The following is a 72,089-nucleotide window of genomic DNA, read 5'->3' on the forward strand; positions in this document are numbered from 1 at the left end:
CTTGATGCTGGTTAGAATATCTCTCGCAGATTTCAGCCATAATATTATCTAAGTAGTATGTGTTTCATGATTGTACTTTTGTTTTTTAATGGTAAATGAACATATTTATATGTCTCCACCTGCTGAAGGCTCCACCCTTAATGACATGACGTTACTCATTCTGACAATCCCTTTTGATCACATCAAGTGATTTGTTATGTACCTATCACAAACACTTTCACCTGCTCCACTGTTTTTGGACAATTCATTTGCAATCAAAAAATGTATGTCCTACTGTTTTTGGAACAATACTTGGTAGTGGGAGGGGTAATGGCTCTTTACAGTGAATATGCAAAAGGAGATGTTCACAAGATCAGCCCAGGTAAATGCTCGGCCCATATTTACACAGACCTGCTTGTTACAATATTCTAAAATAAATAATGCCAGAGAAATAAGACAAAGAGTGAAGGGTGTTGATAACATGTATTAATAAAGTATTGGCTCACTGATAACAAGTGTACTCTTAGTTACGGTTCCCAGTGTGTGTCACCATGTAGAGAACTGATGCACGCAGGTAGTGTGGCCGAGTGGTCTAAGGCGCAGGATTTAGGCTCCAGTCTCTCTGGAGGCGTGGGTTCAAATCCCACCGCTGCCATTTGCGAATGTCACATATCAAGTAAAGCAACTTATCTGATTGCCTGACATACCTACATGTTGCACAGGACTCTTATAACATAGCTTGGTGAAGCAACTAAAATGATAAGTGGCAACTTTGTACACTCCGTGCTGACTCCATCGTTTATATCTGTACTCGCATTGCCCTGTTTTCAACAGACCACACAATCACAAGTGTTCAATGTGAATTACTCATTCATTGCCACAAGTGTCTAATGTCAACTAAACATTTATTATGGACTCGAAAACACTCCTAAACCAGAGGTTGATTAAAAGTATCGTCTGCTAATATAAATGCGTTGGATCGCATTACCATGTTTTTACAAGATTAACAGTCCATTTGCAATCAAAAAATGTATGTCCTACTGTTTTGGGAACAATTGTTGGCAGTGGCAGGGGTAATGGCTCTTTACAGTGAATATGCAAAAGTAGTTGTTCACAGGTTAAGCCCAGGTAAATGCAAGGCCGTTACACATGCACACACAGACCTAATCCCAATTACTTGATGCTGGTTAGAATATCTCTCGCAGTGTCTAAAGTGAAATGTCTCCACCTGCTAAAGGCTCCACCCTTAATGACATGACGTTACTCATTCTGACAATCCCTTTTGATCACATCAAGTGATTTGTTATGTACCTATCACAAACACTTTCACCTGCTCCACTGTTTTTGGACAATTCATTTGCAATCAAAAAATGTATGTCCTACTGTTTTTGGAACAATACTTGGTAGTGGGAGGGGTAATGGCTTTTTACAGTGAATATGCAAAAGGAGATGTTCACAAGATCAGCCCAGGTAAATGCTCGGCCCATATTTACACAGACCTAAACCTACTCACTTGCTGCTGGTTACAGCATTCTAAAATAAATAATGCCAGAGAAATAAGACAAAGAGTGAAGGGTGTTGATTTTCCAACCCTTGCACCTAAAAAGACGAGCAGAGTGGCGCAGCGGAAGCGTGCTGGGCCCATAACCCAGAGGTCGATGGATCGAAACCATCCTCTGCTAATTGCAATGCTTTAGATCAGCATGAAGTCTGTATCCTTTCTATCGCTATATCTCTCTTGCCACAAGTGTCTAAAGTGAAATGTCTCCACCTGCTGAAGGCTCCACCCTTAATGACATGACGTTACTCATTCTGACAATCGCTTTTGATCACATCAAGTGATTTTTTATGTACCTATCACAAACACTTTCACCTGCTCCACTGTTTTTGGACAATTCATTTGCAATCAAAAAATGTATGTCCTACTGTTTTTGGAACAATACTTGGTAGTGGGAGGGGTAATGGCTCTTTACAGTGAATATGCAAAAGGAGATGTTCACAAGATCAGCCCAGGTAAATGCTCGGCCCATATTTACACAGACCTAAACCTACTCACTTGCTGCTGGTTACAATATATATGGATCGAAACCATCCTCTGCTAATTGCAATGCTTTAGATCAGCATGAAGTCTGTATCCTTTCTATCGCTATATCTCTGTTGCCACAAGTGTCTAAAGTGAAATGTCTCCACCTGCTGAAGGCTCCACCCTTAATGACATGACGTTACTCATTCTGACAATCCCTTTTGATCGCATCAAGTGATTTTTTATGTACCTATCACAAACACTTTCACCTGCTCCACTGTTTTTGGACAATTCATTTGCAATCAAAAAATGTATGTCCTACTGTTTTGGGAACAATTGTTGGCAGTGGCAGGGGTAATGGCTCTTTACAGTGAATATGCAAAAGTAGTTGTTCACAGGTTAAGCCCAGGTAAATGCAAGGCCGTTACACATGCACACACAGACCTAATCCCAATTACTTGATGCTGGTTAGAATATCTCTCGCAGATTTCAGCCATAATATTATCTAAGTAGTATGTGTTTCATGATTGTACTTTTGTTTTTTAATGGTAAATGAACATATTTATATGTCTCCACCTGCTGAAGGCTCCACCCTTAATGACATGACGTTACTCATTCTGACAATCCCTTTTGATCACATCAAGTTTTAGAACTGTGCTGGAATTTGGGTAATGGCTCTTTACAGTGAATATGCAAAAGGAGATGTTCACAAGATCAGCCCAGGTAAAAGCTCAGCCCATATTTACACAGACCTGAATCTACTCACTTGCTGCTGGTTACAATATATATGGATCGAAACCATCCTCTGCTAATTGCAATGCTTTGGATCAGCATGAAGTCTGTATCCTTTCTATCGCTATATCTCTGTTGCCACAAGTGTCTAAAGTGAAATGTCTCCACCTGCTAAAGGCTCCACCCTTAATGACATGACGTTACTCATTCTGACAATCCCTTTTGATCACATCAAGTGATTTGTTATGTACCTATCACAAACACTTTCACCTGCTCCATGTTTTTGGACAATTCATTTGCAATCAAAAAATGTATGTCCTACTGTTTTTGGAACAATACTTGGTAGTGGGAGGGGTAATGGCTCTTTACAGTGAATATGCAAAAGGAGATGTTCACAAGATCAGCCCAGGTAAATGCTCGGCCCATATTTACACAGACCTAAACCTACTCACTTGCTGCTGGTTACAATATATATGGATCGAAACCATCCTCTGCTAATTGCAATGCTTTAGATCAGCATGAAGTCTGTATCCTTTCTATCGCTATATCTCTGTTGCCACAAGTGTCTAAAGTGAAATGTCTCCACCTGCTAAAGGCTCCACCCTTAATGACATGACGTTACTCATTCTGACAATACCTTTTGATCACATCAAGTGATTTGTTATGTACCTATCACAAACACTTTCACCTGCTCCACTGTTTTTGGACAATTCATTTGCAATCAAAAAATGTATGTCCTACTGTTTTTGGAACAATACTTGGTAGTGGGAGGGGTAATGGCTCTTTACAGTGAATATGCAAAAGGAGATGTTCACAAGATCAGCCCAGGTAAATGCTCGGCCCATATTTACACAGACCTAAACCTACTCACTTGCTGCTGGTTACAATATTCTAAAATAAGTAATGCCAGAGAAATAAGACAAAGAGTGAAGGGTGTTGATTTTCCAACCCTTGCACCTAAAAAGACGAGCAGAGTGGCGCAGCGGAAGCGTGCTGGGCCCATAACCCAGAGGTCGATGGATTGAAACCATCCTCTGCTAATTGCAATGCTTTAGATCAGCATGAAGTCTGTATCCTTTCTATCGCTATATCTCTGTTGCCACAAGTGTCTAAAGTGAAATGTCTCCACCTGCTGAAGGCTCCACCCTTAATGACATGACGTTACTCATTCTGACAATCCCTTTTGATCGCATCAAGTGATTTTTTATGTACCTATCACAAACACTTTCACCTGCTCCACTGTTTTTGGACAATTCATTTGCAATCAAAAAATGTATGTCCTACTGTTTTGGGAACAATTGTTGGCAGTGGCAGGGGTAATGGCTCTTTACAGTGAATATGCAAAAGTAGTTGTTCACAGGTTAAGCCCAGGTAAATGCAAGGCCGTTACACATGCACACACAGACCTAATCCCAATTACTTGATGCTGGTTAGAATATCTCTCGCAGATTTCAGCCATAATATTATCTAAGTAGTATGTGTTTCATGATTGTACTTTTGTTTTTTAATGGTAAATGAACATATTTATATGTCTCCACCTGCTGAAGGCTCCACCCTTAATGACATGACGTTAATCATTTTGACAATCCCTTTTGATCACATCAAGTGATTTGTTATGTACCTATCACAAACACTTTCACCTGCTCCACTGTTTTTGGACAATTCATTTGCAATCAAAAAATGTATGTCCTACTGTTTTGGGAACAATTGTTGGCAATGGCAGGGGTAATGGCTCTTTACAGTGAATATGCAAAAGTAGTTGTTCACAGGTTAAGCCCAGGTAAATGCAAGGCCGTTACACATGCACACACAGACCTAATCCCAATTACTTGATGCTGGTTAGAATATCTCTCGCAGTGTCTAAAGTGAAATGTCTCCACCTGCTAAAGGCTCCACCCTTAATGACATGACGTTACTCATTCTGACAATCCCTTTTGATCACATCAAGTGATTTGTTATGTACCTATCACAAACACTTTCACCTGCTCCACTGTTTTTGGACAATTCATTTGCAATCAAAAAATGTATGTCCTACTGTTTTTGGAACAATACTTGGTAGTGGGAGGGGTAATGGCTCTTTACAGTGAATATGCAAAAGGAGATGTTCACAAGATCAGCCCAGGTAAATGCTCGGCCCATATTTACACAGACCTAAACCTACTCACTTGCTGCTGGTTACAATATATATGGATCGAAACCATCCTCTGCTAATTGCAATGCTTTAGATCAGCATGAAGTCTGTATCCTTTCTATCGCTATATCTCTGTTGCCACAAGTGTCTAAAGTGAAATGTCTCCACCTGCTAAAGGCTCCACCCTTAATGACATGACGTTACTCATTCTGACAATCCCTTTTGATCACATCAAGTGATTTGTTATGTACCTATCACAAACACTTTCACCTGCTCCACTGTTTTTGGACAATTCATTTGCAATCAAAGAATGTATGTCCTACTGTTTTTGGAACAATACTTGGTAGTGGGAGGGGTAATGGCTCTTTACAGTGAATATGCAAAAGGAGATGTTCACAAGATCAGCCCAGGTAAATGCTCGGCCCATATTTACACAGACCTAAACCTACTCACTTGCTGCTGGTTACAACATTCTAAAATAAATAATGCCAGAGAAATAAGACAAAGAGTGAAGGGTGTTGATTTTCCAACCCTTGCACCTAAAAAGACGAGCAGAGTGGCGCAGCGGAAGCGTGCTGGGCCCATAACCCAGAGGTCGATGGATCGAAACCATCCTCTGCTAATTGCAATGCTTTAGATCAGCATGAAGTCTGTATCCTTTCTATCGCTATATGTCTGTTGCCACAAGTGTCTAAAGTGAAATGTCTCCACCTGCTGAAGGCTCCACCCTTAATGACATGACGTTACTCATTCTGACAATTGCTTTTGATCACATCAAGTGATTTTTTTATGTACCTATCACAAACACTTTCACCTGCTCCACTGTTTTTGGACAATTCATTTGCAATCAAAAAATGTATGTCCTACTGTTTTTGGGAACAATACTTGGTAGTGGGCAGGGGTAATGGCTCTTTACAGTGAATATGCAAAAGGAGATGTTCACAAGATCAGCCCAGGTAAATGCTCGGCCCATATTTACACAGACCTAAACCTACTCACTTGCTGCTGGTTACAATATATATGGATCGAAACCATCCTCTGCTAATTGCAATGCTTTAGATCAGCATGAAGTCTGTATCCTTTCTATCGCTATATCTCTGTTGCCACAAGTGTCTAAAGTGAAATGTCTCCACCTGCTAAAGGCTCCACCCTTAATGACATGACGTTACTCATTCTGACAATCCCTTTTGATCACATCAAGTGATTTGTTATGTACCTATCACAAACACTTTCACCTGCTCCATTGTTTTTGGACAATTCATTTGCAATCAAAAAATGTATGTCCTACTGTTTTTGGAACAATACTTGGTAGTGGGAGGGGTAATGGCTCTTTACAGTGAATATGCAAAAGGAGATGTTCACAAGATCAGCCCAGGTAAATGCTCGGCCCATATTTACACAGACCTAAACCTACTCACTTGCTGCTGGTTACAATATTCTAAAATAAATAATGCCAGAGAAATAAGACAAAGAGTGAAGGGTGTTGATTTTCCAACCCTTGCACCTAAAAAGACGAGCAGAGTGGCGCAGCGGAAGCGTGCTGGGCCCATAACCCAGAGGTCGATGGATCGAAACCATCCTCTGCTAATTGCAATGCTTTAGATCAGCATGAAGTCTGTATCCTTTCTATCGCTATATCTCTGTTGCCACAAGTGTCTAAAGTGAAATGTCTCCACCTGCTGAAGGCTCCACCCTTAATGACATGACGTTACTCATTCTGACAATCCCTTTTGATCACATCAAGTGATTTTTTATGTACCTATCACAAACACTTTCACCTGCTCCACTGTTTTTGGACAATTCATTTGCAATCAAAAAATGTATGTCCTACTGTTTTTGGAACAATACTTGGTAGTGGGAGGGGTAATGGCTCTTTACAGTGAATATGCAAAAGGAGATGTTCACAAGATCAGCCCAGGTAAATGCTCGGCCCATATTTACACAGACCTAAACCTACTCACTTGCTGCTGGTTACAATATATATGGATCGAAACCATCCTCTGCTAATTGCAATGCTTTAGATCAGCATGAAGTCTGTATCCTTTCTATCGCTATATCTCTGTTGCCACAAGTGTCTAAAGTGAAATGTCTCCACCTGCTAAAGGCTCCACCCTTAATGACATGACGTTACTCATTCTGACAATCCCTTTTGATCACATCAAGTGATTTGTTATGTACCTATCACAAACACTTTCACCTGCTCCACTGTTTTTGGACAATTCATTTGCAATCAAAAAATGTATGTCCTACTGTTTTTGGAACAATACTTGGTAGTGGGAGGGGTAATGGCTCTTTACAGTGAATATGCAAAAGGAGATGTTCACAAGATCAGCCCAGGTAAATGCTCGGCCCATATTTACACAGACCTAAACCTACTCACTTGCTGCTGGTTACAATATTCTAAAATAATAATGCCAGAGAAATAAGACAAAGAGTGAAGGGTGTTGATTTTCCAACCCTTGCACCTAAAAAGACGAGCAGAGTGGCGCAGCGGAAGCGTGCTGGGCCCATAACCCAGAGGTCGATGGATGAAACCATCCTCTGCTAATTGCAATGCTTTAGATCAGCATGAAGTCTGTATCCTTTCTATCGCTATATCTCTGTTGCCACAAGTGTCTAAAGTGAAATGTCTCCACCTGCTGAAGGCTCCACCCTTAATGACATGACGTTACTCATTCTGACAATCCCTTTTGATCACATCAAGTGATTTTTTATGTACCTATCACAAACACTTTCACCTGCTCCACTGTTTTTGGACAATTCATTTGCAATCAAAAAATGTATGTCCTACTGTTTTGGGAACAATTGTTGGCAGTGGGCAGGGGTAATGGCTCTTTACAGTGAATATGCAAAAGTAGATGTTCACAGGTCAGCCCAGGTAAATGCACGGCCCTGTTACACAGACCTAAACCTACTCACTTGCTGGTTACAAATATGATCAAACCATCTCGCTAATTGCATGCTTGATCGCATGAGTCTGTACCTTTCTATCGTATCTCTGTTGCACAGTGTCTAAAGTGAAATGTCTCCACCTGCTAAAGGCTCCACCCTTAATGACATGACGTTACTCATTCTGACAATCCCTTTTGATCACATCAAGTGATTTGTTATGTACCTATCACAAACACTTTCACCTGCTCCATGTTTTTGGACAATTCATTTGCAATCAAAAAATGTATGTCCTACTGTTTTTGGAACAATACTTGGTAGTGGGAGGGGTAATGGCTCTTTACAGTGAATATGCAAAAGGAGATGTTCACAAGATCAGCCCAGGTAAATGCTCGGCCCATATTTACACAGACCTAAACCTACTCACTTGCTGCTGGTTACAATATTCTAAAATAAATAATGCCGGAGAAATAAGACAAAGAGTGAAGGGTGTTGATTTTCCAACCCTTGCACCTAAAAAGACGAGCAGAGTGGCGCAGCGGAAGCGTGCTGGGCCCATAACCCAGAGGTCGATGGATCGAAACCATCCTCTGCTAATTGCAATGCTTTAGATCAGCATGAAGTCTGTATCCTTTCTATCGCTATATCTCTGTTGCCACAAGTGTCTAAAGTGAAATGTCTCCACCTGCTGAAGGCTCCACCCTTAATGACATGACGTTACTCATTCTGACAATCCCTTTTGATCACATCAAGTGATTTTTTATGTACCTATCACAAACACTTTCACCTGCTCCACTGTTTTTGGACAATTCATTTGCAATCAAAAAATGTATGTCCTACTGTTTTTGGGAACAATACTTGGTAGTGGGAGGGGTAATGGCTCTTTACAGTGAATATGCAAAAGGAGATGTTCACAAGATCAGCCCAGGTAAATGCTCGGCCCATTTACACAGACCTAAACCTACTCACTTGCTGCTGGTTACAATATATGGATCGAAACCATCCTCTGCTAATTGCAATGCTTTGATCAGCATGAGTCTGTATCCTTTCTATCGCTATATCTCTGTTGCCACAAGTGTCTAAAGTGAAATGTCTCCACCTGCTAAAGGCTCCACCCTTAATGACATGACGTTACTCATTCTGACAATCCCTTTTGATCACATCAAGTGATTTGTTATGTACCTATCACAAACACTTTCACTTGCTCCACTGTTTTTGGACAATTCATTTGCAATCAAAAAATGTATGTTCTACTGTTTTTGGAACAATACTTGGTAGTGGGAGGGGTAATGGCTCTTTACAGTGAATATGCAAAAGGAGATGTTCACAAGATCAGCCCAGGTAAATGCTCGGCCCATATTTACACAGACCTAAACCTACTCACTTGCTGCTGGTTACAATATTCTAAAATAAATAATGCCAGAGAAATAAGACAAAGAGTGAAGGGTGTTGATTTTCCAACCCTTGCACCTAAAAAGACGAGCAGAGTGGCGCAGCGGAAGCGTGCTGGGCCCATAACCCAGAGGTCGATGGATCGAAACCATCCTCTGCTAATTGCAATGCTTTAGATCAGCATGAAGTCTGTATCCTTTCTATCGCTATATCTCTGTTGCCACAAGTGTCTAAAGTGAAATGGCTCCACCCTTAATGACATGACGTTACTCATTCTGACAATCGCTTTTGATCACATCAAGTGATTTTTTTATGTACCTATCACAAACACTTTCACCTGCTCCACTGTTTTTGGACAATTCATTTGCAATCAAAAAATGTATGTCCTACTGTTTTTGGAACAATACTTGGTAGTGGGAGGGGTAATGGCTCTTTACAGTGAATATGCAAAAGGAGATGTTCACAAGATCAGCCCAGGTAAATGCTCGGCCCATATTTACACAGACCTAAACCTACTCACTTGCTGCTGGTTACAATATATATGGATCGAAACCATCCTCTGCTAATTGCAATGCTTTAGATCAGCATGAAGTCTGTATCCTTTCTATCGCTATATCTCTGTTGCCACAAGTGTCTAAAGTGAAATGTCTCCACCTGCTGAAGGCTCCACCCTTAATGACATGATGTTACTCATTCTGACAATCCCTTTTGATCACATCACAAACACTTTCACCTGCTCCACTGTTTTTGGACAATTCATTTGCAATCAAAAAATGTATGTCCTACTGTTTTTGGAACAATACTTGGTAGTGGGAGGGGTAATGGCTCTTTACAGTGAATATGCAAAAGGAGATGTTCACAAGATCAGCCCAGGTAAATGCTCGGCCCATATTTACACAGACCTAAACCTACTCACTTGCTGCTGGTTACAATATTCTAAAATAAATAATGCCAGAGAAATAAGACAAAGAGTGAAGGGTGTTGATTTTCCAACCCTTGCACCTAAAAAGACGAGCAGAGTGGCGCAGCGGAAGCGTGCTGGGCCCATAACCCAGAGGTCGATGGATCGAAACCATCCTCTGCTAATTGCAATGCTTTAGATCAGCATGAAGTCTGTATCCTTTCTATCGCTATATCTCTGTTGCCACAAGTGTCTAAAGTGAAATGTCTCCACCTGCTGAAGGCTCCACCCTTAATGACATGACGTTACTCATTCTGACAATCCCTTTTGATCACATCAAGTGATTTTTTATGTACCTATCACAAACACTTTCACCTGCTCCACTGTTTTTGGACAATTCATTTGCAATCAAAAAATGTATGTCCTACTGTTTTTGGAACAATACTTGGTAGTGGGAGGGGTAATGGCTCTTTACAGTGAATATGCAAAAGGAGATGTTCACAAGATCAGCCCAGGTAAATGCTCGGCCCATATTTACACAGACCTAAACCTACTCACTTGCTGCTGGTTACAATATTCTAAAATAAATAATGCCAGTCTGCTAATTGTGATGCTTTAGATCAGCATGAACTCTGTATTCTCTCTATTGCTATATCTCTGTTGCCACAAGTGTCTCAAGTGAAATGTCTCCACCCTTAATGACATGACGTTACTCATTCTGACAATCGCTTTTGATCACATCAAGTGATTTTTTATGTACCTATCACAAACACTTTCACCTGCTCCACTGTTTTTGGACAATTCATTTGCAATCAAAAAATGTATGTCCTACTGTTTTTGGAACAATACTTGGTAGTGGGAGGGGTAATGGCTCTTTACAGTGAATATGCAAAAGGAGATGTTCACAAGATCAGCCCAGGTAAATGCTCGGCCCATATTTACACAGACCTGCTTGTTACAATATTCTAAAATAAATAATGCCAGAGAAATAAGACAAAGAGTGAAGGGTGTTGATAACATGTATTAATAAAGTATTGGCTCACTGATAACAAGTGTACTCTTAGTTACGGTCCCAGTGTGTGTCACCATGTGGAGATCTGTTGCACGCAGGTAGTGTGGCCGAGTGGTCTAAGGCGCTGGATTAAGGCTCCAGTCTCTCTGGAGGCGTGGGTTCAAATCCCACCACTGCCATTTGTGAATGTCACATAGCCGGAACTTGTGCGGGAGGTGGAGGGCTACCACTTGGATCTGTTGGGGCTTACCTCTATACACAGTCTTGGTTCTGGAACCATACTCCTGGATAGGGGTTGGACTCTTTTCTTCTCCGGAGTTGCCCAGGGTGTGAGGCGCCGGGCGGGTGTGGGGATACTCACAATCCCCCGGCTGAGCGCCGCTACGTTGGAGTTTACCCCGGTGGACGAGAGGGTCGCCTCCCTACGCCTGCGGGTTGTTGGGGGGAAAACTCTGACTGTTGTTTGTGCGTATGCACCAAACAAGAGCTCGGAGTATTCGGCCTTCTTGGAGACCTTGAATGGAGTCCTGTATGGGGCTCCAGTGGGGGACTCCATAGTTCTACTGGGGGACTTCAACGCGCACGTGGAAAATGATGGAGACACATGGAGAGGCGTGATTGGGAGGAACGGCCTCCCTGATCTAAACCAGAGTGGTTGTTTGTTGTTGGACTTCTGTGCTAGTCATGGATTGTCTATAACGAACACCATGTTCGAACATAGGGATGCTCATAAGTGTACTTGGTACCAGAGCACCCTAGGCCAAAGGTCAATGATCGATTTTATAATCGTTTCATCTGATCTGAGGCCGTATGTTTTGGACACTCGGGTGAAGAGAGGGGCAGAGCTGTCAACTGATCACCATCTGGTGGTGAATTAGTTTCAGAGGATGTGGGAAGACTCTGGACAGACCTAGTAAGCCCAAACGGGTAGTGCGGGTAAATTGGGAACGTCTGGAGGAGGCCCCTGTCCGACAGACTTTCAACTCACACCTCCGGCGGAGCTTTTCGTGCATCCCTGTGGAGGCTGGGGGCATTGAACCCGAGTGGACAATGTTCAAAGTTTCCATTGCTGAAGCTGCGGCGGGGAGCTGTGGTCTTAGGTGCCTCAAGGGGCGGTAACCCACGAACACCGTGGTGGACACCGGTGGTCAGGGAAGCCGTCCGACTGAAGGAGTCTTTCCGGGATATGTTATCCCAGAGGACTCCGGAGGCAGTTGCAAGGTACCAAAGGGCCCTAAGGGCTGCAGCCTCTGCCGTGAAAGAGGCAAAGCAGCGGGTGTGGGAGAGGTTCGGAGAAGACATGGAGAAGGACTTTCGGTCGGGACACCAAGGTGCTTCTGGAAAACCGTTCGCCACCTCAGGAGGGGGAAGCGGGGAACCATCCAAGCTGTGTACAGTAAGGATGGGACGCTGTTGACCTCAACTGAGGAGGTAATAGGACGGTGGAAGGAGCACTTTGAGTAACTCCTAAATCCGACTAATACGCCCTCTATGGTAGAGGCAGAGCTGGAGGATGATGGGGGATTGTCGTCAATTTCCCTGGTGGAAGTTGCTGAGGTAGTTAAACAACTCCACAGTGGCAAAGCCCCAGGGATGGATGAGATCCGTCCAGAAATGCTTAAAGCTCTGGGTGTGGAGGGGTTGTCTTGGTTGACACGCCTCTTCAACATTGCGTGGAAGTCGGGGACGGTTCCTAAGGAGTGGCAGACCGGGGTGGTGGTTCCCCTTTTCAAAAAGGGGGACCAGAGGGTGTGTGCCAATTACAGGGGTATCACACTTCTCAGCCTCCCCGGTAAAGTCTACTCCAAGGTGCTGGAAAGGAGGGTTCGGTCGATAGTCGAACCTCAGGTTGAAGAGGAACAATGCGGATTCCGTCCTGGTCGTGGAACAACGGACCAGATCTTTACTCTCGCAAGGATCCTGGAGGGAGCCTGGGAGTATACCCAACCGGTCTACATGTGCTTTGTGGATCTGGAGAAGGCGTATGACCTTGTCCCCCGGGAGATACTGTGGGAGGTGCTGCGGGAGTATGGGGTGAGGGGGTCCCTTCTCAGGGCCATCCAATCTCTGTACGACCAAAGCGAGAGCTGTGTCCGGGTTCTCGGCAGTAAGTCGGACTCGTTTCAGGTGAGAGTTGGCCTCCGCCAGGGCTGCGCTTTGTCACCAATCCTGTTTGTAGTATTTATGGACAGGATATCGAGGCGTAGTCGGGGTGGAGAGGGGTTGCAGTTTGGTGAGCTGGGGATCTCATCGCTGCTTTTTGCGGATGATGTGGTCCTGATGGCATCGTCGGCCTGTGACCTTCAGCACTCACTGGATCGGTTCGCAGCCGAGTGTGAAGCGGCTGGGATGAGGATCTGAGGCCATGGTTCTCAGCAGGAAACCGATGGAGTGCCTTCTCCAGGTAGGGAATGAGTCTTTACCCCAAGTGAAGGAGTTCAAGTACCTTGGTGTATTGTTCGCGAGTGAGGGGACAATGGAGCGGGAGATTGGTCGGAGAATCAGCGCAGCGGGTGCGGTATTACGCTCAATTTATCGCACCGTTGTGATGAAAAGAGAGCTGAGCCAGAAGGCAAAGCTCTCAATCTACCGGTCAGTTTTCGTTCCTACCCTCACCTATGGTCATGAAGGCTGGGTCATGACCGAAAGAACGAGATAAAGGGTACAAGCGGCCAAAATGGGTTTCCTCAGGAGGGTGGCTGGCGTCTCCCTTAGAGATAGGGTGAGAAGCTCAGTCATCCGTGAGGAGCTCGGAGTAGAGCCGCTGCTCCTTCGCGTCGAAAGGAGCCAGTTGAGGTGGTTCGGGCATCTGGTAAGGATCCCTGGGCGCCTCCCTAGGGAGGTGTTCCAGGCACGTCCAGCAGGGAGCAGGCCTCGGGGAAGACCCAGGATTAGGTGGAGGGATTATATCTCCAACCTGGCATGGGAACGCCTCGGGATCCCCCAGTCGGAGCTGGTTAATGTGGCTCGGGAAAGGGAAGTTTGTGGTCCCCTGCTGGAGCTGCTCCTCCGTGACCCGATACCGGATAAGCGGACGAAGATGGATGGATGGATGGATTCGGAGAGTGTCAGGGGAATGGTTTTCTCTTAATGAATTTATAATTCCAGTTTGAAAATGAATCAAATTCTTTAAGATAATATATTTTTGGAGATGGATATGCTTTGTTTTACATTATTACCTCTGTATAGGTGTCAAGCAGTGCTCATATTGCAACAGGTTCTCACACTCATCTCGTAAAATATGGACACTTGGTCAGGTGCCTTTGTCGTTCTTATTGACGCTAAAAGTCTCCTTTAGCGCTTTAAGTAAACGCGCTTGGTCGGGACTATTGCCGTCCCTTTAGCGCTATAAGTAAACGTGCTTAGTCGGGACTATTGCCGTCCCTTTAGCGCTTTAAGTAAACGTGCTTGGTCGGGACTATTGCCGTCCCTTTAGCGCTTTAAGTAAACGCGCTTGGTCGGGACTATTGCCGTCCCTTTTGACGCAGTTATGTTAAGGAAAAGGTCGTGGGTGGGCGTACGGTTCTGTGACACGCGGGAGGAAAGAAAAAAACGACTATAGCAAGCGTGACAAGCGGGACTTGAACGCCGCTCTCCTGGGTGAAAGTCCTGTGTTTGACCCATCCACCCCCTCAACCAACCTCCTTATGGGGAAATTCGCCCTTACATACTACTCCCTAAATCCTATATAACTGCTGCTCTCCCCGGTGCGTTACACAAACACGCTGAAAGACGCCTTTTTCGTCGCATCAGACGCTGACAGCCACTGTCCAAATGTCCTTATTTTACGAGTTCGGAATGAGAACGGGTTATGAATACGTGGGAGCCAGAGGAAGCCGAGCTGAGTGAGGACTGGCTTCCATGAAAGCAACAAAGTCAAAAATCTGAGGGGGTCTGCCATATGTGGCATTGTAATTTAATCTTAAACAATGCTCATTATCCATCCCCGTGCGGTCTCTTACCATTAAAGACGTTAAATTAAAATATAAAATATAGGCTACTACGGGACATAGACCTGAGCCTACCCTACGCTCATGAACGCAGCATGACTGCACTTCACCACCACACCACTAGGCTTTGTGAGCAAACCGAATACGATCGATTTGACAACACTCGCAAGTCCGAAGAAGTCACCTTGCTTTTACCTTAATGTGCTAATTAATTTGAGGTAAGCACCACCAATAATTCTTAAATATAAATAAATCTGTAGCTATCCTCTGCCATTCAGAGCTCCGGAAAAGTTCCCAGATATTTTGAAACACTTGCCAGCAATACAATGCAATCTCTGATGGCGGAATATTCAATGAATAGGCTACCCAACAACATCGCAGTGCAAATTCCAAAATTGTTCGTCTATTTATTTCCATGGTTCAACACATGAAACGACTGAACACCCAGGTGTTGTTATCACTACGTGTACATTATAAAACTAGAACATAGTTTGGCTGTGCAATGGCTTTATTAATTTCTGCCAGTTAGTGCATTTTCCCTGTGTATAAGTTAAAGACTACATGCGTTATTGGGTTTGACACTGAGGATATCTGAGACGGTGGTCTGGTTCAAATGAGTTATGTTTTATTTCATTGTGAAATTGAATTGACACTCAGACTAAATCGTTTAGTCTATTTCTTTGTATTGCAAAATTGAAATGAAATATGGACTATTACAATCAATAATATGTTGAAATTAATTAAAAGGAATCCATTTCTGTAAAAAAAATATCTCTCTGTTGTTGTGTGTGTGTGTGTGTGTGTGTGTGTGTGTGTATGTCAAGTTATAGCCTAGGCCTACCGTGCGCTTATACTGCGCAAAAGCGCCACTCGCGCCTAGGCTATTTAATTGTATAGCCTGTTAGGCTATATGCGGGGTGTGCCAACTTTTTTTTATGAGATAGAGAGACCCCCTTAAAGACAAAAAGATAATTCGAGCACTGGCGTCAAGCTACCCACCTTCCCTACTGCACCAAGGAAGCTGCAGCCCATTGAGGACACCAACATGTTAATAATAATAATAATAATAATAATAATACATTTTATTTATATAGCGCGTTTCATGGTATTCAAAGACACCTCAATAAAAACCAGCACCAGAGTTTATTTAAGGCTTTTGCAGGTATACCATATACCATATAGGATGCTGTTGCAGTAGTCAATTCTGGAAGTGATGAAGGCGTGAATCAAAGTTTCGGCAGCAGAGAAGGTGAGTGATGGGCGGAGACGGGCAATGTTTTTGAGGTGAAAGAAGGCAGTTCTGTGAAGATTAAAGAGCAGTGAAGACCATGTTTGCGTATGATATTTCCGAGTGGCAGGATGTAAAGGATGAAAAGGAGAGGACCAAGCACCGAACCTTGGGGGACGCCTTGTAACAGAGGAGCAATGGAGGAGGTGCAGTTGATGATGTGTATGAACTGTTGTCTGTTGGTGAGATAGGAACGGAGCCAGGAGAGTGTGGTGCCACTGATGGACAGGAGGATGGAGTGGTTGATGGTGTCGAAGGCTGCAGTGAGGTCAAGCATGATAAGAATGGTGAGGTGGCCAGAGTCAGAGGAGAGGAGGAGGACATTGGTGACTTTGAGGGCTGTTTCAGTGCTGCAGTTTTTTGAGTGGAATCCAGATTTAAATGGTTCAAACTGGTTATTGAAGGAGAGGTGGGTTTTGATTTGACGTTCCAGGATTTTTGATAGGAAGGGGAGGTTGGATATGGGTCGAAGTTGGACATGGTGTCCAGGTTTAGACCAGGTTTCTTGAGGATGGGGGTGACTGATGCAAGCTTGAGTGTTGTGGGTCTGATCTGGAACTGAGAGAGGAATTGATGATTGTAGTGATGAGCGGGGCGATGGATGGTAGACAGGTCTTAATGAAAGCTGATGGGATGGGATCAAGGCTGCAGGTAGAGCTGTTCATACCTGTGGTAAAATGTGAAAGCTCCACAGGGGACAGCAGAGAGAAGTGAGAGAGTGACTGAGAGGGTGGAGGGGGTGAGGCAGGTGTGGTGGTTGAAGGAGCAGGGGAGGTGGTCAAGTTGTTGTAAATGGTGTTGATTTTGGATTGAAAAAATGAGAAAAAAAAGAGTTGCATTTGTCCACTGTGAAGGTTGTAGAAACTTTGTCAGGGGGTTAAGAAGTTTGTTTATTGTAGAGAAGAGAGTCTTGGGGTTGTTGGAGCCGGAGTGTATGAGCTGTGAGTGGTAGTAGGACCGGGCAGTGTTTAGGGCGTTTTTGTATTGGTGAATGTAGTCTGTACCTACTGCGCAAAGACACATCCAAACGACGTCTTTTCTACGTTGTTTTTGCACGTCCAATTTTGCTCCCCCGAAGGTGCAGACTGTGACGCCAGATGACGTCTTTTTTCCGACGTCTACCGAACGTCCAGTATTGACGTTGAAAGGACCTCCGTATAAGGGCTAATTGCAGTCCAAATGTGGTCATTGTGGACGTCTTTTCTACGTCAAATTTAAACTCATTTCAGACATTGTTTTTATACTGCTTCTTGGCTTTGTGCATAACTGTAGTCCCATTTCAGAAGGTGGTATACTGTTTCAGTTTATTTTCCAAAAGCTTAATTTGATTGTGTCAGCAGCAGATTATAACTGGCAACACTTACAAAGGTGAAATGCATTTCCAGTTCAAACCTGCTGCAGCTGCTGAGCTAAACGAAGCTACAGGGAAATTAACCGTTACAGGAAATGGGTTATCCACCTTCTGGAAAAATGGGACTACAGTTATACACAGAAGTCTACAAATAAATCACAATTCAATCCCCACTTATTTATTTCCATCTTTATTTTTGTTAATCACTGGCACGTTTTACTTTTGTCTGCCGAACTGTTCTGATGGATTAAAATACAAAATAAAACATACAATTACACAACCCACCTTCATGTTACATAAAGTATGATGTAGTTTCCACAAGAACAAGTGTGAATCAAGCTGCAGGCAGATGGATCTTAAAGTATTTATGGTAGGCCTACATAATACAGAACATAATTTACTTCCCTAACATTCTTGTTATCCACCTGCACTTTCCCCGCAGCACTACATGTTGATTTAGCAGCTAAACAGTCGATTTAAAGTGAGGGATAAAACGTTTTATTGATTAACTGATAGCTGTTGTGTCCTTGAAGAGGAAGCAGAAAACATGCTCTGCTGGCTGACCTACAATTTTTTTCCACTTGAATAACAAAGACAGTACAACCATTAATTTAGCAGCATGATAATATATATGTTATTCCACAGGTCCATAAGAAGAACAGGCTGCCTCTCTATACTTGTTTGTCCTAACTGTTGGTAGTAGAATGGTAGAAGAGGCAGTCAACTTAATATGAAGGTGTAAAACCATTTAGAGCCTCGTACATTCTTGTTTACCGGTAGGCTAATAGGATTTTAAAATCAGCTGTAAAGGAGACAGGGAGGAAATGCAAGGATGCTGACATGGCTGTGATGATTCTTTTTGAACATTTTGTACGAGCCCAGAGGAAAACTGGTTCACAACCTCTAAAGACTGTGGATCTCAAAGTGAGCATTTGCTTGGGTCTGTACCACAACAATAAAAAAATATAAAACAAAAGAATTAAAGTGCTAAACTGTGCTTTGAGGTAAAAATCCAACCAGAACCAACTATATTGAACACAGAAAGGATTGACAAGATTCTCCACAATGGATAATCAGTCTTGAGTGACTGTTGTGTGTTCTCCATCTCCACTTCTTTGTGGTGATAAAACTACACAGCCCACCTTGCTTGGGTCTGTACCACAACACACAATAAAAATAAAACAATAAAAATTAAAGTGCTACACTGAATGTGCTTTGAGGTAAAACTCCAACCAGAACCAACTAAATTGAACACAAAGGATTGACACGATTCTCCACAATAGATAATCAGTCTTGAGTGACTGTTGTGTGTCCTCCACCTCCACTTCTTTGCGGTGCATGCTTCAGATGCTCTGAAGCATGCATCCTTATGAAGCCCTCTGTGGCTGTGTCATCACATTTCATGACTCCATCTGCACAAGTAGAAAAACACAAATTATTAGAAATATGCAAAGGCAATCTACAGTCATACACCAAGCCCCCAAATTTGTTAGCAAAAATATGTTGCCTGTGCATCCACTACCAATACTGGATGAATACAAAACTCAAATGTTGAGATACCTATAGCATTACATTTGAAATGTCAACAGGGAAGGAAATGTTTTGTCCAATCAAGTCATTATTTACAGATTGGTAAAAGCTCATTTTCTTCCCTTGGTCAACATACTGGCTTACCTTGTATTGCTCTATACACTTTTGTCTTCTCCAAAGCTTTCTTGCCCTTTCTCCCCTTCCCCTTCATGTTGAATTTTGCCATCAGGGAGTTACTGAAGAGCCTAAAGAAAAATAAATTACATTTATAAATCAATGTGAATGATATGTAGGAACAACATTACACAAGTCATAAACCCTTTAACCCCCTCAGGGCTCTAAGGGCATTTTCTTGATTTTTACATGTTTTTAAATTCGCCTTTTAAAAAAGGTACTTGCACATAGCATGATGCCATGTGTTTTATATAAAAATTTTCAGAACAGTCTCAGCTCTGTTATACTGAGGTTACAATCTGACAGAGCACTGTGTAAAGCGGTAATTGTGCCTAAATGATAAATTTAAATGCGTTTCAGAAATTCTTCAAATCTATTGTGAAAACATAGCATATTCATATGGATGAATTGTCTTTGTTCTTGAATGGGTTTACTAAAGTGTTAGAATCACAACAGTAGAGTAATGTGAAAAAAATTGTTGGTAAGTATAAAATCAAATTCTGTCATGTGGCATTTTGACTACAGGTGTTACATTTCGAATATATATATATATATATACACACATATATATAAGCTTTATGGGATCTATGCAATAAGCATTACAACAGTTTTTTGTTTCCCCCTAACCAAATATTCCCTGTAAATGAAAAAACACAGACAAAACACTGACAAACTCCATGTTCCACCCCATTTTGGACATACGGGCGCATCCTTCGACCCCAGAGGGTTAACAGGGTACCCCCAAGGATCCTCCAACTTAAATTCAAGGCTTTTTAATACCATTTCAAATTATTTGAATACATTTCGACCAACTTGTACTTTGTCCTGATCATAAAGTACTATAGGGATATTCCACCTTTTGTGGAAATTGGCCCTTTTGTGGAAATTGGCTCATTTGCAGTCTACCTTAGAGTTAGACATGAGAATGCATATACAAGTGCTATAAAAATAATAACAAAATGTTCAGACATTGAAAACCACAGAGCCCCTGAACGTCACACAATTCATACTCTATGTAGGAACATACCTGTCAAGGACTTTGGTGTTCTTCCCTCCGATTCTTGCAATTTGCAGCACCTGTTGGAATAAGTCCATGATAAAGTTGACTGATCCCCAGAGGAACCTAAAAGTGTGTGAGTTCACTGTATTGTGTTATGCTAGGCTATCCATTACTTCCAGACTTGTGAAACCTACCAGGGTATCAAAGGCTTGTGCATCACAGAGGTCTTGCTCCACTCTCTCAAAATCCTCCATGGGCTCCATCCTCTCAATGTGCAAGGCAGAAGAGGCAGGTTGTGCTTGTTTATGGAGATTACGGAGGTCGACCAACATGTTTAAGACCTTTTTCTGGTATACTGAAATAAACACATTGATTACAATTATTACCTCCATTTGGAATAGCAAGGCTAGCTAGCTGGTTCACAATTGTTTTTGTAATCAGCTTCAGTGTTTTGTTAATACAGTAGTAGTTATTGTTGGAGAAAGGGAAACTTCAAACTAATGTTATCTGACATGATAGAAACCACCCTACAATTGACGGTAGAAAAACAAGCCACTGCTCTAACTGAAAAGCTGTTTGTGTGGACAGAGAGAACATTAGAGGAATAGAGAAGGTGGTACTATTAAAATTGTGTGTCTCTCTCTCTCTCGCTCAGTGTCCCGTCATCTCACACTGCCAATAGATCAATACTTACCATCCCAAGGCAATGGGAATGTCCATCTTCCATTCTCGGTCACTGCATCTGCACAACAGAAAGTCTGTTTTAGAAATTACCAAATGACAAAACTTTCAACAGATTTGGGCCGCATTAGAAGAGAAATAATATATCTGTAATATTGTAGCGATTAGGGGTGCATCGATACTACTCACTGAATTTCAAAGTGCTTTGATAAAAATTGCGGTCTTTAGACAACTCACCATGCCTTGGCCTGTCATAGGGGGGGGGGCTGGTGAGATCACTGTGCTGTGATCTTTCATTATGTCTGGACCTGGCAGGGGTTCTGGAGGGATCACTATTGCGTGACCTGTCATGTCTGGACCTGGCAGCGGGGCTGGAGCAGTCACTGTGCCTTGACACTTCATGTCTGGACTTGGCGGTGTGCCTCGAACCATCACTGTGCCAGGACTTGGACCTGGACCTGGACCTGGACCTGGAGACATCGCTGTGTTTGGACCTGATGCTGGATCCACCGCTGGCCCTAGTACCATTTTAATTTATTTTAATTTCTTGGCCATTTTATAATTGGCATAATACACTGAAACAGACTAACCCCTACTGGTTGGCCAACAATAAGGTCTGGAGACCAACCAGTAGAAGCCAGCCGTTACTGACGCTGTGCCTTATCCCGTTTCTTTACCTGGAGCGATATCCATCCCTGGCACAACCTCTTGTTGCATGTCGAGATCCTGAAAAACAAAGAATGTTCTTACATTTCACAAAGCCTGATAAAATACAAATCAAATAAGTGACTGTTTAAAGTGTGATGAGATGAATACGCACTGAGTAACGACAGGTCTCTGCGCCGAAGTGCTGTGCTTGCATCTTGAAAGTCTGAAAAAGACAAAGAATATTCAAAGATGCAAAAATATTTAAATGAAAAAAGTGTGCATTAGCTGTAATGGATACTTACTGGGTGTCGATGTTTCCCTTCCCCGAGATCCATTGGCACGCTCCACCAGGCCAGACAAGTCTGAAATGTGATCAAGCCTTTAACTACTGTCTTGTGTGTAAAGAAATCATTACCAAACTTTCTCAAGCAGTGAGTAACACTTTGTCCTGAATAGACTTGGTCTGTGAGATAACAAGGAAAGGGGAAGAACTGACAATGTCACCCGTCCAAAAAAGAATATTTTATAAAAAGCCACATTACAGAGATTGTACAAGACCTGAGTCAACACCAGCTCTGCTTTCGAGCGACGGCAGAGGCTAATGCAGCGTCATCTGGAGCTAAAAAGATATGACATGGTCGCAGAGTTCCTGCTTGACTGGTACTTTTAGGTACCTTCACTTTCACTTTCCTACCGCAAGTGTCAGGGGAGGAGGGGTGTGTCGGACGTCAGGCAGGGGAAGTGGGTGGGACTTTGGAGGGCGGTCGAGTTGTTCATGGTCAAAGTACTGTGTGACGTGCCAGAAAGGTAAGAATTGCTTTAAGTTTGTGCAGTGGGATGATTGATTATACTCACGTGGAGTGGTCATCTCCCTGCCCCGAGATCTGTCGGCAGGCTTCACTGGGTGAGACGAGGCTCGATGTCCAGAGTCTGAAACACATGAAACAACCAGTAACTATAATGTTGTGAATACTTAAGTCCTTACCATGCTTAATTCACAAGCAGTGAGACATGTCCGCATGGACAGACATGTCTTCATCTTCAGAGGCTGAAACACATGAATCCGCCTGTAACGATCATGTTGTGTATACATACATTACCATGCTTCATAAGTTGTCATCAGTACTCACAAGCAGCGTGCATCATGTTGGGGTCCTGAATGGACTGCAGCTTCCTTGGTGCAGTAGGGCATTTGGGCAGATTGTCACCTGTACAGAGGTAATATAAAGTAAAAATAAGCATATCCATTTCCCAAAAAAAAGTTATACAGAATTTGATTCATTTTGAAACTGGAATTATAAGTTTATTATAGAAAATCATTACCCCCAACGTTCTCCACCTCATCTGAATCTGTTAATTCTGCAAAAAAAGTTTATAAACATTGATGCCTACAATTTGAGGCCCAATTTGTGTCAGATTATACATTTATTTATTACTTGAGAAAGAGAAACATACCGTTTCTTACAAAACCATCCGGAGGTCCTTTTTTAGTGCGTTTTCTCGTCGATCTAATCATCACCTCATCATCATCATCCTCCTCCTCCTCGTCCTCTGCCTGACTGGTCAGGTTGTAGTTGTTGCATTCACAACGCTTAGCTAGAAGTTAAGACAATTCAACTTTAAAAATATATAAAAATATTTTTGACTTGGATATACATTTCATTTTCTATTCAAACCAAAACTTACCTGAAGTCATTTTTATTTTGATTAATGGGAACGTTATCCAGTCATCCTGGGGGTTAATTTTGTCCCTTAGAGCTCTTTCCGTTTTTGTGGCGCTCATATTATGTGGCCATCTAAGGGTTCTCTTGTTCCTGTCGATCCAATTGTCAGGAACTACACCCTCCTCCTCTTGTTCACCCTCCTTCCAAACAGCCCTCGCGTACATGACCTGGAAAGGACAGCATATGCATGTTACTATAAGTATTATAAGCATTTTCATTTAGCTTACGCATTGAGTAGACCAGTGTTCCTCAAACTTTACAATTTCAAAGACCCTCATAACTCTGAATGTTCAACTGGAACCAAATGGACCCTTACGGTTCAATTTTCACACTCTCAAGGTTACAGACCTGTAAGCGTCCAATTTAGAACCCAATTAAGGAAATCAGGAACCCATTTTGAGAACCACTGTAGCAGACAATCTTATACAAAGCGAATTACAGGTGCAAAAGTATAGAAAATGACATGAACCATATTCAACAAATCACCAATTGTCATGTTAGAAGAGACTCCTCGGAGCTGGAGGTGGCAAAAATGAATATGCGACGATTCTCATTAGTAGTGACAAGATCACAAATGACTACATTAGAGGGTAAGCCCGGGTTAAATTAGTGCACAAAGCAAGAGAGGTGATGTTGAGAGGGTTTGGACATGTGCAGAAGAGGGATGAGGATGAGAGGTTTATAGATGTAGTGAGAAGGTGGAGGAGGAGTACACATAGGAGTCACAGAGGAAGATGCAGAAAAACTAGCTAAAAGCTAAATTCAACCTTTAGTATTTGTGTTCCAGACCATGGCGAAGGGGTATGAGGACTGAACCACCAGTTTCTAGTGGGAGGCAGGCCACCTTGCGGAACAGATCCCTTTCACGCAGTAATCCATTTTTCATCCTGATCTGACCATTTCCTATGCACACTATATTCAGAAGTCCAGAGGTACATGGTTGGTGAAATAATGGTGAAGTGTGACGCTGGTGCAGGATTTCACAAGCAAAGGTACCGTCTGCATTTTTCTGTTTAACAAAAGCAAATCTGTCGTCTCTCAAGATAAAACAACTGTCCCTTTCTTTAACAGAAGCAAACACTTCAGGGGGCATTTTGCTAACGTCCACTTCTGATTGTTCAATTTCTGACAAACGCCTGGTGACTTGTTCCAGGGGACTTCTCCCACTCCTCACGTGTTTCTTGAGTTGTTGCAGGTAGTTTTCAAATGGAAAACAGGAAATGTCATTTAGGGAAGAGTTGAAATGGCTGGCATCTCCATGGAGATGAATTAGTCCATGTACATTATATACAGGAAAGGTTTTGCCATACAGGTCAGCACAGCACATGACAAAGTGTTTGATTAGTTCATGAGCATATTGGAGATAGGCATTTCGAATCCTATCATCTGACTCCAGCATTATCGACATGGCTACTGTGAAGGACAAGAAATGTTTGTATCTTTCAGGGGACAACACAGTTTTTAATAAGCAAAAACTGCCGTAGTTCAGTGGCTTTCCACCTATCTAATTCATGTAAACCCCGCGGTTGCCGAGCAAATTCACTCGGCATCTTCCCTCTAAGTGCAATTAGTTTTTGAGAAATTGCATCCTTTTGCCTCACAGATAAACGGCAGATTTTTGGGCCACGAGTCAAGTAAATTAACACACGTCTAACTACTCCCAAGCTGACCATATGCATACCCAGCAGGCACCGGACGTCAGTTCAACGTTGGACAGACGTTTGATTTTAGTCGGATATGAAAATCGGGTTGACGTCAAAACCCAACGTTGGATTGACATCAACCTACAGCGTTAGACAGACGATAGATTTTAGTTGGAAATGAAAATCTGGTTGACGTCAAAACCCAACGTTAGATTGACATCAACCTACAACGTTAGACGATAGATTTTAGTTGGAAATAAAAATCGGGTTGACGTCAAAACCCAACGTTAGATTGACATCAACCTACACGGTTAGACAGACGATAGATTTTAGTTGGAAATGAAAATCGTGTTAACGTCAAAACGCAACGTTGGATTGACATCAATTTCCAATGTCAGATGGACGTTGGATTGTTGTTGGAAATTAAAATCGTGTTAACATCAAAACCCAACGTTAGATTGACATCAACCTCCAACGTTAGATGGACGTTGGATTTTAATTGGAAATGAAAATCGTGTTAACGTCAAAACCCAACATTAGATTGACATCAACCTCCAACGTTAGATGGACGTTAGATTTTAGTTGGGACTAAAAATTGTGTTGACGTCAAACCCAACGTTGGATTGACATCAACCTCAAACAGAGAACAGACATTGGATTGTTGTTGGAAATGAAAATCGTGTTAATGTCAAATTCCAAAAAAAAAAAAAAAAATTAAGAGTTGGTTTGGATTTTGTGGCATGACGTTAAACTTTTACAGAGCTTTGTTTTTATTGTAAATGAAAAGTCTACATATTGAGAAACTGGGATGATGTCATACTAAGGTTAGAAAGATGTCAAGATCAAAAGTTGGACAGACCCACATTTTAAGACACGAGCAGAGACAAAGACATTCATTGAGTTAAGAAAATAACCTCTTTATTGTAAAACTTGTAGTTTTAAAAGACTTTCCTTTTATTGGAATAGAAAGGCACAGAATATCCTTTCAATGCCAACATGGAGAGATATTTAATTGGGATGAGGATGAGTTTGAGGGTTTCAGGTTAATCACAGTTTAGCAAACTTCTCAAATTCCTTTGAATGCCCAGGGAGACATTTTTGGAACAGAGAATAATGATTAAGATTTTAAGTACAGAAAGAAATAAAACACAGATTTATGCATCTTCTATCTGTAACCTAACTGATGAACATGATTCAATATACACAATTGTAGATAGACAACAGCAAATTGTTAAGTGGTTGATAATCAAGCACAGCCCTAACCCCAATCCAAACCTAAAAAATACTTCAAATACTCTCAAAAAATGTTTACAGAACATGTTGCAGCAATTATATCTTCAGGCTTTATGCAATGGAATGGAGACAGTGATACTGAATAATGTGATCCACAATATAGTAATAATCTGACATAGATTTGATTTCAAGTTGTGATACTTCTGGAAAGAAATAGTTCAGTAGCTACTTATGGTGGCAAACAGAATGAAAATGCTCCTTGAAGCTGTAGTCTACTTAGGGGGCACTTGGGTATTTTGAGCTTAATGCTAATATGGAAACATGCTCACAAGTTCAATGCTAACATGCAGGTGTTTAGCAGGTATAATGTTTGAAAAATGAAAGAAAACTAATTTTTTAACAAAACTCAACAAACTGTCCGGAACTCAGACCCCACTTATGAACTAAAAAAAAAATTAAACTTCAGAAACATTATTTTTTCTTCCACCTCCGCCCACCCTGTCTGGGGCATATTTCAAACAGAAGGCGACAGCCGCTGCAATGCTTGCCTCCGTTTCTGCAGTCGTCCTCTGGACACTCTCTGTAAGGAATATTTGAAACTGTAAATCTTTGGGGCATATAGAATGTAGTGGAATACAGTAAGCAGTAAAAAACATTAAGATGCAGGCATTCTCAAGGGCCATGCATTTTTTGCATGTACATGTTTAAAGCCATTTCAACTTTAGATGGTGTTCTTAAACTGCAAGCTGCAGCTGGCTACATACTGGCAGAAAAAAACTGAATGCCAGCATATTTCTTTGTTTTAAAAATATCAAAACATGTAAAAGACACCTTCCAGCATGTTTACAGTAGAAAATAATTTAGTGCAAAGAAAATCTGACATTTCTTGCAGGTAGCGGCCAGGTGGTTAATAGGTTCTACTGTGGTTACTGGTTTTCACTAAACCCCCAAAATAGACACTAGAAAACACTGAGGATATATGCTTTTTACCTGTAACAACAGTGAAAAGCCGGAGCTTCGTGAAGGCAAGCTTGCTCTTCCCGCCCTTCATATTGAACTTTGCCATAACCTCATTTGTCATCAACATGTGGATACAAAAGAAAAATTATTTAAATTTACAAATAATTCACTGGTTGAACTTTGAAAATTCTTTGTCAAAAACAAATGTGTTATATCTATATATAACATGTAGCATATATAAATTGCACAAAATACCTCTTAGCCTGTAGTCTATAACACAAAACAAGATTGGATAATCACCTTATAGTAGTTTATTTATATATAATTCTTACAGCCTTCTTCTACTACGAATTTCATATGACATTATGTTGCCAAAGCCTATCAGCGGTGAAACTGTCCGGATGTCACAGACGGCTTCAGAGCGTTGTTTGGAGAGGACCAGGCAGAACGGAGCCAACAGAGAGCGGACTTTATTTACTGTATACACACAGATTACACAGTTAGAAAAGGAGTTGGCAGCAGTGACTGATTTGCATTATGCAAAACATTTTAAAAAAAGTCTGAATGCATGGGTCTTGGCATGGTCCATCAAAATATCTACCACTATCAATCTAAATCACACAAATTAGAATATGCCAACAGTGGCTGTGGTGAGCCCCCGAAGATCGGAGTACTTTCTTTCTGTGGATAATGTCACTATATAACCCTGTGTGTTAGTTTGAATCAGCTGTTTTGGAGCAGGGAGAAATCTATCAACTCGTTATGAATCCTGAAGCTGCTTCAATCAGCTGTGTTGAAGCAGGGAGAGATTAAATCATGCAGGACAGGGGGTAACTTTCTCCAGGAGAGGGATGGGGAAACACCGTCGTAGTAACGCTACATAAACTTCAATTCAACTAAGATAGATTCATACAGCAATCAAAGTCTTTGCACACTGTTTAAGTGTGAAAAAGCTACACCGAACGGTCTAAACAATATAGAACTGTATTTTATCTTCTTTTGGACATATAACTAACCTGAGCATCATAGTCAACATATTAAGACAAATGCAAACCTATGCCCTTGCTAAATGCTTTACAAAAAAAGTTTAATAAAGCTGAACACACAGTAGCTTCATACAGTCTATGAGTATGTTACCCAAAGAAAAAAAAAAGCTAATCCTACCATACTACTTCAGGAGCTAACTCTAGCCATCATTGGCGTAGCCTAACATTGCCTATGTAGAAAGACAAATAACCTAACTTACACACGTGTAACATTCTGTAATTTTGTGATTTAGATGTACAACATCTAAATGACTGCGGTAGCTATATTGACGGCGAACACATACCAAGAGCAATGGATAATGCTAACCAGTCCCCTACCGTTCTTGCAATGTGTAGAGTAGCAAAACAACCGAGAATGCATCACGTTACGTTCTGTGGGGGACGTAAAAACAGTTTATTTATGGTTATTTCCTGTCCTGACCAGCCTGACAGTGGAGGTCTGCAGTTGGACCCTCTTGGGTTTTTCATGACCGTACAAACTCTGTATATAATACATTTGTACTCTAAATTGATGTTTAACTCACCACACATGGCTGTTAATGTCAGGAAATCTGGTGCAAAACATTCATTTTGTTCATTTCATCTTTGACATAATTAAACTTTTAAAAATTTTAATTATGTAGGAAACTCATACCCAATTGTGACTTCTAAACCGGGGTATGAACTGAACCCTGTGACTTGCAGATCCCTAAAGAAGGCTGCCAGTTGGCCCAGTGGTAACAGTCGAGTCCCCTATACAATATTAATTCTACTCTATTCTATCGATGCTAACAGTAACTGACATCTAATTGACACTGAGATATAAAAACTTACTTCTCCATGACCCTTTTAACATTGTCTTTCAAGTGGACTCCTCCCACCCTGGACAAGGCATTAATCTGAAATTAGAGGAACAATATTTCAGTTTCACCAACAAAAGAAAAAGAAGTAAACAGTGACACATTACACATGAGAGAAAAATATGCATAATTATGTTGGTATGACTACAGTTGACCTTACCAGCTTCTGTTTTTCCTCCAGGGAGTCGAGGGATCTATCAAGGAGGTTTAAAGCCTCAACAGTTGACGCTTGTTGAATTTTAGTTGCTTTTTCCACTAGCATTTCCATCACTTTTCTCTGAAATTCTAATGCAGTGAAACAAATAATTACCATAATTAGAAATATGGTATGTCAAGGCACAACCTACTACTGATAACTGTCATAATCTATTGTCCTTATGTTTTGTTTGAGAGGTTATTGTTTTTTAATCCAAATAGGGGTTTTGTCTAAGAACTTGACTTGCATAAAGCTAACAGCACAATTCCTTGATGTTAATGGGATAATACAGCTGCTGTTTGATTCCATAGACAGCCAATAACTGACGCCTATATTAACATATGCTATATTGAGATATAAATCATTTATAATATATAGCCTATAAATATTGAGATTTTATTTACAATCTATTTCACCCAGCCAAAGTGTACTATGATTATGATATTCCACAATGAGTGAACAAGTCTGGGCTTTCACCACATTAGCCTGCTAACAGATGCCTTGCTGCCCCACACAGCTGACATCTGTATGGCTGTGTATTGGGGAAGAGTAAAAGTAATGTAATTACTAGCAATAGGAATCATTACGATTTTATCTATACTACAACTACTCTTATCAATAATCCTTATTGGTTTGGTTCTTTATCAATGCTGTTAATGATTCTTTTATATTACTAAGAATTGATTATTTTTAATATATTTTAAAATAAAAACATTCAGTACAGGATTAGAATTTATTTAGATTTTAAATATAACTAAATATTGTTTCTAGAGAAGCAAGAGCGATGTTTACATAAGCAACCTCACTATATGAACTATATAATAAGCAAAGAATAAATCATATTGCTGACATCAAGATACGGAGTGAAGTTTAGAAAGAATAAACAACTCAGACATCAGTAGGGGTGGGAATCTCTGGGCACCTCACGCTTCGATTTCGATTCAGAGGGCTGCGATTCGATTATAAAACGATTATCGATGCATCATTTTTTCTATACAGGATCCCTGGATAATTACTAAGCATTTCATTTACGCATTAAAATCCAAAAGAAACATCTCCTAATTAGCTTAAAAGGACTAGTTTCCATCCCTAATTTACTTCATTAACCTCAGCTCCATGGTCCTTCATTTCATTAACAACCAGTTGTCAGACTCCTCTGAACACTGAAATATAATTATCAGGATGTAACGTACAGTATGTGTACAGGACAGAGCTGTACACCAGTTTAGTCTAAGCTTGTACCTGATGTCCTCAACACTTGACTAGTAGGTTAGTTAGTAATGACACACAGCTGATAATTAATGTTACTTTGTTACTAATTTTGCTAACATAACATAAATAAATAAATATTTCTAGCGCCTTTCACAGGACCCAAGGACACTTTACACAGCCACAGTGACAGAACAAAAAAAAGTAATTCAGGATTGAATGCCTTGGTAAAGAGTTGGGTTTTTAGTAGATTTTTTTAAAGTGTCCAGACAGGGAGCATTTCAGATCTCTGTGGGGATGGAGTACGCTGCACGTTTACTACCAGACAAAAACTTACTTAATATTTTTCTCCGCTAGCTTTCACTGTCACGTTCTGCCGCTCGCTCTCTCTCACTCACTCGGCCTCACACACAGGATACACAGGGAGCTACTAAGCTTTGCACTTCCGCCAGTTCCGCCTTTCGCATTCCGTCAACATGACATCAATAACATTTAAATAATCGATTTTTTAACATTTGTTAATTGATTCACGTCCGCATAGCGATGCATCTAAGAATCGATTATTTCTCCCACCCCTAGACATCAGTCTATATCAGTCCTTCCTCCTGTCCTCCACTGGGGCTGGTTAATATCAGCCAGCAGAGAAGTTTAGATAAGTGTCAAACCAAGTAAAACAGACTACATAAAGACAGCTTTCGTTTTAGCTTGTTCGTTAAAATAAGCTGCTAAACTAACCAGTGCACTGTGGTTGTGTAAAACATACAAGTGGTGGATAAGAGACTGCAGGCAAAATAGCTGAAAATAAAGCTTTCTACACTTTGTCAGTTTGAAAAAATACTCTTACTGGCCTTTTACTTGTTTTTTTTATTGCATAACATACAGTAAAGGGGACAGAGAGGCCTCGGCAACAGGGGACTGAGAGCAGAAACCTTCAGGCGGCCTGCGACGAAGGCAGAACCCTTCTGTCCACCGGCGACGAAGGCAGAAGCCCTCTGGCGGCCGGCGACGAAGGCAGAACCCTTCTGGCCACCGGCGACGAAGGCAGAAGCCCTCTGGCGGCCGTACTGGACGTCGAGGGCACTCAGGCGACCAGGCAGGACGTCGAGGGCAGCGCCCCTCCGGGGGCCGAGCAGGTTGGCCAAGGCGGAGCTCCTTGGGAGGCTGCGCAGGTGAAGGGGCAGCTGGGCTGGAGTCAAGGGCCAGGCAACCGGGGCAGAGGTTGACTGGGGTGCCAACAGGACATGGGGGCCAGGAGTCGGCCTGACTGCCGACAGGACACGGGGGGCAGGAGTCGGCCTGACCGCCGACAGGACACGGGGGGCAGGAGTCGGCCTGACCGAAAACAAGGGCAAAGTCACTGGGGTGGTCTCAAGGGCGGTCCCACGGACAGTCTCAGGGGCGCCGGGGACCGGCAAAGTCACTGGGAGGTCTCTGGAGCTCCAGAGACCGGCAAGGCCTTAGGCTTGCCCGTAGGTGAACACTCTGGGAGAGCTGTCAACGTGGACTCAGGAACACTAGGGAGCTTGGGGAAGCTAGGAAGCTCGGGGAAGCTGGGCAGTGCTGGGAAACTGGGCAGCTTAGGGACACTAGGAAGGCTGCTAGCTAGCTTGAATTCAGGAGGGCTGCTAGCTAGCTGGGGCTCAAGGGGGCTGCTAGCTAGCCTGGATTCAGAAGAGCTGCTAACTAGCCTGGGCTCAGGAAGGCTACTAGCTAGCCGGGGCTCAGAGAGGCTGCTAGCTAGCCTTGTTTCAGGGGGGTTGCTAGCTAGCCTGAATTTAGGGGGCCTGCTAGCTAGCCTGGGCTCAGGAAGGCTACTAGCTAGCCTGGATTCAGGGGGTTTGCTAGCTAGCCTTGATTTAGGAAGGTTGCTAGCTGGTGGGGAATCAAGAAGGTTGCTAGCTAGCCTGGATTTAGGGGGTTTGCTAGCTAGCCTGGATTTAGGGAGGTCGCTAGCTAGCCCAGCTTGCACGTCAGCTTGGGAACAGAAGGGTTGCACGTCAGCTCGGGAACAGAAGGGTTGCACGTCAGCTCAGGCTCAGGTACACAGCTTAGCTCAGGCTCTGGTACACAGGTTAGCTCAGGCTCAGATACACTGGTCTGCTGAGGCTCAGGACAAAAAACAGGCATGGAGACGGGGAGGCGAAACTCCTGTGCTGTGGCCTGCCAACGCACCTCCATAAGGTGCCTAGCGAAGGCAGGGTCCTCCTCATGAAGGGAGCGGTAAAACTCAATCAACAGTTCTCCATCCGAGTCCAGTGGGTGAATAACTGGCTTGAATGCCATAGCTGCTGGGTCCATATCTGGTTGGATCATTCTGTCATGGGCTGCGTCGAAAGTAGACGAATCTTGGACCCAAATGCAGTTAAAGAGGTTTATTATGGAACAAAAACACTTACTAGGAGTACGACCCACGAGGCAAGGCAATTCACGACAGGCTACACCAAACAAAAAGCACGCAACACAAAACAATGATCCGACAAAAGGCAAGGGGAAGACAAAGACTAAATACACAGGGTAACGAGGAAACAAGAGGCAGGTGACACAAGGGCTGGGAAACAGGTGGAAAACATCAGGTAATCACAAGAGCGGGAAAACATATAGTAAAACAAGACAAGACAAGACAGAGAACAGATTATCAAAATAAAACAGGAAACTAAGCAAAATACAGAACAGAAACAGACTACCAAAATAAGATACAACACCAACCCATGACAAAACCCAGTGGTTCTCAAACTTTTTCTTGTCAAGGAGCCCTAAACTGACACAAATTAGACCACGGACCCCCATTTGATAAGATTTTGTCCCAGCATTGCTCACTTGGTAGGATTTTGGCTTTTGGATGTTTTATTCCAGAAAGTGTGTGAAATCCATGGCCAAAATAGTCATTTGTTTGGTCACTGTGTCACTTATGGATGGACTTATAACGAAAATAAATGATTACCCTTTTTGCTGGGACCCCCCTGGAAGACCCTCAAGGACCCCTGGGGGTCCCCGGACCCCACTTTCAGAACCACTGCCCTAACCTAGTCCCAAAGAGGAACAAGGGGGGAAACCCAATGCACCACAGCACAAAGTTACAGAGGAAACATGGTTGAATAGTATGCTTAAATAATATGCCCATACATTTTTTACTATGGCCCTAAAAACCTTAATGAAGTAAGATAAAAACAACAATGTTGAGTTTTGGGAAACAAAGCCTTTAAGCTGTATAACACCCAAAGTTATTAAACACAGGGAGAGCTAATATTTAATATTTCACAATGAAGTTCTTGAAAAAACTATAGCGAACTCACTGTAGTATTACTACAACAGACTAATTAATAATTACCCTTTTTTAGTCTTTTCGCTCCATGCTGTGCAATAAAGGCAGAAGCACATATTCAGTTTGATAGAGGACACAAGCCACTTTACGGTTAACTTCTTTAACTTCAAGCAGCCTGCGATGTTTCCGGATTCTCTCCAAGTTTCTGACGAACACAATGTTAATAAGCTTGGAGTCACAAGGCACAGTAAAAAAGCTCTCCAGGCTTTTTTGTGATATGATGTCACACAACAAACTGCCATCATCACGTTTTTCTTTCACAAAGGCAAAGTCTTCATTGCGCAAGAGGAAACATCCATTTCTCTTCTTCACTGAAACAAAATGCCAACTTTTGTTTGCCATCTTCTTTCTGTGGCTTTCTGTCCTCTCATGTTCCAAAAGTCTCTTTGCCACTTGACTGATAGGATTCTTGGCATTTCTCACAAATTTCTTCAGAATTTGCAGATAGTTCTCAAACGGAAATGCAGATATGTCATTGAGAGAACACTGGAAATGTCTTGAGTCATCTGACAGATGTTTCAAACTATGAACATTATACCCCAAAAACTGTGCGGTGTATATATGCTTACATTTGTCAACAAAATAGCTTAAAAGTTGTCTAGCGTAGTCCATGTAAGCACCACGCTTTCTCTCACGAGTCCAAAAGGATTGATACAGCTACTGTTAGGCAAAGAAAGTGTTCATATACATTCCTGTGCAACAGCTTTTTCAAAACAACAGGTCCAGTGTATAAAAGGAATTGCCGAAGCTCTGTGGCTTTCCACCGATCTAATTCTGCTAGGGTTCTTGGTTGGCGAGCAAATTCACTAGGCAGTTTCCCAGATAAAGACACAAGAAGAGTTGAAATCTCCCCTACTTTTCTTTGTGACAGTCTACATTCAGGTGGTCCTTTTTTTAAAAAGCACAGCAGTCTTTTAACAACTCCAAGACATACTAGATGCATATAGTCCAAAGGAAAACCTGTGACACATCTTATTCCTACATTAGGTAAAGGGGAAACTCCAACCTGATGATCAACATAAAGTCCATTAGAGAAATCTCTATCAGTTCTTAATGGGTACTCTCCCAGTAACACAACTCGTTTGTTCTTATACTCTCCCCTAATTGTGCATCTTTCACAACAGTGATATCCAGTGTGTCCTTTTATACATTTTAAGAATGCTCGAGCTGGAGCGTCACAAACAAAGGCTTAATGCGCACATGGATTCTTTTGCCATTCACAATTAATTGCTTTCTCAGTAGTTCTGTGTATTCAGCTAAAAAGTCTTCAAGAAAATCCTGAACAGAGTTAGGTTTAGATTTAAGAAAGTGCAACTATAAATAGTTCAAAGTCACTGAAACGACAGATAATTGGCCAAAACTGGGCATTTGAAGACTTGAAAAGAGGAACTCCATCAATGTTCACTAATAGCTCCACAGAATTTGAACTTTCCAAAAATGTGCTGTTCTGGTCAAGAATTTTCACAATAGAGCATTCAATCCCAAAGTAAACATACTGTCCACCACACTTGTCCTCTGTGTGGATTTGGCGAGGTGTTTTCAATAATGTCCTAGAATCCTTTGGTAATTCTAAACCTTCATCCTTCAAGATACCAAGCAATTCATCAATTTGGCTTCTTCCACATTTACTTCTTGTAGCCCAGGAAGCAAGCTTTTCTTGCAAGGTTACTTCGTCTTCTTTTGCAGATTCTATGACTTCTTCAGAATCAGTTGACACATATTCTCTGTATCCAAAATCTGAATCTGCATCACCAATTTCATCTGCTTCATTTAAACTACTACTTCCCTCTTCTGCTAGATCTTCACCTCCATCTTCTACATTACACTGATTAGGACTTAAATTTTCAGGGCAACCATCTTCACTGCTGCTACATTCCAGTGCGATTGCTGCAGCTTCTGAACGGATTTTTCTCCAACGACTCAGATATGACATACCATGTTCTAAAAAAATGACAAACCCTGCAATTAGGTCTACATCAAGGAAATAAAAAAATACAATGTTTTACCACAAGAAAAATCAGAGGGTTAGACATGCATACTAACATAAGCCTCATCACTACAATGTTGCCAACAATGATTTAATAGAAGTTTATCACTTAAGCCAGTGTTTCCTCTATGGTATGCAGTGCCCACCACTACAGCTGGACATTTTGTAAAGAGTACTCTATACTTTCCATAAAATCTTCACCTATGGAAAGTTATAACTGATTAATGGTTACAAAGATTTTCAGCAATATCCAAAGGCAATCACACATAGATTGTAAGGACAAAATACAGTGTTATTGTCTACAATGCGGCATTCAGTTTAATTTACATTTCGAGTCAAGGAGATGTAATTGAGTAAAGTGTTAAACTTATTACAATGATCTTGATTTTACAGTATCGACGGCGTATATTAGTAGACGCAGCTTCCTTACAAAAAGTTACAGCGGGTCTGGATCCAGCTTTCAAAACGTAACTTAACACAGATGTCCAAGTAATCAACTCCGTGGTCAGTTCATCATCAGACTATCGCGAAATAACTGTTTGCTTTACGAGGGAAAATATATAACTAGTTATCTTGTTTAGACATTCAGTGCAATGAATAATAAGACGTTCATAACACGTAATGTTAGCCTACAGAAGAAAGCCTTTATTTTGACAGGTAAGTGCTAGCTTGCTCTGCAAAAAAACTCGTTCATAAAACAACAATACTAAAACGTTCAATTAAACAATCCACGTTATATTTTTCATTTACTTTGGTGAAGTCGAAGGTCCGCTATACCGCTGAATGCACACGCGCTCACGCAACCGGGGGAACACTTTCTGTCAGGGCAAATTCAAGTACACCGGGCTTTGGCTGGCTGCTTCAGAGTCGAAAAACTCGGTGCCCGGCGGCGATTTTATTCATGTCACTACTTTTACTAGCTATATTCCACTGATTTTAATCTCTGTAAACTAACTCTTACATCATTGTTATATTAGTATTGCAATGCAGTCAAACTTAAAGTAACGTAATTTTAAGCTAGGTGGGAAAAGGCGCCAGTTCACAAAATCAATTCTGACAAGATACTTGACAATACAAACTCTGTGCCACTGAAAAAATAAAACTTATAAAGCTTACTAACTAACTAACTTAACGTTCTTATGGCCAAAATTGATATATATTTTTCGTACCTCTGCTCGCGGTCACCGTCCACCAAACAATTGTAACCGTCGACGTACAGATGAAAGGTGTCCGACAGGCAACTTACTCCTGTATCCTTCCACTGCAAGACCACAGAGCGTAGGAGTCGCCTTACAGTGATTGGCTAGAAATGTGTTTCAAATTTGTTTGAAGATATACCTGCAACTATGTATTTATAACACGCGAGCAAGTCAAGTTATTTAAAAAATCTACAACTTTATGAAAATGTATATAATTTGTGCAAGTAGATTTTCTGTTATTGTTATTAAATTAATTCATCTTATTATTATTATTATTATTATTATTATTATGTTAGAGATAGACAGATTAAAAGAAAATTATTGGTGATTAAGGGATGGGATGTTCTGGATGCATACGTATGATAAACATGGGCTAATGCCACTCAACCCCATATGGCCAGGAACACTGAATGCACAATAGATATTTTAATTGACCTTCATTATATTGTTTCTTAGCAAATTAAAGAGGGGTCCCTTCAAGGATTACAGTGCTACTATCCCCAAATGAACGCTTTGAAATTAAACATAATAAGTGTAATATCCCAACCATTGATAGATTTCAACATAGATAAAATCTATTTGAGGTTTCAATGTGATTCACCAGTTATAAAAGTTTATCATCAGTGCTTGATCACACAAAAACAGCTTATCATAGGAGGTCCCTCTCAACAGCCAAGACATCAGTGGCCCAGAATAGGTAGGCAGGTCATTGCCTGTCATGTATAGAGAAAGTTTGACCCCAAAACACCAAAAGACAAAACACATTTATAACTGCTTTACTTTAACCAAGCAGTCTAGGAAATCAAAACAGGACTTGCCTTGGTGGCTACCTCAACCACACTGCAAGCCAAGGCATATCCCTCTTGGAGGTAGCTGGCTGATCACCGACAACCAACATGTGCCAAAAATATAGCTGATATTTACTGTTCAGGTCTAGATGACAAAGTAAGTAAGGCAAAGTAACTCTGTATCCGTCTCATATGCAACAGCCCCAGGTTCACCATCAGGTAAGTTGCTGGCGTGTGCCCCAGTACCAACTATGACTGTACTCTCTCAAGGGCTGCACTGCCAATGATGGCTGCCAGATAGGCTGACACCTCTTGTTGTGTGTTTTGGCATTTGTCTGACAGCTACACTGTCATGGCGCAAAGTCCATCATCCATCGTCTATCCATTGTTAACCCCTTATCCTGCGTACAGGGTCGCGGGGGGCTGGAGCCAATCCCAGTTTACATCGGGCGGAAGGCGGGGTACACCCTGGACAGGTCGCCAGTCCATCGCAGGGCCACACATAGACAAACAACCACTCACACTCACATTCACACCTAAGGACAATTTAGAGACACCAATTAACCTAGCCTGCATGTCTTTGGACGGTGGGAGGAAGCCGGAGCACCCGGAGAGAACTCACGCAGACACGGGGAGAACATGCAAACTCCACACAGAAAGGCCACCGCGCTGCGGTGATACAGTGGTTGGATTATACATTTTTAATAACAAACATTTCAGGGCTATTAGGTGGCCTAATAGCTCACTTGGTACAACATAAGGTTGTAGCCCTGATGAAACAACTTTGGTCATGGAGCTCTTGAGCGTTTGCATGTTAGATGTTGAATTACTGACAACCTGCATTTATCTAAGCTCAACGTTGTAGTAGCATTGTGACATTTGAGAGATTTTGACAACCGTTGATACGGTCTTGAGGTTAATAATGAACCCTAAACCAATGTGTTGTTGTGCTGTCTTCAAAAGTGTTGGGTTGCTGCTTAAAATCACATTGCTTTCAGGTCTATATCCACTATTAATTTTGGATCGCCACACTCCTGGTGAAGCACGTCCTACAACTGGGTCAAATTTGATAGGATCTACTTGCATGGAGCTGCAACTATGAATAACAATCCAAACTTTAAATACAATGCCATGCTTGCTGGATGTTTGATGTTTACTAAATAGGTCACACTATCATGTCTGCATTCTACATCAGTATGAAATACCACAAGCGCTCTTAGCGCTCTTTTGGAAGGTGCATGGTCTCGTTGGATTTTGGATATTTAACACCAACAAACAAAATATCAGTGTTTAATAATGTTAGCAATGTTTTACAGGGTATTGGTAACCACACCTCACAACAAAATGTCAGTATGGATTTTAGTAACTTAACACCATGACTTAAAACCAACAAAATGTCAACATCTAATGATGTAACTTAACATTGTGTGGACGTTACCATTATGATGTTAAGTAGATGTTGGGTTTTGGTTCCTGTACCTCATGACCAAATGTTGGTATTCTACGTCAAAGTGACGTTTGCACGAGACGTTTGGAAGACGTTGGATTGTGGTTGCTTAACACCACGACTTAAAACCAACAAAATATCAACATCTAATGACGTTGTAACGTAACGTTGTGTAGACGTTTCCAATATGACGTTTAGCAAACGTTGAGTTTTGGTTCCCGTATCTCATGACTAAATGTTGGTATTCTACGTCAGTATGACATTGGCACAAGACGTTTGGAAGACGTTGGATTGTGGTTGCTTAACATCATGACTTAAAACCAACAAAATATCAACATCTAATGATGTTGTAATTTAACGTTGTATAGATGTTATCATTATGACGTTTAGTAGATGTTGGGTTTTGGTTCCCATACCTCATGACCAAATGTTGGTATTCTACATCAATGTGACATTTGCACGAGACGTTTGGAAGACGTTGGATTGTGGTTACTTAACACCACGACCTAAAACCAACAAAAAATCTACGTCAGTTGACGTCAATACTCTACATCAAGTTGACGTTGGCATTAGACATTGAATTGACATTGAAATTTGGTTATCCGACGTCACAACCTATATCCAACCAAATATCAATGTCTATTGACGTTGGTGGCCAGCTGGGTGTAATCTAGGACAAATGAGCTAACGCAAGGAATTCCTGCAGCAATGAAGGGGCTGACATCAGTTTGGTGGTTCCTGTACTCTACTCTAGAGAAACCGTCATATGTTCGAGAAGTGCATTCCTGTTCACTGAAAACTATTCTTCCCTCAACACGAGCACCTGTGATTAAACATCTTTCACAACTCTCATAGGAAGTATGACCCTTAATACATTTTAGATATGCCCTTGCTGGTGCGTCACAGATCACAGCATCAATATTTACTGTGTAAGTCTGGCCTTTATGAACTATACCATTCTTTTTGAGATGTTTGTACTCTGTCACAAAATCTTTAAGATACTCCTCAAGTGGACTTGGCTTCCTTTGTCCACTAAACATAGCTACAAGAAATGGATCAAAATGGCCACACTTCACCAGTATTGGCCAGAATAGGACACCACTACTTTTGAAAAGTGGGATGCCATCAACGTTTACACTGAGGTGCACATCATTACTTTCCATCTGACTTAAATAACGACAGATCCCCTTTTCTAAGCCATAGTACTTGTACTGCCCGCCACATTTAGGCTCTGTTGTGTTGCGTTGAGGTGTAGCAAGGAGTGTCCGGCAATCCACAGGCAATAGGTGCCCTTGCTTTCTTAATATGGACAATAAACCATTAAGTGCTCTGTGTGTCAATTTGTGCTCTAAAGCCCACTGTCTCAGGTCGTCTTCAAAGCTGCTGGTCATCTCAGCTTCATCATTTGGTTCCTTTTCTGAGTCAGTAGACCAATAGTCCACATCAGTGTCAAAGTCAAAACTATCTGACGTCCCAGGAACACTGTCACTGATGAAACTGTGTGGGGTCGCAGGCACATCATCACTGCTACAACTACTCGGAGTCCCAGGCACACTGTCGCAATTATTTTCAATGCCCTGATGTTCATCATCGGTGTCAGAACACCGTAGAAGTAGATCAAGTTCTCTTTGGCGTTTTCGCCATTCTCTCATTCTCTTAGCCATCTGTAAACACAGTCGTGAGTCTAAGTTAGTTTAGTTTTACTGTTTATTTGACTGGGGCATGTGCGAAGGGAAGGAGGATGAGATCACAACAAATACCTTGTTTAGCTCCCAAAAGGCAGGACACCTCACTCCACGTCCAAAATGAAAAGGACACTGCACACCACCTGATAGAAAGAAGACTGGTTTAGAAACACCCAACTAAACCTTTACAATACTCAATACTTCACCACACAACTTGTCGTTTGCCTAAAAGAACAGATATGTTCTCTTGAACAAGCGACACCATCGGACTATGGACTATAGTTGTAAGACAAGTAACTAAAACAGCCGATCTACAAGCACACAATGCATTATGAAAAATGGGTGTGCTTTTTACTAGATGTGAAATTTATTTGTACTTTAATATTAAGTATTTGTACTTTTTGGGCTATCAGGTTAACGTTTTCCTGCCCTGAACGCAGAACTTTCATTCTGGATGATGGGCAATGTGTGCTTCACATGAACATATAGGCAAAATGACTGCAGATGATAATTGGAAAATCAAACAATTCAAAGAGTAGGCTACACCTACCTTAAAAAGGAAAACTTATAGAACATTAGGCTATTTGAATTGTTCCCCACAGCAACCCCCATTTTAAAACGGGCTCATTTATAAGAAAGATGTGATACATATTCTCTTTTGAAAAATCGATTAAATTGACCCCTTCACGGTCCACGTCACAGAAAAGCTGTGCGCATGTCGGGGTCAGAAAGCTTTCCATCCCATTGAAAAGGGTGTGTCTGAATTGACTGAAACGTCAAGGAAACTTTAAGAAAAATGCCTACTTGTACTACTTTTTCGCATGTATACACACTGGGCTTGTCAACCAGAAGCCGGGCTAATGAATCACTGGCTACTTGCTAACGTCGTCTACCCATTCTGCAGCTTTAGGCAGACAATCGCCATTAGCTAAGACTAATTTATCAAGGTACGGTTCACGGTCCTTGGGTGATAATGACAATGCATACTTTGACAGCTCAACATACCAGTATATTAGCTGCACAAGGTGCGGACCTCGGTGACCTCATAGCTGGCTATGGCCATGTCCGGAACATGAGGCCGCAATTTGTATTGAGATATTGCACCCATTACTTGTTAAACAAAAACATATCCCCTGCTATGTGGGAGCAGTAGCTAGCTAGTTTGTAGCTAGCTTAGTGAATTTAGCTTAGGTTAGCTACCAGCCTAGCTCTGGTTAGTGAGTGACTTAGCGACCAAGCTGCACGTTAAAGCTTCGGTTAAGGTGAATATTTTTAGGCACTATGGTCGTTTTCAAAAGTAATTCCAATTTTTCAGTTTTAACCATGGACAATGTTTAGCTAACGTTAGCTGATGGGGAGAGATGCAATGCCAATTGTAGCCACAACAGGTTTAGATAGTTTAAGACAACAAAGCTAAAACAGCCAACATTATAAATAAATGAACTAACCTGACCGAAATTACCTTCAACTTAGTGGAAACCGATGGTTTGATGCAGAGACGGTTTAAAACGCTTTGGCTGAACAGAGCGGAGCGGCCTTTGCTTCCATGAAACACGCTGAATCGCGCCAAATGCTTGGTGTGTTGCCTTGGCCAATCAGAGTGGCATTTACTGCGTTGACTGGTTGAAATAAAATTATTTCAATTGCATTTCCAAATAAATAAATAAATTGATTAATTAATTAGTTAAAATAAAATGAAATAAACCAGCAGAGGAAAAACAGGAAAATGTAAAATAACAAAATATAATGTACTCAATAAATAAATAATGTAGCCTATAACAAATAATGTTTAATCACAAATCATCATATTCATATTCATTAATCATATTGTTGACAACAATGTTGATATTTGTCATAAATAAACAATATTACATTAATTAATAATGTCAATTTCCCACACCTGTTTAAGATGTCCACATGACGTCCAAAAAAGTTACCTAGTCTGACGTTCAAATGTTGAACTGAATATTGACGTCCGAGTGGGGTCATGGTGTGCATCTTTGAATATTCTTTGTTTTCTTTGCTCTCAAGATGCAAGCACAGCACCTCGGAGCAGAGACCAGTCGACACCCAGTGAGTATTCATCGCATCACACTTTAAACAGTCACTTTTGTATTTTGTCAGGCATTGTGAAATGTAAGAATATTCTGTGTTTTTGAGGATCTCATCATGTAGCAAGAGGTCATGCGAGGGATGGCTATTGCTCCAGGTAAAGAAGCAGGACAGGGCACAGCATCAGTAGTGGCTGGCTTCTACTGGTTGGTTTCCAGCCCATATTATTGGTCAACCAGTAGGGGTTAGTCTGTTTCAGTGTTTAAACATGGCATATTGTCAGTTGGCCAAGTGCTTAAATTTAAATGTTACTAGGTCCAGCAGTAGGTCCATCGGTGGATCCAGCATCAGGTCCTGGCACAGTGATTGTTCGAGGCACACCTTCAGGTCCAGACATGATGGGTCATGGCACAGTGATCGTGCGAAGCACACAGTCTTCATATCACTGCCATATTACTTTGTATAACCGTATGTGACTAATAAATCAATATTGTATCTTGTACAGTCAGGTCCAGACATGACGGGTCACGGCACAGGTTCAGACATGATGACCGATCCCGTAGTGATGACCCCAGTCCCCCGGCCAGGTCCAGACATGATGAAAGATCATGGCACAGGGATCTCAGCAGCCCCCCCTACGACAGACATGGTGAGTTGTCGGCTGAACACTACTGAAAAAAAGCAATGCTAATTCTCTATCTTGATAGATAGATAGATAGATAAATTGCACTAAGCACAGCAGGCTGACACTGTTATCATTCTAATGCACACATTAAAGGTTCTAAGCTTTCTCAAAAAGTACAGTCTGCTTAGTCCCTTCTTGTAGACAGCCTAAGTCTTACAGTTAACAATTGCTGAGATGGCTTTGTATTAATCCAGTATTGGTAGTGGATGCACAGGAAACATATTTTTGCTTACAAATGTGGGGACTTGGGTGTATGACTGCAGATTGCCTTTGCATATATCTAAATCATTTGTTTTTTTCTGCTTGTGCAGAAGGGCTCATGAAATTCGATTCCACAGTCACTGAGGAGTGCATCAAGGTGAACGTGTCCAAGCACCTGAAACACGCACCGCAAAGACGTGGAGGTGGAGGATTCACTACACCCTGATGAGACAAGCCTAAAAGGACTTTTTTTTAAAAACATTTTATGATTATTTTTTGTGGGCTTTTCCCTTTATTCGATAGTAACAGTGGATAGACAGGAAAGGGGGAGAGAAAGAGAGGGGATGACACGTAGCAAAGGGCCGCAGGTTGGATTCGCACCCTGGCCGCTGCCAAGGACTCAGCCTACATGGGGCGCATGCTCTTACTGGGTGAGCTAGAAGTTGCCCCAGCCTACAGGACTTTTAAGAGTTCAATTCAATTAAAATAATTTAATTCAATTAGAATCTAATTCATTCATAATTCTGCCTCCACTGTACATTGTGCTTGATATGTCTGGTGCCCTTCTGATGCCATTCAGGGCAATTTTCAGGGGTTGGAGGGCCGTGTGGACCGGGCCAATGAACTGAACCTATTTGAGTGAACTGAACCTATTTTTCAATAGGTTTGATACTGCGGCCCATCTTCCACAAGACTGTGCTGCTGGCTGCCCAACAAAAACTGCAGGTTCACCTCCTCCTACTCCTCCTCCTTACAGACCCTTTGTCTGCCCCTCACCACCTCAATTCACACCCTCCTACTCCACCCCTCCCCCCAGCTCTACACCATGTCCTCTACAACCTGATGACCTCACCCCTCCCCCCACGGTCACCTCTACAGTGTCCTTCACGCCTGACCTGGTGAGAAGACAGCTGACAAGACTCCACTCCGGCAAAGCTGCTGGCCCAGATGGTGTATTTCCCAGGGTGCTTAAAGCCTGTGCTCCCCAGCTGTGTGGAGTACTAAGCCTGAGCCTGCTCCTCCAGAGGGTCCCCCTGCTGTGGAAGACGTCCTGCCTCGTACCTGTGCCAAAGACGCCGCGTCCCAGCGGCCCTCAGGACTACAGACCGGTGGCTCTGACGTCCCACATCATGAAGACCTTCGAGAGGCTCGTCCTGGAGCAGCTAAGGCCTATGGTCAGGCCCTTCACCGATCCACTACAGTTTGCCTACCAGCCCAGCCTGGGAGTTGAGGACAGCATCATCTATCTGCTGAACAGAGTCTACACTCATCTGGACAAGCCTGCGAGCACTGTGAGAGTCATGTTCTTTGACTTCTCCAGTGCTTTCAACACCATCCGTCCGGCTCTACTGGGTGAGAAAATGACTGCGATGCAGGTGGAGGCCCCCATCGTGTCCTGGTTCGTTGATTACCTGACGGGCAGACCACAGTACGTACGCCTACAGAACTGTGTGTCTGACAGGGTGGTCAGCAACACTTGGGGCCCCACAGGGGACTGTCGTCTCTCCCTTTCTCTTCACCCTCTTCACCTCAGACTTCAACTATTGCACTTCCTGCCACCTTCAAAAGTTTTCTGATGACTCAGCAATAGTTGGCTGCATTGAAAAGGGTGATGAGAATGAATACAGGACTGTTGTGTGCAACTTTGTCACTTGGAGTGAGCTGAACCATCTGCAGCTCAACGTGACAAAAACGAAGGAGCTCATAGTGGATCTGAGGAGGGCGAAATCACCTGTGACCCCTGTTTCCATCCAGGGGATCCCTGTGGACACTGTTGAGGAGTACAAGTACCTGGGAGTGTACTTAAACAATAAACTGGACTGGACTAGAAACGCCGAGGCTGTCTACAAAAAGGGCCAAAGTCGACTCTTTTTCCTGAGGAGGCTGAGGTCCTTTAACATCTGCCGGACGATGCTGAGGATGTTCTATCAGTCTGTCGTGGCCAGTGCTATCTTCTTCGCTGTCACATGCTGGGGCAGTGGGATGAAGGTCGCAGACACCAACAGACTGAACAAACTGATCAGGAGGGCTGGTGATGTCGTGGGGGAGGAGCTGGACACACTGACGACCGTGGCTGAGAGGAGGAGGATGCTGTCCAGGCTTCAGTCCATCTTGGATAATGTCTCCCACCCTCTCTACAACACACTGGCCCAGCAGAGGAGCACCTTCAGCAGAAGACTCCTCTTACCCAGATGCACCACAGAGCGCCACAGGAAGTCGTTCCTGCCTGTGGTCATTAAACGCCTCCCTCGGAGAGTCAAACACCTCCTCTCAGTAATCATCTCAAACGTATCACTTTTTTTTGCACTCTTTGCACATTAATACTGTACATTTGATCTTTTATATATTACAACTGTAAATTTGTTTTAAATTTGTAAATTTGTTTGTTGTACATTTGTTATATATATTTATATTCTGTTCCTAATATATATGTTGTCTGTATAAGATATATTGTTTGTATATCTGGAGTTTGTAACAATAATAATTTCCCCCTGGGATTATTAAAGTATTTCTGATTCTGATTCTGAATAAAGATGGAAATGGTGGTATTGAATTGTGATTTATTTGTATGTGTATGTGTATAACTGTAGTCCCATGTTTCCAGAGGGTGGAGGACATGTTTTCTGTGCCAGTTAATTTTCCTGTAGCTTTGTTTGGCTCAGCAGCTAGTTTGAACTGGAAATGCATTACACCTTTGTATGTGTCTCCAGTTATCTGCTGCCAACAATCAGACAATCAAATGGAGTTTTTGGAAAATTATCTAGTCCCATTTCAGAAGGTGGCATACTGTTCCAAAAACTCCATTTGATTGTCTCAGCATTTCTATTTCAAACTAGCTGCTGAGCCAAACAAAGCTACAGGAAAATTAACACATGGTACAGAAAACATGTCCTCCACCCTCTTGAAACATGGGACTACAGTTATAGAAGTAGTATAAAAACGACATCTAAAATAAGTCTAAATTTGATGTTGAAAAGACACCCACAAACGACCACATTTGGACTATAAATAGCCCTTACACGGAGGCCCCATGGACGTCAACATTAGATGTGCGGTAGACGTCGAAAAAAGATGTCGTCTGGCGTTACAAAACAACCCCTTCAGTGCACCGAAATTGGACGTCCAAAAATTACATAGAAAAGACGTTACATTGCGCAGTGGGCCAGATGTTTTCTTCCAGAATGGATCTGGTGGGAAAGAACCTAGACCTGCTGTAAAAAAGGGAGAAATTAAGCTCATATTTTCACAAAACCTTTGCATTTTTTAAAACATTAATCCACTTACATTCTACAAGCCTCATTCTGCCTCTTATTTAACTTTTCAAGAAGCAAACCTTTGGAATGGATTTAACAGTTGTACTAGCAATATGCTCACTCCACAATTAAGTTTATTAAAGGAATACTTAATACCCCTGAATGCGTCAGGATTTTGTGCTCGCAAGCCAATTATTTTATTTCACGCGCAAATATTAGTCTTCGTAACATTGCCAAAATTAGGAACATCCTGTCGCAAAACGATGCTGAAAAACTAGTCCATGCATTCGTTACTTCCAGGCTGGACTACTGTAATTCCTTACTATCAGGATGCTCAAATAAGTCCCTTAGGACTCTCCAGTTGATCCAGAATGCTGCAGCACTTGTTCTGACAAGAACTAAGAAAAGAGATCATATTTCTCCTGTATTAGCTTCTCTCCATTGGCTTCCTGTAAAATCCAGGATTGAATTTGAAATCCTTCTTCTGACCTACAAAGCTCTAAATGGTCAGGCACCTACGTATCTTGAAGAGCTCTTAGTACCTTATTGTCCCACTAGAGCACTATGCTCCCAGAATTCAGAGCTACTTGTAGTTCCTAGAGTCTCTAAAAGTAGAATGGGAGCCAGAGCCTTCAGCTATCAGGCTCCTCTCCTGTGGAACCAGCTCCCAGTCTGGGTTCGGGGGGCAGACACCGTCACCATATTTAAGAATAATCTGAAAACCATCATCTTTGATAAAGCTTATAGTTAGGGAGTGAGGAGTTGCAGCGTACGCCTAGACCGGCGGGGCAGGGTGTATAGCTGTAGACACAGCACCCCTTCTCTTCTTCTCTGCTTCTCATCATAGTCGTCAGATTCATCTACCATATAATCAATAATATAATAAAAGTAGAGGGAGGCAGGCCAGTACAGCCCGATCCGGTTGGGGAGAGTTCTAGCCCGACCAGGCTCCTCTTCTTAACCTGTCTCTCTTAGTTAAGCTGTTAAAATTCTACACTGCCTGGGAAGTTCCTTCCTTCCTTTGACACACTGAGCTGCTCTCTCCTCTCTCTTTCCATTTGTTTCCATTTGTGTGCATCCTTGTCCCAGAAATGCTTGTTACTAACCTAGCTCTGGGGAGTTTACTCCCTGGAGTCCTTATGTTTCTTTTCTCGCCCAGAATATTCCCTTGGATTAGGGTGGCACCAAGAACTTGGTTGGAGCTGTCACTGTGGTCCTACGCTCTGCGATGCCCTGCAGTGTCCGGCTGCGTCCTGCCGCGTCCTACTCCGTCCTGCTACGTCCACCCATGCTCTGCTGTGCCACGCTACATCCTGTAACGCCCTTCAGTGCCCTGTTATGACATGAACTACTACGACTACCATTTGTAGTCACTGTTCCATTATCTTTATTATGACTATTATTGCCACTGTTCATCACACCCCCAACCGGCAACGTCAGACACCACCTACCAAGAGCCTGGGTCTGCCGAGGTTTCTTCCTAAAAGGGAGTTTTTCCTCGCCACTGTTGCATTAGCCACTGCTAATGCTTGCTCTTGGGGGAATTACTGGAATTGTTGGGGCTTTGTAAATTATAGAATGTGGTCTAGACCTACTCTATCTGTAAAGTGTCTCGAGATAACTCGTTATGATTTGATACTATAAATAAAATTGAATTGAAATTGAATAGTCGTCCTGCAGCAATTCAAAAATCGAGTTGTACAGGCAACTGTGAGCAAGAAACAAAACAAAGGGAGAGGCGGAGGCTCCTGCGTGTATAAAACAAAGCAGCAAGGATAGAGAGCAGCTACCATACACATGAGAGTGTCTGCTTTGCGAGCGCTGGAGGGAAATACACGCTCTCACTAGTCACTATGCTTTCAAAGTGGATTTCTGCTGTGCTAATTTAACTGAGTTTTGACAACTTGGGGCTGAAACTAAGGGACTCACTGGCCCTCTTACAATTGGTCACTTTCAATGCGCTCTCTACCCATTGATTGACAGCTATCGTTACAGGAAGCACAGCGTTGGTGTACTGGCAGAATAACTGTTTTTGTGTTTTTATTAATGATAAGTGACCTGTTAGGAGCAAAAAAAAAATCTTGTATTTCCCTCCAATGCTCGCAAAGCAGACATTCTTACGCGTGTAGTGACTGCTCTGTGTGCTTGCTGCCTCGTTATGTTATACACACAGGAGCCACTCTTTTGCCTCTCCCCGTTTTGTTTCACACTCAGCTGCCTTTACAACTCTCGATTGTTGAATTGGTGCGTGAAGACTAATATCTGCGCGTGTGAAATATAATTTGGTCGTGAGTATGTTTGTTTTTATTGCAAGACATAATCCTGACGCCATATCCAAGTCTCAATATCCAGTTGTATGCTCTGTGCTTCCTAAACCAATGCCATTTTCAGCACTTCTCACACACGAACGAGTAGTGCGCCTGCACAAGCTTCTCATAGCCAAAGTTTGGTAAGAACTGAGCATACAACAACACAGTTTTCTTCACCTATTCAACCTTAGTTATTGATATATAAATGGTAATTTTGCATGCAAAGTATTTCTTAACTGAGGTGACACACCGTCTATCAAGCTCACAGATGTATGGACCCACAAATGCACGACTCAGGTACGTTGAAATGCCAAAAGTTTATTAAAGCAGTCAGAATAAACTTCCTGGCAACAGTGTCCAAAACGGCAGGCAAAAGGGAGAATCCAAAATACAGTCAGTGGTCAAAATCCAAGGGAAACAATCAGGTAGAGAACTCAGGACACTAGGAAAAACGCTCGAAGGCTGTACACAGGGGAAGCAGACAATCTCGCACTGGGGTAAGAGGAAGACTGAACTTAAATACACAAAACAGAGAAGACAATGAGACAAAGGTGCAAAACATTAGGGCGGGGATAGGTAATCACTAACGGTGGGAAAAGGAAACAACAGGAAGTAAAACAAAGACAACACAAGGAAAACAGGGAATCGACATAGGAGCGGAACGTGACAGTACCCGCCCCCTCAAAGGCCGACACCAGACGGCTCAGGAATCTCCGGATGCAACCGGAAAAAGTCATGAATGAGATCAGGATCCAGTATGTTACTGGCTGACACCCAAGACCTCTCCTCAGGGCCATACCCCTCCCAATCCATGAGAAACTGACGACCCCTGCCACGTTTCCTGACAGCCAGAAGCCTCTTGACGGTGTAAACAGGGCCACCATCAATCATGCGCGGAGGAGGGGGAGTGGGGGTCGCAGGCACCAGTGGACTTTCCAGAACCGGCTTCACACGACTAACGTGGAACGTGGGATGCACCCTCATGGATCTCGGAAGCTTCAATCTCAAAGGAACAGGATTAATAATTTTCTTGACAGGGAATGGACCAACAAAACGGGGTGCCAACTTACGGCTCTCCACCCGAAGAGTGTTGCGGGCGTATTCCACCCAAATCAGCTGTTTGCTCCAGCTAGCAGGATTCCTGGAGGACAAACATCGTAGCCCCACTTCCAACTCCTGATTAAGACGCTCCGACTGGCCCTTATATTGGGGTTGATATCGCAAGGACAAACTCACAGTAGCCCCCAGGAGATTGCAGAACACTCTCCAGAAGCGAGAGATGAACTGGGGTCCTCGATCCGACACCACGTCCCTGGGAAGACCATGAAGCTTGAACACATTGGAAAGCATAACCTCCGCCAATTCTTTAGCGGAGGGTAACTTGGGCAACGGAACAAAATGAACCATCTTGGAAAATCTGTCAACAATGGTGAGGATAGTAGTATTCCCCTCAGAAAGGGGCAAGCCTGTGACAAAATCCAGAGATATGTCTGACCACGGTCGAGAGGGCACCGGAAGAGAGTGAAGTAATCCAGCAGGGGGTCGGTGTGAAGACTTGTGTTGGGCACACATAGGACAGGCCGCCACATACTCCTTAACAGAGTCCACGACCCCGGGCCACCAGAACCGTTGTCGCACCACAAAAACAGTCCTTTTCACTCCTGGGTGACACGACAACATACTGGAGTGGGCCCAATGGACAACTTGAGATCTGAGCTCAGAAGGGACAAACAATCGGTTCGGTGGACAGCCGACCGGGACAGGTAAGTCAATGGTAGCACGTTTGACCCTTTCTTCCACCTCCCATGACACAGCACCAACGACACATGAACCTGGAAGATTGGTCTCGTCTGACTTAGGGAGAGAATCAGTGTCAAACAGTCAGGATAAGGCATCGGGTTTGGTATTCTTGGAACCGGGACGATACGACAGTGAGAAGTTGAAACGATTAAAAAACAAAGCCCATCTGGCTTGACGAGAGTTCAGGCGCTTCGCAGATCGTAGATACTCCAGATTCTTGTGGTCGGTCCACACCAAGTAAGGATGCTCTGCCCCCTCCAGCCAGTGTCTCCACTCCTCCAACGCCACCTTCACTGCCAGCAACTCCCGATTGCCAACATCATAGTTCCTTTCAGCAGGTGACAATTTCCGTGAGAGAAAAGCACAGGGGTGAAGCTTACCATCCGTGGAAAGGCGTTGAGACAGGATGGCACCCAGCCTAACATTGGAGGCATCCACCTCTACCACAAACTGTCGGCTGGGGTCAGGCATGGTAAGAACAGGAGCCGTCACAAAACGTTCCTTCAGAACCCGGAAGGCAGAGTCCGCTTGAGGAGTCCACACAAACCTGGACTTGGAAGAGGTTAGTTTATGTAATGGTGCAGCCACAGAACTGAAATTTCTGATAAACTTCCGATAGAAATTAGCAAACCCCAGAAACCGTTGAACCTCCTTGCGGTTAGTGGGGGTGGGCCACTCCTTGACAGCTTTGACCTTCTCTGGATCCATGCTCATCTCCCCCTCGGCCACAACATAGCCCAAAAAGGAAACCTTGGGAACATGAAATTCACATTTCTCTGCTTTGACAAACAGATCATTGTTCAGCAGTCTCTGTAAAACAGCACAGACATGGTTAATATGCTCATCAAGGTTACGGGAGAAAATCAGTATGTCATCAAGATACACAAACACAAAGACATTTAGCATATCTCTGAGTACATCATTGACCAAAGCTTGAAAAACAGCAGGGGCATTGATCAAACCAAAAGGCATAACCAAATATTCATAATGTCCACTAGGAGTGTTAAAGGCAGTCTTCCATTCATCCCCCTCCCTAATTCTCACCAAATGATAGGCGTTCCTCAAATCAAGCTTGGAAAAAACAGTAGCACCTTGCAACAGTTCAAAAGCGGAGGAGAGTAACGGGAGGGGGTACCTGTTTTTCACGGTAATGTCATTGAGTCCACGATAGTCAATGCAGGGTCGCAATGACCCGTTTTTCTTCGTGGGGAAGAAGGACGGGTCATTGCGACCCTGCATTGACTATCGTGACTTGTTGAACACCTCCCCTAAATCCATGTAACAGGACGGAACAGGTAAATTCTCCTCCACCGTAACCTCCAGGTTTACAGTGGGAAGAACGGAATGTTCAGGATCAATTTGAGTAGGAACAGGAGCCATAGTCACCCTGCCCAGAGCAGGTTCCGACATGACCCCCCTCTGATCCCCCTACCGGTCTGGATTGGAAGCATTTGCTGGAACAATCCTTTCCCCACCCCGTGACAACCCCCAAGGTCCAGTCGATGTGAGGGTTGTGTTCACTGAGCCAGGGAAATCCAAGAATAACTGGAGGTAGAGAAGAATTAACCAGCAAAAATGAAAGAGTCTCTGAATGATGGTCAGGAAAACTCAGAATGACAGGAGAGGTTTGATGAGTTACCTGCCATAGAAATCCAACACAGTAGCTCTCAGCGGCACAGGAAGAGGAATAGAACACAGTCCCAATTCTCTAGCCAGAGAAATATCCATGAGACTGACATCAGCCCCAGAATCCACCATAACCTCCAGAGGTCTGGAGATCCCCTTAGAGGCAACAGTCACAGAAAACAAGGGACGAGAGGAACAGTTAGTAACAGAAGTATGGCTCACCAGGATCCTCTCTTTTACTGGCGAGCCTCTCCTTTTACTGGACACCGTCCAATGAAATGGCCCCGCTGTCCACAGTAGATGCAGACGCCGTCCTTGATCCTCCTCCATCTCTCCTCAGGAGAGAGACGAGCTCTGCCCAGCTGCATAGGCTCCTCCCACCTAGTAGCCTGCGACGGAGAATCCACAGGTTGAGGTGGCGGCGAGGACACGCCCCCGCTGCTCGGAAAGGACCGTCTGTAGTAATCCCGTGAAGAACTCTTGACGTCACCGCTCTCCTTCTCACGTTCAAACAGCCGTTTGTCGATCTTTATGGCCAGCGCGATGAGAGCGTCGAGGTCCTCTGGAAGATCTAATGCAGCCAGGTGATCCTTTAGTGCGCTGGACAGGCCACACAGAAAAGCATCCATTAGAGCAGTCTGGTTCCAACCGCTCTCTGCCGCCACCGTGCGGAACTCGATGGCGTAGTCAGCCACTCTCCGCCTGCCCTGCCTAAGATTCACCAGCATCCGGGCCGCCTCTCTACCCGGACTGACATGCTGAAAAATCTGAGTGAATGTCTGAGAAAAGTGAGCAAAAGAGTCACACAGAGGCGAATTCCTAGCCCACTCACGCCTCAGCCCGTCCAGACAGATGAGAAATCAAGTAAGCAATTTTAGTTTTGTCTGTAGGATAATGGACTGACTGGAGTTCAAAGTGTAAACCACACTGCGTCAGAAATGCTCGACAGTCACCAGACTCACCGGAGAAACACTCAGGACGAGACAGATGAGGCATAGCAGGGAAACTGGCAGACGACTGGACGGGTGGAGCAGCAGAATCCACACCTCCTGAGGGCTCAGAGGTAGAAGCCGGACCCAAGGAGTCTTGAGAGACGGGTGGCGTGGAAACAGACTGGATAGCTTGAAACTGTGTAGTCAGACGGGAAACTTGATCGCCAACAGCCGGCTGGCTTTGGTAACTTTCTTACCAAAGTTTGGTAAGAACTGAGCATACAACAACACAGTTTTCTTCACCTATTCAACCTTAGTTATTGATATATAAATGGTAATTTTGCATGCAAAGTATTTCTTAACTGAGGTGACACACCGTCTATCAAGCTCACAGATGTATGGACCCACAAATGCACGACTCAGGTACGTTGAAATGCCAAAAGTTTATTAAAGCAGTCAGAATAAACTTCCTGGCAACAGTGTCCAAAACGGCAGGCAAAAGGGAGAATCCAAAATACAGTCAGTGGTCAAAATCCAAGGGAAACAATCAGGTAGATAACTCAGGACACTAGGAAAAACGCTTGAAGGCTGTACACAGGGGAAGCAGACAATCTCGCACTGGGGTAAGAGGAAGACTGAACTTAAATACACAAAACAGAGAAGACAATGAGATACAGGTGCAAAACATTAGGGCGGGGATAGGTAATCACTAACGGTGGGAAAAGGAAACAACAGGAAGTAAAACAAAGACAACACAAGGAAAACAGGGAATCTTAAAATAAAACAGGAAATGTGAAAACAACCCAAAAAAATGAGAATCTACAACAAAACAATAACTTGACATAGGGGCGGAACGTGACACCGTCTGAGCTCTGGACTCTGGTGGTGACTCACCAACTGGGGGGGGGGGGGGGGAATAAACTTCAAGACGTGACATGACCTGTCCTCTGGAAGACATAGCCACACCACCGCCGCCGCTCCGTGGATTGTTATTGGGATGACTATCACAGAAGCCTGGCTGAATACACTCACCGGACGGCAGCTAGCAGCTAATGGCTATCAGCTAGCAGGGCAAGCTAGCTACCGGCAGGATCGAGACAGGGACCAGGGTAGGTGAATTTAAACAATGTCTGAGTTGAAAACGCATCTTGTTGACACGTAAGGGCCCTGTTCATGTGGCACAGACATATTAATTGCATTTTGTGTCTGTTAAGAGGCACAAAGGCACTGTAAAACTTGCCCCGACAACTGCCGTTTTAGCTCAGGGGACACTTGTACATGTAGCTGCAGCTTCTCCGTGTTTCCTGCACTGATTCAGGTCGGGGTTTTTCCTACTGAAAGTACTCGCGTAGCTATAGTTGTTGTATTGGACTGTAGTCCCCGGGCGACATGGTTATATAAATCTATGTGTCGTCCGCATAACTGAGATAGCTTATGTTGTTGTTTTCCATGATTTTAGCTAAGGGCAGCATGTAGATATTAAACAGTAGAGGCCCCAGGATGGAGCCTTGGGGAACTCCACATGTTAAACTTGTACGTTCAGATGTATAGTTACCTATTGACACATTGTTATTTCTATTCTTTAAATAGGATTCAAACCATTTTAGTACTGTGCCAGAAAGGCCTAACCAGCTTTCCAGTCTGTTTAACCCTTGTGTTGTCCTTCGGATCACCAGGACCCGTCCAGTTTATTTGACGTTTTGTATTGGCCTGGCGTTGAGCTTCGGGATCCCCCCCCCCCCGGTGACCCTCGCGTACTACGTGATGTCATTTCACATGAACCGGGGGAGGTGGGGGGACCCCGAAGCTCAACGCCAGGCTAATACAAAACGTCAAATAAACGTATAGTTAACCCTTGTCTTGTCCTTCGGGTCACAAGAGTTAATAATATGTTGTGGTCAACCGTGTCAAATGCAGCACTGAGATCTAGTAATACTAAGACTAGTTCTGCCACTATCTGTGTTTAAGTGGATGTCATTAAAGATTTTCAGAAGAGCTGTCTCAGTGCTGTGATGTGGTCGGAAACCCGACTGTAAGGCATCAAAAATATTGTTTCGGGACAATAAAAAGTTTATTTGTTGAAAAACCGCTTTTTCAATAATTTTACTTAAAAATGGGAAGTTTGATATCGGTCTGTAGTTGTCCATTAGTGACGTATCTAGGTTATTCTTTTTTAAGAGTGGCTTGATTACTGCAGTTTTTAAGACTTGTGGGAAGATACCTGCTTGAAGAGACAATCTGTAAAAGATCTGAGGCCAAACAATTTGAAACATTTTTGAAAAAGCCAATTGGTAAAATATTAAGGCAACAGGAAGAGGTTTTCAGATTTTGTATGATATCCTCCAGGTTATCTTGGTTAATCGTTTGAAATTGTGTCATATGGGAACTTGTTTTGCTTGGACACTGAGACAACACATATCCTGTACCTGATATGGAGGCACTGACTGTTAAGTCTAATTTTCTGAATTCTTTCACTGAAGAAGATGGCGAAGTCATTGCAGGCCTTGGTGGATAAAAGTTCAGATGCTACTGGTACTGGAGGGTTTGTTAACCTACCGACAGTAGCAAACAAGGCACGTGAATTATTAGTGTTTTAAGCAATAATCTCAGAAGAACGACCGCCTTGCATTCCTCAGTTCCAAATTATAAATACGAAGTCTCTCTTTATAGTTGTTATAATGGACCTAGAGATTAGTTTTTCACCGCCTGCATTCAGCTTTTGGACAGTCTTTTTTCGGATCTTACAGGTGTGGCATTTCTCCATGGAGATTTTTTCTTGCTAGAGATAGTTTTGACCTTAACGGGAGCAATGGTGTCAATAATTGTTGATATTCTACAATTGAAATTATCTACAAGCTCAGTTACTGAGGCTCTAGAGGGGGTGGGTGTGGAGGAGAAAAGCTGAAAGAATTTTTCACTCATGCTTTCAGTGATGTATCGTTTTCTAATTACCTCAGTTTGAACAATTTTTTTCACAGAATTAGAGCTGTTAAAAAACACAGGCATAATCAGAGAGAGCAACATCATTCACCGCAACTTTGGAAATGTTCAGACCTTTAGAGATAATTAAGTCCAAGATGTGACCCTTGTTGTGTGTGGTCGTAGTCACATGTTGAGTTAGCCCATAATTATCAAAGATACAGTACAGTTCCTTTGTGTTAAATCCTTGAGACGCGACACTGGTGGACTCAAATGCACGACTCAGAGACACGGTTGGAAGTTAAACAAAATAAAGTCTTTACTTGACAAAGGTTTAAACAAAGAAAAGTGCTCACAAGGAGGATTTTAGCAAACAAACTTAATGGCATAAATAACCTGGCTGGGACGTTGACAAGACTGACATGGAGACAAGACAAGACGAACTGGCACAAGACAAAGGGAGACAAGGACTATTTATACAAGAGGTAGGGGAGACCAGGTGAAAACAATCAGGGGCGGGGTAGACAATCACAACGGCGGGAAACTCACACAAAGGGGGGAAGTCAGGATCTGAAACAAGAGGGAAAGGTGAATACAAAATAAAACAGGAAGTGCACAACAAGACAAAACATGAGTGACTAAACTTAACAAACTTGATGAGACATAACACTTTGTACCTCTATCCTCAGGGTTGTCGACATGACTGTTGAAATCACCAGCAACAATTACACAAAGTCAACACAGAGCATAGACAGCAGTTCAGCAAAGTCATCAAAAAATGCTGCACAGTACTTAGGTGGTCTGTAGATATTTAGAAATATAGCTCTAGCAGTGGACCTTAGCTGAAGAGCCACATACTCAAAGGAAGCTAAATTTCCAACGGATATTTGCGTACATAGGAATGAGTTTTTGATCAAAATAGCGACCCCACCTCCTCTCTTATTAATTCTATTCTCATTCATAAAACTGAAGCCAGGGGGGGCTGACTCGGTGATAACAGCAGCGCTGCTATTCTAATCCAGCCAGGTTTCAGTTAAAAACATAAAATCAAGATTGTGTTGAATAATAAAATCATAAAAATGATTTTCCTGCTAAGGATCTGATGTTTAATAGAGCTGTTAAGAAAATGATCTGCCTCTTTTTTTGTGGCAGGCTGTAGCTGACGGGGAATGAGTGCTGAATTGACTATGTTAGCAGTTGAGTGTTTCTTATTGTATTGCTGCTTCATCACTTTGTGTGGTCTGTTTCTAATAATAACTGGAATGATGTAGCTGTTTTGTGGACTAGTAGAGTTAATTGTAGAGGAGGAGGAGGTTACGGAAGAGTGCATCTGGGAATTGTGTTTGAGCATGTGTTTTCGGGATGTGAACTGTCAGTCATTCCTCTGCATTTGCAGGGCATGCTGCATATTTCCACATAGCATCTGGCTGCCCCGTGCGATGAATTCCATCCCTGCTAAACAGAGAGCCACGTTCCCAAAACAGATTAAAATTGCTAAAAAGGTCTTTTCTGCAATGTAAAGAGGGAAGTGGGCCCGAAATAAAAACCGACTTCCCAGTGCTCTTTAAAACGTCAATAAGAATGTTAAAATCTTGCTTTGTGTGTTCACTATGGACATGTCATTGTGTCCACAGTGGATCACGATGCGCTTGATTGATGTTGGAAATGAGAGTATCAGGTCCACAACTTTAGCATGGATGTCTGCAACCTTAGCTCCTGTGTGATAGAATTAAAGAATTGCATGCGTCGGGAGAGTGAGACACCGATAATTATTGTGGTTGGCGGTAAGAGGGGATGAGGAGCGGAGGATTGTGAATGGCCAGTGACAGGAAGAGAACACCTTGGGGTACGTTGGTGTTCGAACGATCCAGGCGGCAGCGGCCACCAGATCGTCTGATCACTGCATGCCTTAGAAGCTTTCGACAAGAGGTAGCAGACCCGTGACAACAGCTGACCAGCCGGCTCTGGAGACGTCAAATCGTGGCGAACTGCAGCAGCCATCACCGGGAGGACCGATCCTCGACCGTGGGGAACTGCAGCACCTGACACCGGGGGGGTCGGTCCGCGACAGACCGCAACAACTACTCCACCAGCCACCGACCGAGAGGAAGTTCCAGCAACTCCAGTCCTCGGGCACGATCCAGGACCGCCAGCCGCCAGCTCCGACAAGGCGTCGAAGTGATTTGAAAGGCTGATGGTGGGAGGCGATGTAGAAGGCGATGGAGCCCTATCTGAGGCCCTGTTACAGTCACAAACCACCTCAGTCCAGGACGCCTTGATGTTCGGCATAGAGCAAGATGATGGAGGCTGGTGGTAGGCAGATGGGTCCCAGTGTTCTGTGTCCTGGAGGGCCGCTGTGAGAGATGAAATCCGGAGTGACTGGTCGTGAGCCACGTCCAAGCAGGTGCTTCGTAAAGCATCCTTGTTTTTTTGGTCCTCTGAAAGCCTACGAATCTCTTCTTTGAGATCTGCAATTTCTTTTTGTTCGTTTCATTCGTTTTTGAATAAAGATGAAATCTTGCGCAGAAGTGGGGACTCGCTGAGTGTGGGAGTAGCCACGGAGCTAGCGAGTTAGCACTAGCGAGTTAGCACTAGCTTTGCGGCGTAGCTTAGCTCCTGAACCGCAGCTGAGGGTTGAATCCAGTATTTCCCGTTTTCACTCGTTAATAATTTATAAAACACTGTGGAGCACCCGACTGCTCAGGAGTCTGTGTAACAGTTCCTTCAGCTGCACACTGTTTGTTGAATCAGGTACAGCAGCTCTGAGCGTCTCAGTCCTCGTGTCCACCCGTCCTCTCATTCAGTAGTCGTAGTCTGGCAATGTAAAAGATTATTCAGTGACCAGTGACAATCAGCTTTATTATTTTGATCAAATGTGTATTTTTTATAGAGCAATGTCCTGAAAGCGAATATTCTGCACCAAGTCGAAGCCTTTATATATAAAAAACAGCCTGGTAACTAGAGTTGAGCCGGATACTCGGCTGAAACGAGTATCCGGTACAGATAAAGCACTTTTGCCGAGTACGAGTATTATACGAGTAATACGAGTCAATATCTGTGCTCGGATTGAATAAAAATCCTCATTGGGTAGCTGACTGTGTCTGCGTTCTGTGATAGGCTAGTCGTCACAGCGCCCCTCCCCTACACACATACAGATGTATTGCATTGCTGTGTCCCGCTCTGCTCACTCACACACAGAACACTGAGAAGAGAACAGCTCTCTCTCTCTCTGTCTCTCCCTCAGTCACTCAGGTTCGCGGGTCTTTTCCGTTAACGTTGAGGGTTTCTTCAGCTTCAGGTTTGTTTTTTACTTTGGTTTGTAGTACTTACTTATTAACCAGTAGAGTTCTGGTAAACGTGGGGTTTGTTCAGACGTGGTGCTTGGTAGAATGTGACTCACGTTGCATCTCTGCCTGTCGGAGATGTTTTTTCTTTTTTAAACCGTCAGCTGGCTCTAACCAGTTTTTTTTTACTTCACACACTGAGTGTCTGACACTTTCTTGCTGTATTTCATAAAAAAAACAAAGCCCCGCCCATTTCAAGACAACCCGACCCACTTCCGGGTTAAATCCCGTCCACTTCCGGGTTAGGCCCCGCCCAGTCCGAGTACAGATACAGATACAGATAATTCATGTGGTTAACAGATACAGATACAGATACAGATAATGCTGTACTCGCTCATCTCTACTGGTAACCTTATTTGTTTTACAGCATCAGTTGTATTGACTAATACATAGTGGCTGACAACAGAAAACAAATGGCAAAAGTGCAACACTATATTTACATATCACTTAGTAAACAGGTTATCACCTGTTGTAAGAAGAGGTGTTATCTCTTATACCTCTTTCACACCACTGACCAAGGTTGGACCAGGGTTTCACCAGGGTTGTCTATTCAGGGTTTAACCCTCCTTTTGGAAACTCAAACCGAGCCAGTCTAAATGGGTATATCCCTGGTCATGACATCAGAGCTCACCTGGGTCAACCCGGGAGCAATGCATAACAATTACCTTAAAGTGGCCATATTATGCTCATCTTCAGGTTCATAATTGTAATTTCAGATTGAATCAGAATAGGTTTATATGGTTTAATTTTCAAAAAACACCATATTTTTGTTGTACTGCACATTGCTGCAGCTCCTCTTTTCACCCTGTGTTCAGGTCTGTTTTAGCTACAGAGTGAAACCTCTCAACTTCTGTAACATCTTTGCTGTCAGTCGCACATGCGCAGTAGCTAGGTAAGGATTACATGAGCTAGCTAGCTGTTTCTCCAACTTTGGCCTGTACAAGGCGGGATTAGCCAGGAGACTTCTTCTAAACGAGGGCTCACTTCCAACTTTGTGTGGAATACCTGCATAACAGGGACATGTAAATAGTTCTATACAATTTATTTTGTAGATTAGGATGAATTTGTGTGTGTTGTAGCAGTGTTTTGCCATTGAGAACGAGCTAGCATGCTAGCACTAGCATGCTAATGGTTAGCCCCCTAGGCCCCTTGTCTCGGCTAGTGACATAGAAAGCTGTGAAGATTTTGACCAGCTCACCCGGAGACTGAAGACAGGACACATTCAGAAACCGTATCTCACTCAGAACAGCATGTATGTTTTTTTTTCAAAGTTTGTATGCGTGTGGAAGCACGAGAGACACAAAATAACACCCCACATCCCAGAAAAAAATTTCATAATATGGGCACTTAAGTGCTAGAAATGTAGCAGGGCTTTGCACGTCATATTCAGTGAACAGCTAACATCACATACAGTCCTCCCGTCCAGATGTATACCAGCAGAACTAACGTTTTTTAGCTACTTGAAGTACAGTAGGGAGAGATTAAATTAAGCTTATTTTGTTTCACAGTGATTACGTTCTAAGGCACAAATAAATAACCATCAAACTATTCTCAGATGATTTTGTGTAGTGTGATTTTTCCTCTGCATGTTTATTGCAGCAGCTGGACAAGGAAATAGGTAACTCTAGTATCATTTTTGGACTATTTCAAGACGAGGGTAGAACATTTCTCTTTGTTTGATTTAATTCAAAGTAAAGTAGGGCTTTGCTGTTGGCTTCAGGCAGTTTTGCCTGTAAAACTCCGCTACAGCTAGTGAACATTTGGGCAGCCACTGCCAGCAGACTGTTGGGAAATGAATTGAACCAAATCACCTAATCTGAATATTCGCTTCCCAGCATTGCACACTAGTGGGCTAGCCACTAGCAGTTATTAGGCCAAACGCTACATCTTGGGCTTCCGGATTTCAAAACAGAACATAATGGTGGCTTCGGAATACGATCTCTTATTTCACCAAAATAGTTCACTGAAGCGTGTTTCTGAAAACATTTATATCGAGAAATAGGCCATGCAGTTGCTGAATCTGTATTTATTTTAGATCAACAACAGTCATTTTGAAGGATTTTTGTGAGTTTTTAAGAGGCTGCTGCTCCACTAAAGCGTCAACCTTTGAACTGTGATCTTCACGACAGCACGCGATAATCAGTCTTGGGGCCGGTCGGTGTCATACTTGTATTGTGTCATGTTTCCACTTCTGTCCAAGACACAGCAATAGTCTGACATAAGGACTGTCGTGAAAGACAAAAGTCTGATCCTGGCATTACAAGTGTCTTTAAGTAGTAGACTGGATTCCATACTTACCAATTACCAAATGTGTGCTGCAGTTCTGATCTTGAGTGCAGAGTGCTGTGGGATAAATAATCACCTTTTCCACAGTATTTGAATATCTTTTTTTTCATTGTTTGCAGGAACTAATGACGCTTAGCATAAGTGCAATCAGGAAGACTCATATGTTACTGTAGCCAACCAGATGTAGCCACAATATCTATCAGCCAATCACATCTTTGCTGTCAATATTAAAGGTGTGACAACGGTGACAACACATAACGTAAACCTCGAACCAGAACCCGGTAAATCTTTAAGAATCAGTAATATATCAATTTATACTGAAATATATTAGATTAGCCTAAAGCTAGTGATTTACCAGATGTACTGTGCTAGGATAAATCCTGACATCAGGCACCTTTCACTATTTATTTTGCAAGGGCATCGTTGCTGCATCAGGAGCTTAGAGCTGCCCCAGACGGCTGTGATTGGTTGAAAGAAATAAAAAACAGCCAAAGCGTTTTCCCCTATCCAAGAATATTAGAATGCTAGTACATACTTCATTAATTCCACTCTTTTTGTAAAAGCAGGTAACTACAAATAGCAAGGATTACATTTAGTGTGTGAAATACCTGTTTTAGGGTCACCACTATCAGTCTCAGTTTCCTTTCTCTTTGATGTTGAGGGTACTGGTCCTGTTAATATAAGAAAACACTGTACATCATAAACCAGTACATTTCAAGTTTTTCTAAAGTTTGCTAAACGTTAGGTAGTCAGGGAACTAAAGAAATATCAAGCACAGCATTTAGTGTGTAAAAATACACTAAACTACACTAAAAATTAGGTTCATCGTCACTGTCAGACTCAACAGCTTGCATTCTTCTCTTAGGTGTTGAAGATCCTGTTAAAACAAATAAATTCATATTTTATTAAATCATTATTATACAATGTGTATTTGAAAGCAAGGAAATAATGTAAGTAAAAGGGAAGTATCTAGTTAGTCTGTGAAATAATGTCTTCATCAGACTCATCAGTCATTGTCTTTTTTTAGATCTTGAGGATATATATATATATATATATATATATATATATGCATTTCCTTTACCTTCAGGATCGATTTGGATTGGTCCATGCTCATTCCCTTGAAGTCTGACAGTCGGCCCTGTTCTAGGGCAATCAGCACTTTGCTGACTTTAGCCAGCTGCATTGTTCCTTCAGGTAGTCTATAGTACTGCCTATGGAACCGGATGTCATGGCCAAGAAAATTTGCAATCATGTCCATCTCATTATCTTTCAGGTTAAGCACAGTGGACAATGTGTGTTATCGGGCTGATAACTGGAAATGATGGTGGAGACTTTAACAGATGACGCTTTGGAGGATTTCAGGTCAAATGCAGCTTTATTAAAACAGCAAACAAACTCGCATGACAGTGAGACGACCGTTGCACATACACAAGTGTCTGCACAAGGGTGACTGACTTGAACACCAGAATAAATCCTTTTTATACTCTTTTTGGTCCTCACACAGTCCAGTCTATCTATGCTTGTGGGACAGTTACTTTCAAACTACTCCTTTTACAGAAGATGCTTCTAATAGATTCACACATTCCAGTCTATTTCTTTCTGTGAGATAATGTCACTTTGAATACTAATCCTTATATGGAAGATCCCTAGAATAGATAAGATACATTCGAACACCTGCATGCGTAAATAGCAAACCTATCAATCCTCCCTTTTTTTTTTAATCATAGCTGAGGTACAGTCTAACATGCAGTACACTGTGATAGGAAACAACCTGAACATATGGAATACACATGGAATACATTTTAAATGATGATTATACAGGAATACAATGTTACAGATGACATAAAATAATACCAATGCTTGATCATGGCAGAGGCGAAAACCTGGTGGCTGTTTTCTTTACCAGGACAAAATTCCTCTGCGATCCCCTTATTATAAATGCTGCCAGCCAAATCTTTGGGGCGATCACCTTATTTTTTTTGTCATGATAGCATGGTTCTAAACTTATTCTTCATCATTTCTTACATGATCTTAAACCCATTTACATTGAATTTCTCATGCATCTTTTAATCCACTCGTTCCATTGGACCCTCCTCTTCACTTGATGTTGAAGTACCAGACAGCGAAGAAGACGCAGACCTGTGTCTCCGTCGATTAGCTGACAGTGGACATGCACATGATCAACTGGATTCTGTACCATTGAGATGTTAATAACAGACTTTAATATGAAATTCCTCATGATAGGAAAACAACATCCTAACACAAAAATGACAATCATATAGGAGCAATAATTCCTATTATCCATGCAACAATGGAGTTATTATTGAACATTTTCGTCATTCATTCAAGTCCTCTTCCTGTCTCTGCATACTTTCCTCCTGTAATGTGTCTCTTTATTTGTTCTAACAATGCCTTCTTGAATATCTTTGAAATTCTTTAATGCAATTGACAAATTTCCTAATCCTTCAGATTTTGCTGGTAAGTACGTACAACAATCTGTGTCAATTAAAGCACACACTCCGCCTTGGGCCGCTGTAATTGTGTCCAGTGCTAAGCGATTTTCGATCGCAAATTGTCTAATAAGGGCCACCTCTGCACTTAATGATTGGAACACTAAAGCAGTAGCGTTTGCTAAGTTAACCATGTCCCTTCTTGTTAATGCTATCAGGAAATGATTATCATACATTAACTCTGTATTCCAAAACAGAGTCTTGAAATACATCTGAGAATGCAAAAAAAAATCCTATAGTCCTTGTCTAACGCGTAATACTTCTCTGCTAATCCTGTCGGTTCTTTATTCTGTAGATGAATATAGCCTGTAACATCTGAAACTTCCCGCTTCTCCTTCTTCCAACTGCAGTTTCCTTTCCTGAATTCTACAGGTTCTACAATGTAAATTAGTTCATTCATCGTACAAACTCCACAACGACCTATAAAATTCCTGGGAAGAGAAGTCCAGATGTTTCTCCCACAACACCAGAAAAATCCAGGAACTGTTATTGTTCCTAAAACTGCGATCCTTCTGCACTCATAAGATTTTAATACACTGCTGTTCAGGAATTTCTCCCATACTCTCCCCTTTTTCATGTTTCCCGTCTTGTCCCTGACCTTCGATGCATATGTCGAAGATCGCAGATTCATTATGTATCGCTGAAACCTTAGAAGATTGTTTTGACAAGTCATTTCGACAAGGGGCATATCCAACACATATTTCTTGTAAAATCCAAAACATTCTTCCAATGGTGGGTCGTACCCTGAAACTCTGATCGTCGTATTGTATTTACGGTTAATCTCCTTATTCTTTCCAGTCCTCTCAGTTATGTGTGAATACACAGTATACACTTTAACGTGCTGGACACCATCTTTTCCACTCGGTATAAGCGTCCGCACTCCCTCGTTCAGTAACAGTCGTCTCACTGCTATGACTGTACTCTGTCTACTCGCCCTCTGTCCTACTCTAAGGCCCATTAGTGGATGTGTCTGTAGTACAAATTGTAACATCATCATTCAACGAGCTGGGATGCCGTCGTGACCCTTTAAAGGCTGGTTCGTTGATTGCGACATTACTGCACATGCATAGCAAGAGTTTGAAGTGACTTTCCTAACTTTTCTGGTTATATATTGATACCATAAATTGGAGGTAATGTGCTTCCCCACAACCATATCTTGTTCACTCTCCTGCACCGTAGCTGCTGTCTCCAGTTCTCCCTCTGTCTCACTCTCTGTATCCAGCTTCCCCTCAATATCTTCTACCTTTGCTAACCCTGGATCATATTTTACCTTGATTACCTCAATTTGTGTGAGACCTGAATCACTTTTGTCCTCTCTTGCACTCCAATAGGGTGAACAGCTACCCTTCCAATGAGGTGGTAAATACGCAATTACTTTATCCCAGCATACCCACCTAAGATGGTTAGTAGCAGGGATAAAAACATATCCATCTATATACGCCACTCTGGGACACACCAATGTAGATCCCAAAATGTGCTTCTTTAATCCCCCTACTGACTGTATACATGTTAATGGCAATCCCCTTTTCCCTGATTCCCATAATGATTGTGGCAGCAACTTTTCTAACACTTTCATGTCATACTGTACAAAGAAGTTTGGAAGAAACCTTTTCCATAGTTCATTACAAAACTCCGGTGTTGGAAGTGATTCTGCTAACACTTGAGGCTTTCCTACAATTACCTCGTCAGTAGGTGACTCGTATTCGACAGTCATTCTTACTTCTTCGACGTCAATATGAGTAATATTAATGCTATTTATATAAAATGCCCTTGTCACATTTGTTCTCAAAGGAAGTAACATACATTGCATTTCGTTGGCCGTGAGTGGCGTGTTTTGAAATTTCTCTGAATCTACACTTCGTGCACTGCTTTCATTTTGTCATTCTCCAGTATGCCTTCTTCCCCTGTTTCATGCACTTCTCCTAAAGACCTGATGGTAATGTTAGTAACATCAATAACCTCACACAAGGCTCGTGCATAAGTCTCTTGTCTTCTCTTTTCACATCCCTCCCCGTCGGGTACAGGCACTGGTGGAAATGTGCTTTCTCAACTTGGTTGATGACAGTTTCAGGATGCTTGGCCCCACATCCCCTTGCAATCTGTCTGATTGCATCTGATCCCCTAAAGTGAGTAAGTGCTTCAGGTCTGGAGAAGAAAAAGGGATTTTCATCAGCCACTGCACAAGCCCGCCAATGTGCAACCAAGGCTTCCACTGAGGAGAGCATGTATGGTGTTAGAAGGATGGGAACTTTCCTGTTTAGTTTTCCTCTTATTTCAACTCGCTGAAAATACTGGCAAAGCTTTTGCTCCAACTCTGACAGTCCTATTGCCAAATCTGAATGAACTCCGGAAGTGTCTCTTAGGGAGCTGACACACCGGCCCGATAATCGGGCGTCGGGCTGTCTGGCGAGGTCCGTGACTCGAGTCTGTTCGGTGTGTCCCGTCCCGTCGGCCGTCCGAGGGGCCGTCGTCCTTCATTTGGGCCGACCCGACATGTTCAGTCGGAGACAGGGCAGTCGGGACTCGCCCGGAAATGGGGAGCGGATGAGCCGCTCAAAATCTGACGAAAATCTTTTAAACTAACCTTTGTCAATCTGAAATGAAGACAGATTCAGTGAATCGGTGAACTATTTTAGTACAATATGAGATCGTATTCTGAACAAGCCGCCATGACAGTCTGGCTGTGAATTTCCGGAGAAAAAAGAACCACGTGACGCGTTCGTCCAATCAGCTGCCGGTTTTAATTTTCTGGTAAATAATCAGACTGTTAATGGAAACAATACAGAGCAGCGCCGCCTGCTGCTATGGAGACGTATTACGTTTCGCGCACGCACAGAGCGTACGCTCAAGTCAGCGTCGCCTCAGTGTGTTCTGAAGCATTTTTTGGACCTCGGGGACCCGACTGATCAGTCCGACTGGCTTTTCTGCCGACGGTCGGCCCGTCTGGTTGGTGTGTCAGGACCTTTAGGGTGAATGGACTAAGTGGCATCTTTGACACCTCACCTTCTCTTCTGCGGTTAAAAAGTATCGTGCACGTGCATGTTCTTTACATCCTCGGTAAAAGGCAGGAGCTGAGGAGTGTTCCATCTCCCCTTTTTAAAGGGATATTTCACCGTTGGAAAAACAAACATATCTTTAAATTTGGTCACTTATGTAGTAGAAATGTGAAAACATTTTAGACATTGGTGCCTCGATAAGCCAGAAAATGTGTTTTTGGCTCATATGGATGAAAGACACCAAATCCCAGCATGCACTTGCTTCGCTGCTTTGAGTCCAGTCCCAAGCCACGCCTACCGTTTACAGACAGACAGACAGTGAGGCAGCATTCAACTTAAGTGTGTTTTATTGTCATTTCAACCATATACACGAAACGTTTCACCGTAGGCTCAAGTGGTTATACATTTAAAATATATAAAAACGACATACGAAACAGGGTACATTTAGCTAGTGCACATACATTATATGCTCCGTAAAGTTCAGGTAACGCATACTAGCATTAGCGCTTGGTGGGCTGTAAACACAGAGTATAAACACAGCCGTAAATTTGCGTGGAATGTAGAATGGTCGGCATTTAACAGTCACAAACTACACCAGCAGTTAGCAGTTAGTTGGATACAAATATCCCCATTTCTGCACAAGTCCGTGTTAACACAGCTCACCTTAGTCTTACCCGGCGACAGAGCAGCCTTCCTGGTAGCTGGATAGTCCCAGTACACTGTTGTTCAGCCATGTTTCCACAACGACAAAAACACAGCAGTCTCTGAACTCGCGTTGGGAGTTTCGTTGAAGTTGGATGTAGTCCAGTTTGTTGTCTAATGAGCGGACACAAGCAGGATTGATGGAACAGGTGGCATAGTGTGTCGAGTATTCCGTCTGTAATAAAGTGTCCTGCATATTCTCCGATCTGTACCAATGTATCCTGGTGGTACACGTGCGGTAGTTTGAATGCACATAATTGTTGTAAAAGTATTCTTCTGAAAAGATGGAGCCAGTTTAGCCTACATTCAAGATGGCTGACGCTCGTTTTGCTTCGGAAAACTTTGTGTAAAGACGACAGTCCAACCCCCTATGGGCGGGTTGAAAACATGCGGAAGTAGGTCCTACTACTGGCTGTAGTCCATTGCCTCAGGGGGACATGAGGGAGGGAGGCACGGTCATTCAAAAATACTACCGGGTTTCTACTGATAAAAAGATTAATGCTAAATCGGTGAAGTATCCCTTTAAGAGTTTGTAGGGCACGTGATGACACACACACACACGTGCCACTTTTTCTCATAAATACTGCGGCTCCTCTCCAGATTCTTAAGAAATTCCTCATTGTCAGATTCTGCCATCTATGCTTCACACTGAAGAATATCTGCAATCTTTTTGAGACTATGACCCAGTTTTAAGGCCAGGGATGTTTTGTAGCTGTTTCTGTCATCATCAAAGCCAGCCACCTCCTTTACTGCTTTAACCACAAAGTTGAAGTTGGAAGGTACATAGAAGTCCTCAATTTGTTTCAGTCTGCCAGCATTCCATGCCTGCCGAAATATAATTTTTTTGTCTAATGTACTCATGTTTGGTCTTGTCATTTCCATGCTTTGCATACAAATGTTCTCCAAATCTCAAAAAGCTTTTCTCCTCTCTGATGATGTTTGTGACTTCATCTTGGTGCACTGCATTTGTCAGCTCCCAAAACGTGAAATCCTACACCTGGATATGTGCCTCCACAAGGATTTTCTTTTAAGCAAAGCTTCACAGTTAATGCAGTGCATGTAGTCACTTGCTTTCACTGGTTTGTTGACTTGGGATTAATGTCCCACTACCAGCTTTCAGGACCTCATTATTATAAGCACGGTTTCCTTTATTTCGAATTAGGTCAAAATGCAATTTTCGTTCTTTTGAGTTCAAAGGAAAAGTGATTGCCTTTGCTACAGCCGATTCATTGCTGTGTTTTCGGACTAAATGCCTTGCCATTTCATGGCACTGCATGGGACAGTATAGACAATAATGCTTCTTACTGTAAACTCTGCCACCATCTTTTTTTCTTTGCAGCTTCATTACTGACACATTTCCCAGGTTTGTCTCAGTTTTCACTTTTCTGTGATCTCTTATCTTTATCGGAAATAGTACTGGTCAATTTCTTTCTTTTTCCCTGTGGACATCTATAGACAGATATTTACTCAAAGTCATAGCGCCCACTAGTGGCAACAGGAAGTAGACCAAAAAGTCAAGGTGCTATACTTTAACAAACTCCTCCTAGAGTTTACATCTGATCGACTTCAAATTTGGTGTTTGCTATCTCAAGACCTCAACGATAAAAAGTTATTAAAATCAAGATTTTTTGTCGAACGGTGTGGATGTGGTGTGGCGGCCATTTTGAGCGTTTTGGGCCCCCTTTCATAACTTGTGAACCGTTTGATTGATTGATTTTATTTTTTCGTTATAAGATACGATAAAGCTTTGCACCATACATTAAAAAACAAAACAAAGTCAGGATAACACAATAATGCCCTGGGGCTTATTAGGGGTCCAAGTCCGAGGCTGTAGGAACCGCGGTAGCGAAGCTACACGGTTCACACAGCAGGGCTGTGGAACCCTATTGTTTTTCTAGAGATTATTTTTCTGTTGATAAAACTCCTGCTACAGCCTAAACTGTATATGGTGGGGGGATGCCATTTTCAGGACTGGTCCAGAACCCTGCAGGGACCTCAGCCGCAAAAAGTGACCCACTTCCACCACTAGGTGGCGCTATAGCAGAAAAAACGCATTTGGCCCTATAACTCCCAAACTGTACATGGCACATTCAAAAAACATATATCCTTGTGTTCCTTGGATCCAGCTGAATCTCCTGATATAGGCCACGCCCATTTCCGTCTAGACTTTTATGCATGAAAAATCGCAATTTATTGAAAACCTACTCTGCCGAACTTCTCCTAGACCGTGCGACCGATCTGCACGGAACTTGGTAAGTAGCATCTCCAGACCGACCTGACTAAAAAGTATCGAAAGAATTTTTATAGGATAAAAATTGTGCATATTACGCATGAACAAATTTGTGTAGCTAACTGTGAAAACACCAATTTTGCCAAATCTCGACCAAAGTGGGGTCAAAGTGAATAACTTTAAATTTACAGGGTAGATTTACAATGGGTCATGGACCTCACCTACCAAAAATTACACATGTGGACCACTGGATGGCGCTATATGACATCAAACGTGTTTTTGCCTATAACTGCCACATTACCCATCAAACATTAGAAAACCTTACATGCACGTGTTCCTTAAATCAAGCTGAATCTGATGACATAGGCCACGGCCATTGCCGCTAAGAAGTTTTTTCACAATATTGCGCAATGTGCAAAACCAACTTTTTCGAACTCCTCATAGGCCGTGCGACTGATCTGCATGAAACCTGGTACCTAGCATCTGCAGATATACCAGACGAAAAGTAATCAAAAGAATTTTGCTACATTTAAGTATGCGCAATTTACAACCAAACAAATTTTCTTAGCTAGCTACCAAAATATTAACTTTATCATATCTCGGCCAATTGAAATGCTATCAGCAAAAAAACTGATATTATTGTTCAACATCGCACTACGATGCTCTGTACCAAATTCAGATCCCATGGGGAGGTTCAGAATAAGCCTTATAACCTTAATTTGAGCAGTCTGAAGCCTATGTTTCAGGTGCTTTAAGACACCATTGTACCATGAGCAGCATAGTCTAAATAAGGCTGAATTAGAGTGGCAGTCCAGCACACAACCAAGGTAACTAACTGAGTCTAAGGTAGTGTGAGGTATCATTGAACTCAGCAAAGAGTTCCTTTTTAATTGGTGACGATTTTCTCCGCCCCATATGCTTAAGCCATGCCCCCTTTAATAACTAATGACCCATTTCTTGTACACTATTGTGTGAGGTATCATTGAACTGAGCATGGAGTTGTTTTCATTGGTCATGGTTTGGCCCGCCCCCTATGCTTTATCATTTGATTCTGGTAGTCCATAAAGAGACTTTCATAGTTTTTTCATATGTTCAATATTTTGCATTTATCCTGTTATAATAATAAATACATATATTCATTGTTATTCAGTGAAATTACTGATTTAGCAGGGGAGGGTTAACACTTGCACATTGTGATAGTAAACACTATGCAATGCTTAGAACCAGAAATTCACAAAAATGAATAGGTGGAAATGAACAAGGTGCATGTGTGTGCATCTATAC

At 42.6% G+C, this 72,089-nt stretch overlaps 1 protein-coding gene, 1 long non-coding RNA gene and 3 other non-coding genes across 5 annotated transcripts; 3 read left to right on the top strand and 2 right to left on the bottom strand.

Annotated features, from left to right (window-relative positions):
• The first annotated feature begins 552 nt into the window (after positions 1–552).
• Positions 553–634, top strand: trnal-uag. Its single transcript has one exon. It is a non-coding gene; the product is annotated as a tRNA-Leu (tRNA).
• Positions 635–10,159: 9,525 nt separating this feature from the next.
• trnam-cau lies at positions 10,160–10,231 on the top strand. The gene has a single exon. It is a non-coding gene; the product is annotated as a tRNA-Met (tRNA).
• A 925-nt stretch (positions 10,232–11,156) lies between these two features.
• Positions 11,157–11,238, top strand: trnal-aag. The gene has a single exon. It is a non-coding gene; the product is annotated as a tRNA-Leu (tRNA).
• Positions 11,239–20,363: 9,125 nt separating this feature from the next.
• Positions 20,364–23,603, bottom strand: LOC116059064. The gene is made up of 11 exons (XM_031312066.2): positions 23,368–23,603; positions 23,137–23,277; positions 23,005–23,040; positions 22,812–22,889; positions 22,537–22,611; positions 21,854–21,904; positions 21,711–21,759; positions 21,271–21,551; positions 21,047–21,094; positions 20,547–20,707; positions 20,364–20,429 (listed from the first exon to the last, which is right to left on the bottom strand). The coding sequence occupies exons 1-11, from the start codon at positions 23,567–23,569 to the stop codon at positions 20,364–20,366; spliced, it is 1,188 nt and encodes a 395-aa protein (XP_031167926.2). The 5' UTR covers positions 23,570–23,603.
• A 2,902-nt stretch (positions 23,604–26,505) lies between these two features.
• On the bottom strand, positions 26,506–29,375 carry LOC116059068. Its single transcript, XR_004107198.2, has 3 exons — positions 29,287–29,375; positions 29,101–29,165; positions 26,506–26,861 (listed from the first exon to the last, which is right to left on the bottom strand). It is a non-coding gene; the product is annotated as an uncharacterized LOC116059068 (long non-coding RNA).
• Between the last annotated feature and the right edge of the window lie 42,714 nt (positions 29,376–72,089).

The sequence above is a fragment of the Sander lucioperca genome, chromosome 14 (genome assembly GCF_008315115.2).
Source record: "Sander lucioperca isolate FBNREF2018 chromosome 14, SLUC_FBN_1.2, whole genome shotgun sequence".
NCBI lineage: Eukaryota > Metazoa > Chordata > Actinopteri > Perciformes > Percidae > Sander > Sander lucioperca.

Excerpts from the sequence above, each read along its gene's own strand:
- LOC116059064 (XM_031312066.2), bottom strand. The coding sequence starts at position 23,569 with ATGTACGCGAGGGCTGTTTGGAAGGAGGGTGAACAAGAGGAGGAGGGT. Across the intron at positions 21,552-21,710 it reads AGGGATGGATATCGCTCCAG|GGCCAGCGGTGGATCCAGCA; the intron begins GTAAAGAAACGG and ends AAATGGTACTAG. Across the intron at positions 21,095-21,270 it reads CTATGACAGGCCAAGGCATG|ATGCAGTGACCGAGAATGGA; the intron begins GTGAGTTGTCTA and ends TCTGTTGTGCAG.